The sequence below is a fragment of the Zingiber officinale genome, chromosome 5B (genome assembly GCF_018446385.1).
Source record: "Zingiber officinale cultivar Zhangliang chromosome 5B, Zo_v1.1, whole genome shotgun sequence".
NCBI classification, from domain to species: Eukaryota; Viridiplantae; Streptophyta; class Magnoliopsida; order Zingiberales; family Zingiberaceae; genus Zingiber; species Zingiber officinale.
Window position 1 is genome coordinate 77,799,756 of NC_055995.1, and position 72,089 is coordinate 77,871,844.

The following is a 72,089-nucleotide window of genomic DNA, read 5'->3' on the forward strand; positions in this document are numbered from 1 at the left end:
CTATGAGATTTAGCCTTGATATGAAGTTGAAGTTAAGGCTATGGGATTTAGCCTTGATATGAAGTTGGAGTTAAGGAAGTTGGAGTTAAGGCTATGAGATTTAGCCTAACTTAGAGTATTGTCAAATATCAAAAAGGGGGAGATTGTTGGGGCAATTTCCCTTGGTCAAGGTTGACCAGTTTGACTAAGCTTGAGTCGAGTCAAGCTTGAGTCAGGATTTAAGTTTTGATGTTTGACAATATATGGAGATTGTTAGGGCAATCATCCGGTTGAGGAGATGGTCAAAGGGTTGACCATGTTGATAAGAAGACAAGTCAAGTAGGTCAGGGATGATAGGAGACTTGACTAGGGAAGTCCTAACTGGAGGTTAGGCAATGGTGAAGCCCTAACTGGAGTTTAGGCAGTGGTGGAAGTTCTAACTAGAGGTTAGGCGTATGAAAGTCCTAACTGGAGGTTAGGCGTATGGAAGTCCTAACTGGAGGTTAGGCAAATTGGAAAGTCCAAGTGTGATCTTGGCAAAGGAGAAAGTCTTGGTGAGGAGCCAGGTATTTGGGAAGTCCTGGTGAGGAGCCAGGCAACTGAAAGTCCAAGTGTGATCTTGGCAAAGGAGAAAGTCCTGGTGAGGAGCCAGGCAATTGGGAAGTCCTGGTGAGAAGCCAGGCACGGAAAATCCAGATGGTTCAAGGATGACAGGACATCTGATGAAAGTCTAAGTGGGTCATGGAGGACCATACTTGGTAATTAGAAGTCCAACGAGAAGTTGGTAAAGAGAAAGTCCAGATGGGTCAAAAGTTGATAACTCTTAGTGGTCATAAGTCCAATAGGGAGTTGACATGGAACTAGGAAGTTCGGACTTAGTAAAATTCCGAAGGTCATAACTTTTGACTCGGATATCGGAATGAGATGATCTCAAATGCAAAACGAAGCTAATTTCAAGCTCTACATAGTTTTCTTGGTTTCAATCAATTGGCCAATCGATTGGGGGGTTCAATTGATTGGTCAATCGATTGGTTGAAGCAAGTTTGTGCAGAAAAGCTCTGGATCGATTGGGTAATCGATCAAAACTTCCCCAATCGATTGGGAGAGTTTCTGAGCGAACAGTAAGCTTCTGAATCGATCAGTTGATCGATTGAAACCTCCAATCGATCGACCGATCGATTGGAGTGCTGGAAATCGCTCGAGAAGCCTTGAATCGATCGGGCAATCAATTCAGGGTGATTCCAGAGAGCACAGAGGCGCTCTGGATCGATCGGCCGATCGATCCAAAGCCTCCCTAATCGATTGAGAGCAATCCAATCGATTGGGATTCGACCGTTGGCGCAGGTTTTAGTCGTTGGCGTGCGATTCCTTCGGCACTTCTTCGTTTCTTCTCTACGAGTGCTCACAGCAAAGCTCCACAACGATTTCTTGATTCTCACCGCCAGTTCTTGAAGGTTCTTAGAGGCACATCCAAGTCAAGAGGTGAGTTACAACAAGATGAAGAAGCTAGGGTTAGGGTTTATTGTACTAATCTTGTAAGATCTCCCTTGTATTTGCTTCTCTTTGTATTCTTGTTGTATTGTGAGCTTGTAAGGCTTCTCCGCCTTCGGTAGTTACCATAAATGAGTGTTTTCATAGTGGAGGGTGCGTGAGTGTGTGGATCCTTGGACTAGTCACCTCTTCTTGAGGTGGATACCAAGTAAATCTACTTGTTAGCATTGTATAGTTTGTATTCGAGTTGTATTCTGCTGCAAATCATCAAGACGAAGCAAACGATGCAAGACATGAGTGAGAACCGCTATTCACCCCCCCCTCTAGCGGGCACAAAGGTCCCTACAACAAGATCCACATCATACTATGCCTTGAGTTAGCTTTGGCCAAATCGCCCAAGACTTAGTATGATTGGTAGATAACTAGTTATCAATTACATCTCTATGCAACTCTTGTTTATAGGATCAAAATCCTCATTTATAAAAACATTGAGTTAGCTTTGGCTAAATCACCCAAGATTTAGTATAAATGTGATCTTTATCCTATCTTCCCAACCGTTGGAATATGCCTATAGTTATACCCGATCAAATTGAGTTAACTAGTTATACTCAATCTAATTGAGTTTGTTCTCACCCAAACTTTGATAGACGGGACCAAGATTGTCCATCTGCACCCTACCAAGATAATATGCGTTGCTCTACTTTGGCAGATTCAACAACAACAAATGATCGAGGTAGTGATGGGTATCAAAACATGGTAGGCATTTCGAGTTGACTTGATTAAGATCTAATCTAATCGTTAATGTGTATCATATACGCATCAAGACACTAATTACCCTACAATAGCATGCATCACATACACACAATGAAAAATAATGTGACATGGTTATGCCCCTACTATGATCCTCTCTAGCTAAAGAGAAGATCGAATGGTCAACCTAGGGATAACACCTTCTCTAAGGTCTTCATTTGACCACCTTGTGTTGTCGGCTTCCTTCTTGTAACTCCATCTTCGATTGTACATTACAAAAGTGAAGCTCGAGTTACATTCGAGTCTAAAACTATTTTACAATAGGAATATTAAAAGAAGGAGGGGACGACACACAGGTCGTGTAACACAATACAACACTCACAACCAAATGACGGCTCGCAGGTCGTATTATGAATTACAACACATAATTTCCAATTATATTGGGTCTTTTTGGCCATAACCATGAACACATCACACACATATTCAAAATATGCATTTTTCATAAATTTTCATAAATTTACTACTATTCTAACAACCCTCTATGAGCCGCAACTTCGCGGCGGTCTAGTTTGTTGATTTTTCGGTCGAGGTCAAGTAACAGCTCCCCTTGCGGGGTTAGGGGCAACACCCCTACTCACAAAATTAATTTTTTGAATGTTACATAGACCTTACAGTACCTAAAATCATTTAGATCGGCCATTTGGTCGAGACTAACTCGTTTGCGAAAATTTTCTCTTAGTGGTAGAAACCTCCAAGTGACTATACACTTGTTGTTTTGCCCCCAAGAGAAATATACTCATAAAAATGTTAAAATTTAGTAAATTTACAAAAATTTACAGATTTGCAAATTTTATATAAAAAATGCAAATAAAACTAGTATATGCTTCGCACGTGGCTCTGATACCACTGTTAGAACTTTTGAGCCGCAAAAACCGCTTTTTGCGTTGCGGAAATCCCGAAGTTCTTGCCACGGATCCGTGTGAAGATAAAAATTTACATATACATAGTTTTCTCCTAGATCTACACTAGATCTACATGGAAGAGATTATACCTTTGTAGCGAAGCCCTTCGTTTATCCCGCTTGTCCAAGAGTTGCCGGATCTCGTAGGGTGTCAAGTGTACAACCCTCTCTATGTATCCACACGGACAAAAGGTGGAGAAAAAAAACACTTAGAGTGTGCTAGTACTCTTGGTGGTCACGGCAATGGAGGATGAGAGGGAGAAGAGAATGTAGAGAGAAAGAAGAAGACTTGAATTAGCACACAAAATGCTTAATGCCTCACTAATGTGGCCGACCACTTAATGGAGGGGTTTTTAAACCTCCATGTAATATCAAGAGTCTGTTAGAGTGTATACTAAAAGCCTAGCTTTTGGTATGAACATTTATCTAGAAATAAGAATCACATTGGTCAAATGTCTACATTTATGATAAATGTAGTTGCTCAATTAATTTATATTGTAGATAACATGGTGTGTGGTGTCACACACAGAAGATCATGTTATCGGTTCCTTATAAATTATAAACAGTGGCTCACGACCATGATGGAAAGGAACAAACCATTGGAAGGTCGTAGTGTAATTAGGTGTTAGTTTATCTTAACTATATAATTACACTAGTACACTTAGAGTGTATTGAGTAGGACCATTTGAGGTCGTTTCTTTTATACTGACTTTATAAAGAAACAAAGACCTCGGTTATTATGGAAGTGTGTGCTCTTAATCCTAATATAATAACAAGCACATATATTTGATATTTATTTCTTTAATTTATCAATGGGTGAGATTTAGTTCGATGAATCAATAAGCTCGATAAGTTGGGAAATGATATCACTTATAGTGTGTGTTGTTGATTATAGAAGGAAACTGTGTCCTAGTAATCTAGGTTGAGAATGTCCCCAAGAGGAGCTCATAAGGATTGTCATGTTAAACCCTGCAGGTGGACTTAGTCCGACATGACGATGAAGTTGAGTGGTACTACTCTTGGAGCTAGATATTAATTAAGTGAGTTGTCAGTAACTTACTTAATTAGTGGACATTTGTTATCTTAAATACAGGGAGACTAACACACTCATAATAAGAAGGAGCCCAAAATGTAATTTGAGATTGGTGCGGTAGTTCAATAATAGTTCTCTAGTGGAATGAATTATTATTGATAAAATTAAGTTGTGTGTTCGGGGCGAGCACGGGATGCTTAATTTTATCGGGAGACCAAAACCAATTCCTCCTCTCGGTCCCTATCGTAGCCTCTTAATTATAGAGTACTATACCCACCTATACCCACCTTCTTACCCATCCTATAGGGGTCGGCCAAGCTAGCTTGGAGACCAAGCTAGGGCCGGCCATGGGTATGTTCATGGGTGAATTCATGTGGCCGTCCCTATTAAAATAAAAAGGAATTTTAATTTTAAAATTTTCTTATGTGGATAATATAATTTAAAAGAGAGTTTAAAAATTTAAATCTTTCCTTTTATAAGATTCTACAAAAGATTAAGAGAAGAGTTAAAATCTCTTTTCTTATTTGTAGATTAAAAGGTTGATTTTAATTTTGGTAAAAACTTTCCTTTTAATTATATTCATGATTTAAAAGAAAGTTTAAAATTAAAATTCTCTTTTATTAGTTTCTACAAAAGATTAAGAAAAGATTTAATATCTTTCCTTATTTGTAGATTGAAAGGAGATTTTAATTTTTAGAGATAACTTTCATTTTTGGAAATTATCCACATGTTTAAAAGAAAGATTTTAATTTATAAAATTTCTTTTTATTAACCAACCATGAAGGGATTAAAATTATTGGAGAAATTTTTATAAATTTCTAGAAATAAATTAGGAAGTTTTAATTTTTGTTTTAATTAAAACTCTCCTTGTTTTGGGAGAAGAGTGGCCGACCATTATAATTTGAAAAGAGAAAATTATTTTAATTAAATAAATTTTCCTTTTCAATGGCAAAAGAATTAAGGAAGTTTTTATTAAATTTTCCTTATTTGCCAAGACCAAGGATTATAAAAGAGGGGGTAGAGGAGGCTTCAAGGCTAACGACTCTATTCTATTTTTCCTCTCTTTTCTCCTTGGGTGTGGCCGGCCCTTTCTTTCCTCTCCTCTCCTTTGTGTGGCCGAAACCTTCTCATGGTGGAGATAGCTTTGGTGGCCGGATCTAAGAAGGAGAAGAAGGAGAAGCCTCTTTTCTAGCATCCCTTGGAGCATGGTGGTGGTGGCCGAACCTCTTCATCCTAGGAGAAGTTTTTGATGGCCGAAACTTGTAAGGAAGAAGAAGGTGCTTGGTAGTTCTCATCTCGGAAGATCGTTGCCCACACAACGTCCGAGGTTAGAAGAGGAATACGGTAGAAGATCAAGAGGTCTTTCTAAAAGGTATAACTAGTAATTTTTGTTTCCGCATCAAACTAGTTATTTTTGGAAATAATACTAAATACAAGAGGCATACGATTTTAGAGTTTCAAATTTGTTTTCGATATAGTGTTCTTTTGTTTTTCTTTCCCTTGTGATTTGATTGTTCTTTTCGGTTAACCTAAAGTTATTTTAGGAAATTAAATATTAGCTTTCCATAAAAGGTTTTGTCTAGTCGGTGGTGGTTGCTCCCATATCCAAGAAGGCCATGTGCCTCGCCACGTCAGTACTGGGAACCAATTATGGAAATTGATATTTAATGGAATTAATAACTTAAGGTGATTTGGGTCGAACGTGTTAAGTTCCGCAGGAGACCGAAGTCAAAACCTAAAAGAACGAATAGATTAAGTTTTGGATCAAACGTGTTAAGTTCCGCAGGCGATCCAAAATTTAATTTAAAAGAACACATGGTAGCTAGGAAAAGTTTCAGACCTTTGTACAAAATTTTTGTACAGTGGAACCTCTAGGTTTTCCGAGTAGCAACCAACAGAGTCATGGCTCTTGGTCTTCCTCATGAGGTGGCACACAATGATGTGGCCTTGATGATATGGAACACCATCATTGGTCGGCCCATGCCAAGTCACAAATGAGGTGGCATTTGGTCAAGTCAAACTTGACCCTTCATCTTCCCTCTCAAGTCAAGTAAAACTTGACCCATTTATCTCCCATGGTTGATCAAATCTAACCTTTGATTCAAGTCAATTTAAATTTAATGAATCTCTATTCATTGAAGTAAATTGATTCAATGAGTCATAATCTAAATTAGACTCATTCAACACATGAATCAAATTGAGTCCAACTCAATTAGTCTAATTTGGATTACTCTTAATCCAATTTGGATCATCACATGAATCTAATCCTCTTAGTCCATCATATGAACATATTCTCCATCTAATTTCCCTTTGTGTGTGACTCTATAGGTTCTTGTAGCATTGGCAATACTCCTAAACTCATTAGAAGCATAAGTAATGAGCGGTATTTAGCAACACATCATTACTACCCAAGTTACAAGAATATTGAGATCCAACATCACCTTTGTGACTACTAATTGTGACTCTCACAATATGTGACAATGTCCTTCTATCCTTGACATCTAGATTGATCAATTGAGGTATAGACCATGTCATCCTCTAATCAATCTATATCTTGAACTTCAAGTAGACTCACTCTAAACAAATGAGCTCAATATCTCATATTGACTCATTTGGGCATGGCCATGCACTTAGTGGTCTCACTCTATCAAGAATCATGATATCACTCCCGTCATATAGGAGAGATAGATTCCATCTACATCACTCACATCCCTTCACATAATTTGTTACATACCCAGTAATCGCCTTTATAGTCCACCCAGTTACGGGTGACGTTTGACGAAGTCAAAGTATTTAACTCCTTATGTAGGGAACCATGGTGACTTCAGGTCCAAGGACTGATAGTCATACTAATAGTCACATGAGAAAGTATATGACATTCATATAATGATCCATGATACTTTCTCATGGCGGGTCATTCAGTATACATTCTCCAATGCATACCCATGTGTCAACTTGATATCTCTATATCCATGACTTGTGAGATCAAGTCATCGAGTTGACCTACATGCTAGTCTCATCGCATTAACATTGTCCCTACTAGGAATGATTAAGAGTAGTGTTCTCTATACCATCTCACTATCAATTCAACCAATCGATTGATATAGATAAGAACCTTCTACTCAAGGACGCTATTATACTTAGTTATTTGGCACCAATACAAGTAAATATAATAATCATAAAGCAATGCCTTTATAAGTATATAGGAATATGATACATCGAGTCCATACAACAATCATCATATGATTGGATCTAGGGCTCTAACTAACAAAATGAAAACACAAGTTCGTTGGATTAAACTTCGAGAACCAGAGTTTTATTTATAGCCCACTGTTCGAAATTAGTCATTGGCTGACGTGGCACCTCAAGAGCGCTTGGACCTGGTTCGGGCACCTGAAAGTGGCCGACTCAATCCACTCTGTAATAGCTTCTTTTCCAAAGATTATCAGCTTCCCGGATGCCTAAACCCGGTTCGGGAGCTTGGAGTCGGCTGATGTAGACTTCGTGTTGATCCTCGTCGACAATGGTTCACTATGATCCTCTTCGACAATTCTTCACTCCGATCCTCTTTGATAATGGTTCGCTGATGTGACACAAGGAATCCGAGTGCCTAGACTAGATCCAGGCGCCTAGAGTTGGGGCGCCTAGACCTGGTCCAAGCACCTGGATACAATCAACTCAGTGGTTGACTTTGTTTGGTCACTTGGGTGATGTTTCGACCGTCCAGAGTTATGTTCACCAAACCCAATTCCAGTTTTCTCCTCGAGCAATCTTCCTCCACAACTTCTTGTCCCTTGGAAGTGTCACGCACATCTTTCTCGTCTGCCAATGTATTCTTCTGTAGCTCCTTGTGCCTCGGATGCATCGAGTCCGTCGACTTGCTTCCCATGTCATCCTTTTCACTTGCCGTGTCTTCCGCTCGACTTCTTGTGCTCCTAAGTCCCTGTACACTTAGACACAAGACATCAAAAAATATAAAATCTAACTTAACTCAGTTGATCACATCAAAATCATCCCGGGGTACTTGCAATCTCTCCCTTTGTTATGTGTATCAACCAAAGTTATGTTAGAGTAGAACAAACAATAAAATAATGTAAACAAACAAATTTATAATTATTACAAGTAATAAATGTGCAATAAATAGCTTAATAAATACAAGGAAAAAAATTCTATACCTCCTCCTTAACTTAATCCCTAATTTCTCCCCCTTTGATCACATCAAAAATATGTTAGGGAAGATAAGAAAAAAGTTAGAAAATATTGGAACTATTTCTAAGGGTTTTTAACAGAATATTTTGTTATATTTCTTTTTAACAAATTCAAAACGAATAATTTTTATCAATTAATCCATAGTTTTACAAAAAAAAAATTAAAAATTATTTTAAATTTTCAAGAAATCTTGAAAATTTTTGGTAATAGCAATTTAGCATATTTCTCCATCTTGGATTCAGATGATGATGTTTTGTCCCAAGTTACCTTAAGTTTCTTATGTCTTGACTTTCTATATTTCTCCTTTCCTTTGCTTTTCAACTTCAGAAAGTTATCCTTAATATATCCTTCTTCTTGACAGTTGTAGCATCGAACTTTTATTTTACTTTGGATTAGCTTCATTGTTTGTTTCTTATCAAATTTGTTAGTTTTTAAAGATTTACTAAACTTCCTTATCATGTAGAATTCTTCGTTTTTGTTGAATGATGATTATGAGTCTAGATCAATAACCTTAGCTTCGAATGCTAGGTTCTAACTTGGCTCCTTTTTCTTTCTTAGACCTGCACATCGAGTTTCATGTAATTATTGTTGGTCCCTTTGGAGGCCAGCAAGAGGGGAGGGGTGAATTGCCCTACAAAAATTAAGCAACCCTTTCTCGGATTTTCAACTAAATAAAAGCACTTGTAATTTAAAATAACGAGACTAACAAAAAGAAAACAGACATAAGAAAGTTACTTGGTTTGCAATCAGGGGATTGCTAATCCAAGGAAAATAAGGCGCACTATCTGATGTCTCCTTCGGGCGGAGTAGCCTCTTACAGCGTTAACAGCACAGACAGAAATGTAAAGCACAGAGAAATGGATTACAAGTGAATTGAATAAACTATGCATAACAGTGCTATATTTATAGTACTGTTCAGGGTGCTTCAAAGGGTCCGGACACCCTGGGGGGGATAAATTTTATCCCCCAACATTCAGATCGAGTCAAAACTCGATCTGGTCAAAAAGTCGGGTCGAGGCGCCCGGACCAGGAAAGTCAACAGAATTGACTTTTCTCGGTCCAAGACCTCTACTCCGGTTCAGCTCGTCTCGGTCTGGGTCTTTCGCTCTGACTCCACTAGCTTGGGTGATCTCGGTCATCCAGAATAGGGCTCACCCGAACGTAAGTTTCGGCCTTCTCCTCGAGCAGCCTTCCTCCCCGGTTTCTTGTCCCTCGAATGTCGCGTGCATTCTTCTCGTCCACCGGTGTACTCTTCCGCGGTCACCTCGTCCCTCAGACACACCGAGCTCGTCGGCTCTCTCCCGTGTCGTCCTTCTCGTTAGTCGCATCTTCCACTCGACTTTCTGTGCTCCTAAGCTCCTGCACACTTAGACACAAGGGTTAAATCGAACAGGACCTAACTTAACTTGTTTGATCACATCAAAACACCTTGGGGTTCCAACAATCTCCCCCTTTTTTATGTGAGCAATCCAAGTTAAGCTAGGGTAAAACAAACATAAAGTAAAAATAAAATTTTGCAAATTAGTGCAAAGATTCTTCAATAGAAAAAATGTATACCTCCCCCTAGACTTAACATTCTTCTCCCCTTTGATCATATAAAAAATAGGGTTCTTTTGACAAGTCTAAGGTTAACTAATAAAAATTTAAGTATTAAAAAAAATCTAAGTTAGAAATTTTTGAGAATTTTCCAAAGAATTTAAATGTGCAAAAATTTCTAAGTAAATAAATTTCTAACTTAAAAAAAATTTTAAGTTTTTTTTTTGAAAATTTTAACTTAGACAAAAATATCTTCTCAGAATTAATTTTTTTTATTATTTTTTTAAAAACAAATTGAGTAACCTTTTAAAGCATTTTTAAAAAAAAATAATGCTTTTTCAGTTAGTCAATTAAACTCTTATTTCGATACTTGGCTTCCAGATAGTGGCGAGACACTAGACCTTCTTGGTTATTAGAGTAACAACCACTTTCTTAGATAAAGGCGCATAAAAAAATTAAATGTTTAATTTTCTTGCTGAAAATGCTAAGTCTAATTTTAATTTTTAAATTAAACAAGTTTTTGGAACCCAATATAGGTTCCTTCCTACAGGGTTAATCAAGTATTTTCTAGGCACAAAGGCTTTTGATATTTTTCTAATTTGATTTTGGTGAAACCTATAGTACCAGTTTAATCCTCTATAATTTTTAAAAGCAGAAATATTCGAACAGGTAGACTTTTTCAAATTTTCTATTTTTTCTTTTAATTTATCATTTTCAAATTGTAATTTATCAAAGTCTTCTATTAAACAAGATTTTGCCAAAACTCTTTTTATTTCTAAAATTTCATTTTTTAATTTAGTATTTTTATTTTCTAATTTGTACATGGATTTTGCCATAGCCTTAATACCAAAATAAAGCTGATCAAGAGGTAAGAGGCATACCTCACTTACCATATCAGATTTGAAGCCTGACTCTCCCCTGCTTCGCTGCATTCATCTGAAGTCACTCCCCCTTCATCGATGCTAGGTTCTTATGTACTTTGTCCTTCATAGCTTGCCATCAGTGCTAGCCCAGCATATTCTTATATCTCGAACTCAGATGATGAACTATCGTCCCAAGTAGCTTTTAGATTCTTGTGTTTCTTGGGCACCTTGACTTTGCCCTTCTTGAGTTCTGGGCAATCCTCTTTTAAGTATCTTTCCTTTTGACACTGGTAGTAACAAACTCTTTTTCTATTTCTCGGATTCTTCCTATTCTACATTTCTTTAAATTTATTAGATCGAAAGAATTTTCTAAAGTTTCTTACCATATACGCTTCTTGATCTTCTTCTGAGTCTGACTCGGGTTCATCCTTTTTGGTTGTGTTTAGCGCCATAATCTGGCTTGATTTCTTTGTTGTCCCTGTACATCTGGTTTCATGTAATTCAAGAGTAGAAAATAACTCTTCTAAGGTACTTACCCTCCAGGTCCTTTGAAATATAGTAGGCATCGATGATTGATGTCAATTCTTGAGTTCTGGGAAACGCGTTGAGTGCGTAGCGTATGGTATCCCGGTTGGTTATTGTTTCACTGAGGTTCTCAAGACCGGTAATTAATTCCTTTACCTTCGCGTGTAGATTGACTATCTTATCACCTTTTTCCAGACGGATGTTCATCAGTTTATTCCGAAGGATGTCTCTTTTTGCTAGTTTGGCTTCGGACTTGCCTTCGTGAAGCTCCAGGAATTTTTCTCAGAGTTCTTTGGCTGACGAGTAGCTTCTGACGCGGTTGACTTCTTGAGGCGGCAGCACGCTCAACAGGTGATACTCCGCTTGGTTGTTCGCTACAGAATCATTCTGCTCCTTCTTCATCCAGAGACTCTCTTCTTTTTCTTCTCCATGTTGATTAGTAGGAGCTACAAAGCCATATTTAATAATTAGATGAATTTCAAAATTAGTTTTCAGAAATACTCCATATGACGCTTCCAGTATGTGAAGTCCCCCTCAAATTTTGGTGGAACGATGCTTGGTCCGGTCATCTCGTTGCTTCGATCGGCGGTTAGTCCTCCTGAAGCGTCCTTGCTCTGATACCACTTGTTGGTCCCTTTGGAGGCCGGCAAGAGGGGAGGGGTGAATTGCCCTACAAAACTTAAACAACCCTTTTTCGAATTTTCAACTAAATAAAAGCACTTGTAATTTAAAATAATGAGACTAACAAAAAGAAAACAGACACAAGAAAGTTACTTGGTTTGCAATCAGGGGATTGCTAATCCAAGGAAAATAAGGTGTGAGATCTTGGAAAATTTAATTAATAGGGTTATTTGAGAAATAGCCTTATAGAATTTTTCCGGAATTTTTAGAAATTTTCTGGGAATTTTTCGGAGCTCGTACGACGGATTTTGAGGGGATCAATTACGGGTACGGATAAAGACTGTTTGGAATACTCATTTAAGTGAGGAAATGTTTATTATTTATATTCCTTTTCTTTTTAATTTCCCCTAACCTAAATCGCCGAGCCTTACCCGATCTCCCTTCCGTCTCTGTGCTCTCCCTCTCTCGCGGATCACTCGGCGCCGAGGCCGAAGGAGACTCATCATCGGAGCTCGACGGTGCCGAGGAGCTGGATCCGATCGGGGGTCCTGATCCGGTGAGTTCTGCGGCTGAGCGTCAACGGCGAGGTGGCTAGGGCACGGTGAGGAGCAAGATTCGCCGACACCCAACCGATCGACCTCCGTTCTTCTCTCCTCGCGCTGCTCATAGTGCGATCCACCTCTTCAATGGCCGGATCTGGATCGAGCCGTGCCACCCGACCGCCGGCGTGAAAGGGGCGATTAGGGCTTCAAAGGTAAGCAATCGAACCTTCTGTTGCGTTCTTGTTTCAATCCATGCCTTAGATCCATCGCCAGAGTTTTGCCCTTTGGATCTTTGGTGCTAGATGATTTTGATCCTCTTCTTTGTGGCTGATTTAGATCACGGGATTGATTTCCAGGTGAGGTTTGGTGATCAGTGAAGTGAGGGTCTGTTGCTGTGAGGCTGGAATTGTGATCATTGCGGTGAAATTGAGGGCTGTGGATCAATAGGTGTGGCTAGGTTTCTTGTTCTTGATTCCAGAAATTGCTTGGTCTCGGCAGCAACAATCCTCTTATCCCAATAGCCACAGTAATTGTGGAATTGAGGTATGGTTTTTGATCTTGCTGTAGGTTAGTTAATTTAGGTTTATGATATGAATTAGAGTAATTGATCCATGTGGTAGATCATATTTAGATTTACGGTTATGATAGGTGTTTATGTGTATGTTTGATTGGAGGTTGTAATTAGATTTAGATGGTGATTAGTATGATGGTTAGTGTATCGTTAGTTGATACATGATGGGTAGATTTGAATTAGGAGTATTTGGATTACTAGTTGTTGATTATGATTAGATTTATTTACGTAGATTTAATCTAATGGAATAATTAGGGTTAAGCAATTAACCCTAATTAACTATTGGATCTAATCTAAGTTTGGATTTCTAATCAAATTGGTGGTTAGGGAATAGGTAACTAACCCTAATCGACCATTAGGTTTAGTTAGGTAAGTTGTGGTTATGTGATTAGGGTTTTGCCCTAATTTGATTTTAGGGATTTTATTTGGCTATTCTTTGGATCTAGCTAAATAAAATATATATATGTTGTTTGACGCAGGACTCTGATTCAAGACGGGCGTCTCGACTTCGGATTTGGATTGACTGTACCTTCTATTTGAGGCGGGTACCCTTTGACTTATCTTTTGATAATGTCTTATGATATGTATAGCTTATATATATTTACTAGTGGTAGATAGTAGATCATTTCTTCCCTGGTTTTAGCTAGTTGATACCTATCACATGCTTCATCTGCTAGTTGCTTTACTTCAGGATTGGATATTATATCTCTTGCCATGTGTATATATGATCATAGAGATGCATACCTATAGTGCTCTACTCTACTGGATTAGTTGCTTTACATGTGTGATACATGCTCTTGGATTCATGATACTTACATCATTGTTATATGTGATGTCTTTAGATTTATGCTGTTTATTATCCTTGTCATATATGTGTTTATCTGCTTGGCATCTACACATATGGAGGAGGATTTGTTCAGGTATGTCATATTGTAGCCGCATGCACCATATCGCATGATTGCATGCTGGGCGATTGACGACTCCATTATTGTTGAGCTCGTCGGCCGGCTACATTGACCTGCACACCACGTGACCATTGCATGGGTAGTGGCACAGCACACAGGGTGTGTAGGTTGCCCGGTGGTGCTCCGCTGGAGGCTCCACTCATGGGTAGTGTGATAGGCAGCGTGGTAGCACACCGGGGTCCCTCCCCGTCATTGCGCACCGGGAGATGAGAGCATCGCGCTCCCTCCTATAGTTGAGGTTGGAGGATAGGTGTACTCCGGTGCATCCCGTCCACTCAGTCACTCTTCAGGGGTAGTGACGGCAGAGTGCACGGTGTCACAGCCCTACCCACGCGGTCTCACCATTGTGTGTGAGATTCTGACTGGCGTCAGGGGTGACCATGTCATTTGCATCATATGCACAGATTGCATTAATTATGATTGATGCATTTTGGTGATTGCATATGATTGACATGCATACAGGTTATATGTTTTTGCTCTGACTATCTTTATCTGTGTATGTTTACAGTTAGTTGCACAAGCCTCGCAGGTGAGTACAGTTTATTTCAGTTATGCATTTTCTTATTATTCTTGCTATAGACTATACTTTATGCCTATTGCTGGTTACTACAGTTTATTTCGGCTATGCATATCTGTTATTCTGTTAGGAGACTATACCGTAGGTTGTATGGTTAGAGAACTGTACTCTTGATCCCATGGTTTAGGAGACTGTACCTTAGGCTATTACTGGTGGATATATATTGCTGTACATGTCTATTGGTTTACCTGCGGAGTTCTTTGAACTCACCCCGTTGTTACTATTTTTCAGGTTGAGGCCGTCGGGAGATATTCCAGTCGCTAGCCCCATTAGCGCGAGGATTTTCCTTGTCGGATTTATTCTGCTTTTGCGTCCTATATACTTGTATTGTGGGTTTGTATTGTGGACTTTATGTCGAACCTTTGGGTTTGCTGCTTTTGTTTTCCGCTGCAGATTTTCACACTACTTCGTGGATTTGTTTTCTTCGTTGTAGTGGAGTATGATGTGTACGTATATCTTTGTTGGTTTTATATCGTTCTTCCTTATTAAACTGCGTGGATTGAGTATATGTTGAGCTGTGTGGAATATTGATATAAACTGCGTGGTTTGTTTCTTATTTGTACTGTATTGTTCCGGCCGAGTGTGGCCGAGGTATAGATATATGTATACTGAGATTCATATTGTCCGCCGTACAGGGGAGATGCTGCCGAAATTTCTTCGGACAGGGACTACCTGGGGCGTGACATAAGGCGCACTATCTGATGTCTCCTTCGGGCGAAGAAGCCTCTTACAGCGTTAACAGCACAGACAGAAATGTAAAGCACGGAGAAATAGAATACAAGTGAATTGAATAAACTGTGCAGAACAATGCTATATTTATAATACTGTTCGGGCGCCTTGAGGGGATAAATTTTATCCCCCAACGTTCAGATCGAGTCAAAACTTGATTTGGTCAAAAAGTCGGGTCCGTGTGCCCGGAAGCTGTTGGAGTGTATACTAAAAGTCTAGCTTTTGTAAACATTTATTTTTGAAATAAAAGAATCACATTGTTCAATATCTACATTTATTTGTTAAATGTAATTGTTCAATTAATTTATATAGTAGACAACATGGTGTGTGGTGTCACACACAGAAGATCATGTTGACGGTTCTTTATAAATTATAAACGGTTGCTCACGACTAAGATGGAAAGGAACAAATCATCGGAATAGTCGTAGTGTAATTAAGTATTAGTTTATATTGATTAATAAATTACACTGGTACACTCTAAGTGTATTGAGTATGACCATTTAGGTAAGTTCTTTTTTACTGACTTAATAAAAGAACTAAACCTTAGTTATTATGGAAGTGTGTGCTCTTAATCCTAATATAATAACAAGTACATATATTTAATATTTATTTCTTTGACTTATCAAAGGGTGAGGTTTAGCTCAATAAATCAATATGCCCGATAAGTTGAGAAATGATATTACTTATAGTGTGTATTGTTGATTATAGAAGGAATTTGTGTCCTAGTTATCTAGGTTGAAATTGTCCCCAAGAGGAGCTCATAAGGATTGTCATGTTAAACCCTACAGGTGGACTTAGTCCGACATGACAATGAAGTTGAGTGGTACTACTCTTGGAGGTAGATATTAATTAAGTGAGTTGTCAGTAACTTATTTAATTAGTGGACATTTGTTATCTTAAACACAGGGAGACTACCACACTCATGATAAGAAGGAGCCCATAATGTAATTTAAGATTGGTGTGGTAGTGCGATAATAACTCTCTAGTGGAATGAGTTATTATCGATGAACTTGAGTTGTGTATTCGGGGCGAACACGGGATACTCAAGCTCATGGAAGACCAAAACCAATTTCTCCTCTAGGTCCCTGTCGTAGCCTCATTAAAGCCTCAAGTCCATCCAAAGAAAAGCCCATCTTGGTATCCAAGATGGGGGTCGGCCCAATGCTTGGTGACCAAGCAAGGGTCGGCCACATCCTCTTTATAGGGGCCGACCCTATTACTTGGTGATCAAGCATGTAGGGGTCGGCCAAGATTAATTCAAATATGAGGGGTGTTTTGAATTTTTAAAATCTTCTCTTTGAAGAAAACTACAAGTTTTAAAAGAGAGATTTTAAATTTAAAAACTTTTCTTATTTGAATTAGGCCACATGTTTAAAAAGGGAATTTAAAAGTTTTTAAAACTTTCCTTTTTTAACCATCTTCATGGTTGGAAAAAAGGAAGAGAAGTTTTAAAATTTAAATTTTCTATCACCATGTTTAAAAAGGAAATTTTATAAGAGAAGTTTTAAATTTTAAAACATGGTTTTAATTTTTAGAACTTTCCTTTTTTAACTCCTACTTTAGGAAAGAGAGTTTGTAAAATTTTATAAGAATTTTTCTTCTTGTAAAATTTTATAAAAATAAATATTCTTTTCCTCTTATAGGGGGCGGCCACCCTTGCTTGGTGTCGAAGCAAGGTGGCCGGCCATGTTTAAAATTATAAAATCATCAAATTTATTTTTGGTGATTGATTCAATCAAGAGGAAAGAAAAGGAAAATTAAAAGGGAAAAGGAAAAGCTAGAGGAAGATTTTAATTTTTGTAAAAATTCTTCCCTTATTTACCTTGGGCAACTAATATAAAAGAAGGGGTGAGGAGGCTTCATGAGACAAAATTCTTATTCTCTTGCTTGGAGAACCTCAAGTGGTCGGCCCTCCCTCTCCCTTCTCTTTTCCCTTTTGCTCTCTTCTCCTTGGTGGTGGTGGTGGCCAGATTTTAGAAGAAGAGGAAGAAGCTTTTTGGTGGTGTTCATCTTGGAGGATCGTCGCCCACACGATGTCCAAGGCGAGGCGAGGAATACGGAAGAAGATCTTGAGGTCGTTAGCTTACAAAGAGAATGTATAACTAGTAGTTTTCTTCCGCATCATACTAGTTATTTTCTTTGTAAGAATTCTAAATACAAGAGGCAATTAGATCTAGTTTATCAAATTTATTTTTCGAGTTTGTGATTTCTTCTTTTTCGAATTTGTGATTCGATTGTTCTTTTTGGTTAACCTAGAGTTATTTAAGGAAATTAAATATTAGCTTTCCTTAAAAGGCTTTGTCTAGGCGGTGATGGTTGCTCCCATGTCCAAGAAGGCCATGTGCCTCGCCATGCAGTCCTGGAAGCCAATTTTGGAAATTAATATTTAATGGAATTAATAATATAGGTGGATTTGAATCAATAGTGTTAAGTTCCGCTTGCGATTCAAATCTAAACCATTAAGAACAGATAAGTTAAATTTGGAATCAATGATGTTAAGTTCCGTCTGCGATTCCTAATTTAACTTCTAAAGAACACAATAGGTTATTTAAGGAAAGGTTCGACACTTGTACAAAAAAATTTTTGTACAGTGGAACCGGTACGTTTTCCTAGGACTAACCAACAGAAGCATCCCGGGTGCCCTGGACTGGTCCGGGCGCTCAGAAGCATCCCGGGCGCCCTGGACTGGTCCGGGCGCCTGGAATGGTTCCAAGCGTCCAGACCAAGAAAGTCAACAGAATTGACTTTTCTCGGTCCAGGACCTCTGCTCCGGTTCAGCTCGTCTCCGTCTGGGTCTTTCGCTCCGGTTCTACTAGCTTGGGTGATCTCGGCCATCCGGAATAGGGCTCACCCGAACCCAAGTTCCGGCCTTCTCCTCGAGCAACCTTCCTCCCCGAGTTCTCGTCCCTCAAACGCCGCGTACGTTCTTCTTGTCCACCGGTGTACTCTTCCGCGGTCACCTCGTCCCTCGGACGCACCGAGCCCGTCGGCTCTCTCTCGTGCCGTCCTTCTCGTTAGCCACGTCTTCCACTCGACTTCCTGTGCTCCTAAGCTCTTGCACACTTAGACACAAGGGTTAAACGAAGCAAGACCTAACTTAACTTGTTTGATCACATCAAAATACCTTGGGGTTCCAACAATTGTAAGGTTAAAAACAAACTTTCTAAGGTACTTACCTTAAGATCCTTAGAAATGTAGTAAAAATCCAGTGTGTCTTCTTTTTCTGTGCATTTTGTTTCTAGCTCAGTGTTGTTAGCTGATTCTTATCCTTTATGGATTATAAATTCAGGAGCAACCAATCGTGTAGGTCGGGAACGAGTTACTTTTGTTGAGTATCGTCGGGTACCAGCTGACAACAAGTGGATCTATGTGGGAAACAATGCAAAAGTTGAAGTTAAAGGAGTCGACACTTATAAACTCAACCTCCGTGGTGGTAGAGTTTTGTTTCTACATGATATCCTGTATGCTCCTGAAATTCGACGAAATCTTGTTTCCGTTATGTGTCTTCTTGATTTAAGGTATTGTATTAATTTTTACAGTCAATGTGTTGAACTTAAGATTAACTCAGTGTCAATCGAATATGATTTTTTTTAACAAATGGTTTTATGGTTCTTGATGTAGAACCATATGTCAATTATGCTATTGATGGTTGTTTTCAAAACATTGCTCTAACTAGTTATGCAGATATAACTGATGAGGTTTGGCATACTAGATTAGGATACATAGGACAAGAACGTATGAATCGATTGACTAGAGAAGGTCTATTGGGCACTCGGGCTAAGATTCAATTGTCTATATGTGAACATTGTCTTGCTGGAAAAGCAACTAGGAAACCATTTGGTAAGACTATTAGATCTGAATCAACATTGCAGTTAATTCATTCGGATATTTATGGTCCAATAAATGTGAAGGCTAGACATGAAGCTTCCTATTTCATTACATTTATTGATTATTTCTCTCGGTTCAGTCATGTGTATTTGATTTCTCATAAATCTGAAGCATTGGATTACTTCATTCGTTATATGAACGAAGTTGAGAATCAAACAGAACGTAAAGTTAAGACTTTACGCACTGACCGTGGAGGGAAATATTTGTTTGATATATTCAAGACAATATGTAATGATAAAGGGATTATAAGACAATTGACAATCCTTAGAACTCTACAGTAAAATGGGGTAGCTGGAAGAAGAAATAAGACTCTTCTTAAAATGGTTAGATCTATAATGGCGCAGGCTAATTTTCCAATCTCCTATTGGGGAGATTTATTATTAACTGCAGTATATATATACTTAACAAAGTGTCTTCAAAGTCAATTCCATCTACCCCATATGAACGTTAGACAGACAGAAAAACTAGATTTAAGTAATCTGAGATCCTAGGAGTCAGCTGCTTATGTTTATGATAGTTCTCACAAGTATGGAAAACTGGGATCTAGGGGTAAGAAATGTATCTTTATAAGATATCATGAGACCTCCAAAGGTTATGTTTCCATAGGTGAACAACTAGATGGAACCATCTCCGAAATAGATTCGAGAGATGCAACTTTTCTCGAAACAGAGTTCTCAATCAGAGGTGATATTGATAAAAATGTTCCTCTATTTGAGGATGATGAGATATTATCAACAAGAGAGGTGCCAAAAGGGATACTTGAGTCTAGTCAACTGAGTGAGAGTGATATGGCGAGTCATGAGTTGACTTCTCAATAGCCCAACTTACAGAGAAGTGTTCGTAAGATCAAACCTAAGAAGATGTTTGATATTGAGAATGAGGCATTGGTTACACTTCCAATTGACAACGACAAACCTCAATCAATTGAGGAAGCATTGAGATGTAGAGTTAGAGAAAAATGGAAAGTTACAATGGTTGAAGAGATGGAGTTCATGATTCAGAATCATATTTGGGACTTAGTCGATCTTCCTCCGGGCCGAAGGGCTATTGGGAATAAGTGGATTCCCAAAATAAAGAGGAAAGCTGATAGATCGATTGACAGATACAAAGTTCGTTTAGTTGCAAAGGAATATACCCAAATGGAGGGTATTGACTTTGAAGAGACATTTTCTCCTGTAGTGAAATTTGTGTCAATATGAATTATTTTTGCCTTTGTGGCACATTATGACTTGGAATTACATCAAATGGATGTAAAAAATCATTTTCCTTAACGGTGATCTTGATGAAGAAATTTATATGGTTCAACTAGAAGGTTTCATTGCTGAAAGCCAAGAGCAGAAAGTATGTAGACTTAGAAAGTCTATATATGGGCTAAAGCAAGCGTCAAAATAATGGAACATAAAGTTTAACAAAGTCGTTTTATCTTATGGTTTCGAGATGATCAATGAGGATCATTGTGTTTTCCTGAAAAAGGAAAAAGGAAAGTATGTCATTTTATCATTATATGTTGATGATATGCTGATACCTGAAAATGACATAGGATATATGAATGAAGTCAAAAAGTGGCTGTCATCACAATTTAATACAACGGATATGGGAGAAGCTGAATATACCTTAGGAGTGAAGATCATAAGAGATCGTCCTAAAAGACTTTTAAGTCTGTCGCAATAGTCTTATATAAATAAGATGTTACATCATTTCAGCATGTCAAATTACAACGTAGAACATATACCTATTATGAAAGGTACTGTTTTGAGCAAGAGTATGTGTCCTAAAACTCCAGAGGAAATAGCTGAGATAAATAAAAAATCATATGTCAGTGCTATTGGTAGTTTGATGTACACTATGTTGTGTACATGTCCCGATATTAGCTATGTTGTGGGCTTGGTCAATCGCTTCCAGTCAAATCCAGGACCGAGACACTGGAAGGCGGTAAAAAGGATATATATTCAGATATCTGAAGGTGACAACAGATTATTGTCTCTGTTTTCAAGGATCATATATAAGTCCGAAAGGTTATTCAGATGCAGATTGGGCTGGAGACCTGGATGATAGAAAATCCACATCAGGCTATGCATTCTTGCTGAATGGTGGCGCCATCTCTTGAAACAGCAAGAAACAAGCTTGTGTAGCTTTGACGACTATGGAAGCTGAATATGTAGCATATTCAGTGGTTGTGCAAGAAGTAGTCTGGTTGAGAAGGTTCCTAAGGCATCTGAAAATTGTTGAAGATAGTGGGAGTCCAGTAACTGTCTACTATGACAGTCAAGCTACAATAACTTTTTTCAAGGATCTCAAATATCACAGTAAAGGCAAGCATATAGAAATTAAATATAATTTTGTGAGGGATATTGTGGCTAAAAGAAAAGTAATTCTTGAGTATATCCCTACACGTGTTATGCTTACAGATCATTTTACTAAGCCAAAGACTAAAGAGTCATTTAAAGAACATGTAATGTCTTTGGAACTTTGTAGAATGTAACAATATTGAAATAACGATTAGACTTTGTGATTTGATTGTATCATTTGCCATAATTTATTTAGTGTATATGTTGTATTTGTTACATTCATATAAGATCTCGGTGAACATGTTAGCAGGTGAAGATTGGTCCACTCATATGGACAATCATCTCTATTTGTTAAGTACAAATAGGGGTAAGATTGTTACTTATGGAATAGTTTATGTAGCTAAAATTAGAGACAGATCCATAAGTTGAGATCGCATTGATAATTGTGTCAAGATGAGATCATTTATGTGTTAATAATGATCGAAGTAAATGAACTCACCATTTACTGAACCTGTTGAAGGCCAGATTAGAATTCATTTGTTGAATTCAGGATTAGACATTAGGTATGTTTAGATCAAAATCTGTACGATGTTAAATTTGAACACAACATGCGCTCTTTTTAGTAAAAAAAATAACATCGTAACATGCGATTCATACCACATATGTTATTGCGACAATAAAGGTAGTAAGAGAATGAATCCTTGTTTCTCAACTATGTGAGACCTTTGAGATTATAAGTTATCTCAGTTTTTGTCTTAGTGACTATTTAGCTGTTTACTTGAAGTTTTAATCAGTATCTGCTACTTTAGCGTGTATCCTATGGCTATAGATGATTTGGTCTATGGAGCATAACTAGGAAAGCGACTGATTAAAATGAATAGATTCTAGCTAAAAAGGAAGATTAAATATATTTATATTTTTTAATATTATTCACTGGTCGACCCATTTCTGTTATGTATAGAAATGAATGTGAATATTGGATATGGAACATGCTCTTGACATAATGATCATTATAAGGGATTAGAGATGTTCATATTGATGTAAATGAAAATTATTTAATCTGGGTAAATAGTAGGACATGGATATCTCCAAGATAATGGCTATGTGCCACTTGAAGATTGGGTGATTCCTGGATAAAGGCTATGTGCCACAAGGAAAATGGTTGTGTGCCATGAAGAGTAAGTCTCTAATTTATTTGAGCGGCTAAGTAAAGTGTAACAATTTTGTTAGCATTGATCGTTCAAAGAGCGACTAAGTAAAGGTGTAACAATCTTCTTCGTAACTATCGCTCAGTGTGCTTGCTGTCGCACGAACTATTTTCTCTAAGTATGAATTGGATGTTCTAATATGGTCTTTGTGACCAAACTCTCAAATAGTCTATGTGACTTATTATGTCTTTGTGACCAAATTCTCAAATAGTCTGTGTGACTTATTAGGTCTTTATGACTAACTAGTCTTTGTAACTTACTTGAATGAACTAGTCTTAGTGACTTATCTTGGAAGAGTGAGAGATGTAGGAAATGGGGAAAGTGGGAACGTGGGAACATGTCCACATTCCCCACTACTCTTAATGGAAAAGTCCATTATACCCCTGAGGTATTTCCCTTTATAAGGAGTGCGTCCAAGGATCATTCAGTAGCGTAAGGAGAGATAAGAAAGAGAGAAGGAGAACATTTGAGGTGGTGGGATTTGGTTCGTGGAATTGTGGAGAGATTTCCGATCTTGTGATTGTTCTTCCGATAGCGAGTCTTACCGTCGTCGATTGCAGATCTGCGAGAGATCGCTGTAAGTTTTTACCGTATTAATTCATTTTAATTCATGCATTTAGAATTATCAACAAGAAAAACCGAAGGAGATGCGAAGACGCAAGTGCTCAACGACAAGAGGAGAGAGGGTCGAGCAAGGTGGACTGACAATGTCACATATGATCAACAACAACGAGCGATTGTATCGGGAGAGGGAGAGGGAGACGGGAGAGTCGCAACCGGCGATAGAAAGAGGAGATTAGGAATTTAAAATCCCGTCGGGAGATGAGACGGGAGAGTCACGAGCGGTGAGAGAAAGAAGAGATTAGGGAATTAGGATGTATGACTTTACGTAGTCATGTTATCCCAGATTTATATTCGGTTCAGGATTAAAATTTGGGTAATTTTGCATGTAGTCCCCATCCATGAAAATCTTTGTTTTCACTCCCCAATCAAACATCTTTACCTAATTGTCCATGATATTTTTAGGTAAAAAAAGTCTAAAAATCAGTATAAATTCTCTTAAATTGAGTATATTAACTTAGAATCTAGTATATTTTCTATCAAAATGAGTATGATTCTTTTTTCACCTCAAAATATACTCGATTTTAGTTTAATGTGTTGAATTTAATAGAATTATACTCATTTTTAGACTATTTGTACCGAAAAATATGAGGGTTAATTTCGATAGAAAACATATTCGATCCTAATATAGAGTACTAGATTATAGTGTAAAGTGCTGAATTTAACATAAATTATACTTATTTTTAGACTTTTTATACCTAAAAAATAAGAGGGACAATTTTGATAGAAAATATACTCGATTTTTAATATAAAGTACTGACTTTAAGAAGAATTATACTTATTTTTGGACTTTTTGTACTCAATTTTGAAATTTTTGTACCTACAAAATTTGAGGGACAATTTAGGTATCAATATTTGCATGAGGGAGTTGAAACAAGTAATACTTTTGCATGCAGGGAGTGGAAACAAAGTTTTTTGAACATGGGGATTGTATGCAAAGTTAACATTATGATTAGGGATTTTTCTCTAATTTACCGTTAATTTTTTTTTTTAATTTAACCGAATAGGCACTTTCAAATTGAATCTGTACTAAAATAATAAATTTTTAAAACTAAATTAACTTAAATTCTAAAATAACTCAAATGAATTTAAAAATTCAATTAGTTTAAACCGATTTAATTGATTTTTACTTGCCCTAGTCTAGTCTTATGATGTTCAGTAAATTGTCCTCTCGAATGAGTCTAGTGATTAGCACATGAGGTGTTATCATAATGAGGTCTGGAGTTCGAATTTCGATAAAGTCAAGATAAATATTTTCCTTATGTGCTAGTCATTATTCCAAAAATTAATAATCATCCATAATTTATCTCCTCCGTATTGGTCCTAATTGAGATAAATATTTTCATCATATGTCAATCAATATTTTACAGATTCATAATTATTTATGATTTATGTTTTTTTTACTGATCCTGAGATAAATTAATAAATGTAATCATTTTTTACGACCATGGGGTTGAGAAAATATGAACAAAGGAGAATATAAAATAGTCAAAAGATGAAACAGCTGAATCGTCGTCAGTCAAAAAGGCATCCAGCCTTTGACTTTAAGTAAACGCTACGTCCTCCCTCCACGTGGAACATGATCGAACTACAGGACCTGTGTCAGACTTTAAATGACAAATGAAAAAAGAACAGCATTCATGCAAAAAAAAACAAGAAATGTAAATTAAATTTTAAAAAATTATTATGTTCTTAACGTTTATGCAACTGTAAAAATTCTCATAATTTTTATATTTTTTCTTTATTTTTTAACGAACAAATTCATAAGTATAAAACTGGCTCTGACACAGTCACAGAACCCAACTAATTAAGCTCATTTAATCACCCACGATACGAAAGCACGGAGGCAATTAAGAATATCTACTCGTTTCTGGTTCCTGTATGCTGTCTGTTGAGACACTGGGAATCCGTAAGACAAAATCACGTGGAGCTTCGTTAACGGACGCGGCATCGAGGCAGCTAAGCTAAGTAGCTAACTGAGATAATAAAAAACTCAAGGTGGAATTTGGGAAAAGAATTAAATATATGATTAATTAACATATTAGAAGTTTTCCCAAAAAAGCTAAAATTTTTCATACGAACCCTTAATGTCTAAAAACTTTCATTCTAACCCTTAATGTTCACTACCGGTTTTAAAATGTGCTCTACCATTCTTATTTATATGCCGCTTGTGACTTTCAAATTTATCATTCCATCACTAAACTCACTACCATGATAACTTTTTTATTAACGAAATAAGGGTACAAATATGAAGTAATTTTTCTCATAAAATAATGATATATCAATTTTACAATTATTTAAAAAAATATCAAAAAATCCCAAATCATTAGAGATTATATGCAAAGGCGGAGCCACGTGTTAATCTATCTGGACTTTAGATTGGAGCCAATGATGTTCAAAAGGAGTTACAATTCAAATTTACAATGAGAAAAAGGAAGGATGTGAGAGAGAAGAAAATAGTCCAAGATCTTTTTTATCAACTCAGGGTTATAAAATTTCTGGATTCCTCTCTCGTTAAATGAAAAAAAAATTTCTTCTCTTTGTTTTTTATTTAATTTCTAATTATTTTTCATTCATTTATAGAATGAAAATTGAAAAGAGAAAATTTATTTTTTTAATGGGAAAAAAATAAAATGGGTGTTTGTTATTTTACATAATCAGAGTATCATATTTCCAATTAAAGTCGAATGAGCGTCCCTTCAAGCATTTTATCTTGAAAATACCCTTTAATCTAATATTTTATAGTAGTTATCGGTAGTTATTAGAACGTGTTTAGGATTTAAAATTTAAAATTGATGACGTATAAAACCTATCGAGTAGCTGTTATAACATGTAGAAACTACTAAGTAGCTGCTACATTATATTTAAGTTTAGGATTTAAGATTTACACCATATAAAAACTAGTAGATATTACAATATATTTAAAAAGAGTTTAGTGTTTAGGATTTAACGTCTTCAAATACTATTATATCAAAGTCTTATTTACCAACTTGATTAAAAAGTATTTAAACTTCATTAAAATCATTTTAAAATATTTGAAAAAACTAGTATAGCTGTTACAATTCTGAGCCCTAAACTCACTTTAAACACATTGTAAGAATTACTGGGTAGCTTTTACATGTTGTAACAACTATTCTATAGATTCTACAAGATGTAAATCCTAAAATTTGACTAAACTCATCCTAAACACATTGTAGTAGCTACTGGTAGTTTTTACATATTATTACAATTATTCGATAATTCCTACACATTGTAAACCTTAAATCTGAAATTTTAAATTTACCCTAAATATATTATAACATCTACTTGATAGCTTCTATACGTTATAGTAGCTATTGGATAACTTCTATATGTTATAGCAGCTACTAGTAGCTACTATAAAAACGCCTAATCAAGAGGTATTTTTTAAATAAAATTATTAATGGGACGTCCAATTCATTTTTATTTTTTAAGAGTGTCCATTTGACATTTATCTTAGATTTTTTTTTACCTTTTTTTATTACAAAGGAAACACGGGAATATTTTGATGATTTCAAAACTATGAGGGGGTATTTCAAAAAGATGAGAAGCTAAAATAAAATAATCTCTAAATACATAAATAAATAACAATAAATTTGAGAGAGTAAATTGAAAGAGCGTGAAATTTCTAACTTTTTAATTTAATTTAATTTCGGTTGCTCACTTCACTCTACAACCTCAAAGTTTGGTGGCAGTCGTCGTAATTGCGCGCCCCTCTTTATTTCTCTTCTTCTTCTTCTTCTCTCTCTCGAGATCTCCATCCGCTTCCCCTCCCTCTCTCTCTCTCTCTCTCTCTCTTGCTTCGCTCGACGCGGTGCTCCTGGATCTATTGCAGCAGAGATCCAGCCGCGAACTAGGATTTTATGAGCCAGCCCCGCCCGCGCTTCCTCTTCCTCCTCCTCCAGCGGCGCCGCTGGAGCGCGGCCATTTCGGACACCTGGAATGGCGAAACAGGAGCGCTTCTGATGAGTTGAGATGTCGGGGTTTCTGATGCTGCTGATTTCGCTGCTCCGTTTGGCTTCGAATCATACTGGTACGCGCCTCCGCACTCTTTACTTTCCGGCAGTTTGTGCGAGATCTCCCCTTTTTTGCCAGATGACGCGGTTTATTTAGTTCTCGTAAGGTGTTTTTTTCTTCCGGCGGCTGGGGTTTGTCGCTTTTTGGGCTTCCGGTTGGATGGGTGGCCTTTCGCTTCGCTAAATTTGTTATTTTGGGCATAAGTTGCATTATCTCAATGTGAAGTTATGGAACCTTGAGAGTGGAATGTTGCATCACAGCATCACTGATTTCTTCAAACTGGTTGATGCTTTCATGGGATAGCTGATGCATCGAAATTTGTCGCGTCTTTTTAAGTCCATCATCATAAATTTTTGTACTAAATCACACAAAACGCAAGACGCTGCTTATTTCTGGTTAAAGGTATTACAACCTTTGTAGGAAAAGAAAGGGCAATATTTGATCGTTTGAAAAATTATAAAATACTCTCTCTCAAATTCTTGTTAGTTTCTGCATGCATTATTGCAGGCTAGTAGAGCATAGGGATTAGAATCTCCACTTACCATTCTCCTGAATTTTGTACTTTTGAGAAAGGGGTAGTGCGCCCCACCAAAATTGCCTGAATTCTTATTAATGTTCCCCTCGCCATTTGTCTCAATTGCAAAGGTCATCCAAGGCCGGAGTCCAAATCCTCATCAGCGGGTCGCATGCAAGGTTTACAGCCTAAAAGACAAGAATTGTAGATTGCAACATTAATCCCAAAATGTGGTTTTCCCTATTTCCACCCGCTTTCATTGACAAAGTGTGCGATGTTTGACATAATAACAATTGAGCTCATTGTGCAGCAAATGTTTTTGGTTTATTGTGTTTGTTTATCCCCATCACGTCCATTTAATTGATTCTTCTTTCATTTGTATTACCATTGGCATACATTTTGTATTACCATTGGATACATAGGTATACATTATTTTATCCTGCCCATGTATATGTAATTGACTTTTTTTTTTTCTATTTGTATGGCCACATTCACTACAAAAGCCATCGCTACAATTTTCAAGTTACTTGTGCAGGAATGCATATGGCAATAAATCAAGTAATATCTCCAAGAAACTCACTCAAACCATGGAATTTAACACCTTTAGGGCCTGCGCCTTCCCCAGTTCTCTCTCCTAAACACCATGGTAATCTACATTTTTGGTTTTGAAAATACCTATCATCTTCTTGGATCTTGAAAAATCAAACTATATTTGATCATTCCAGGTTCCCATGTGAGACATCATTGGTCAAAACACCATAGAAGTTTGCCTCCTGCACCCTCACCAGCCTCAGTGACACCAGAACAATCTCAGGGTGTGGTTTGTTTTGCTTCAAGAGAACTTGTGATATTTTAGTTAACTATGTCATTGATGGTGCATACAATCAAGAAGCTAGCTAGCATGATTAACCTTTTTCATTTTATTAATACTTTTCAAACAGGCTGTGGTGAAATATCTTGCTCAGAACCCCTCACTTCGACCCCAATCGGCTCACCCTGTGGATGTGTCTACCCTATGCAAGTTGGAATTGATCTGGGTGTAGCACCATTTGAGCTATTCTCTAGAATTGCAGAGCTTGAAGTTGAAGTTGCAGCTGGCACATATTTAAAGCAAAGTCAAGTAAGAATAATGGGTGCCACTGCTAGCATTAAGGACCCAGAAAAAACAACAGTCAGCATTGATCTAGTGCCTCTAGGTGAGAAGTTTGATAAGACGTCTGCATTGCTGACTTACCAAAGATTTTGGCAAAAGAAAGTGCCAGTAAACATGTCTCTTTTTGGTGAGTATGATGTGCTATATGTTCGTTATCCAGGTAATGCATGCTCCTATTTTGCATATGTTATCAGCATGTCAACTTTGTAGTGCACTAAGAATCCAGGAACACCATGCAGGACTTCCTTCTCCACCACCCTCATTTAGTAAGTCGTTGGGTCCAAGCGGTATTGGAGGTCATCAAGATCCAATCACAGCAAATATATCAACGCACAAGAAGCAGAAATTTAAAGGAAGAATAGTCATCATAATTTTGTTATCTTCATTCATACTTATGCTGATATGCTCTGGTGTTGTGTGCATGATTTTGAGATTAAAGAAGCTTGGCAGATCTTCTAGTTCGGTCGAGCCTACATGTACTTCCTCAGTAATCCGGAAAACAGGTAGCAACAAATTATTGAATCATTATTTAGTTAGTCCATCCATTATATCCCATTATGCATGTTTGTTGTTACATTTATCCATGTGAGGCAATGCCACTGAGAAGAGATTTAAACTGGTAAAGAATCAGCTTTCCTACTATCAAATGCTACAAAAATGAAGATTGAGCATTCAATTAACAAAACTTCCTGTTTCCTTCATTGGTACAATCTAACAGAAAAAATCCAGCTAATCCTTGCTTGAGCAGTTCATCACTGATAGCCTCCAAAGTTAGCTTCTTCACTTCTTGTTTATTACACTTCTTGTTTCTTGTAATAACACAATGTTAGTAACATCTTAACTGGAGCACTTCTGAAGCTGTATATTGCCCATAAACAACTCCCAATTCCCCAAAGTTCACTTCCTCTTCACCACCCAACCTTCAAAATCTCAGAACTTGGTGTAGAAGGAGACCTTAAAAAGAATATATGTATGGGTTATTTGATTTATTTGAATAGTCCTGTTCTTTTTATTCTCAACTACTTTGCCTGTTTACACATTCAACTATTGTAACATGTGACTGAATCTTATGCTGTACCAGTCGTCTTAAACAATGGACAATAAAGAGACAGCTCCAATTATCTTGGTTTGATGATCCTGATAGTCTTAGCGCACATGCCAGTCAAGAATTTCATATTTATGTCATAACTTTGCCACAGCTCCAATTTTCTTGGCCTGATTATACCAGTCTTGTCTGCTATTCCTAACATTGCACATGCCATAGTCTTCAGTTTCATATTTATGTCACAACTTTGTCAAGCACCATACCTGTAGTTAATTTAAACCCTTCTGTTTTAAGTAGTCAGAACTTAGAAGTGTACTGCCTATGAGATCAGAAAGTATGGTAATTATATTGATGTTTTGTTCTAGTGATTCATAAACAGTTATTTTATATCACTAGCAAGATAAACTTTACATAGATTTCATGACAGCATAAAATCTATACTGCAGACACCAAATATTTAGGATGCATGACTTTTTTCCGTTGTGGATATCCAATCAGTTATCCAGGCTGAATGTCCTACAGTTAGATGATTCATAATCAGCACATCAATTGTTCTGTTTTCTGTATAGCACATTTAGTGACATCTTGACTTCCTTTTCTTTTCCATTGTTTTTTAGGCTCTTATGAATTCTTCCCTCTGCATTATTTTTATTAAGCATTTTCTCTCTGCATTCCTTCTGTTCCCAACTTGAATGTCTTTCTTGTGTGAAAAATACTTATAACAAGTTGATTCAATTGCACAGATGAATCTTAATGTTTACTAATTGCTTATCTGTTGATGTTTGTACGTGGTCTCTCGACCACTGTATTATCATTTATTTACATGATTCCTTATCCATACACCCATTTTGTTGTCCATTTTAATGCAATTCTATCTTTTTGCTCTTTGAACTTAAAGAGCTGTTTGCAGTTTGCACTTCAATCACATTGTAAGTTCAGAATTACATATTGTGTCTGTCTACTTGTGAGCTTTGCTTGATGACTTCCGTTAAATTGGCCTTTCTCTGAATTCTATGTGCCTTCATGCAGGCAATAGATCCATATTGTCAAGTAGTCTAGCCAGCTCCATGTCGATGTCCTTTGTTTCCACCATGCCTACTTGCCCACCTTCAGTGAGAGCGTTTACAGTATCTGAGCTCGAGAAGGCTACAGACAAGTTCAGTTCTAGGAAGGTTTTGGGAAAAGGTGGATTTGGGCGGGTTTACCATGGCGTCATGGATGATGATACTGAGGTTGCAGTTAAGTTGCTTACCAAGGAGGACCAAAGTGGCGATCGGGAATTTATTGCTGAAGTAGAAACACTTAGCCGACTGCACCATCGTAATCTTGTCAAGTTGATTGGTATATGCATTGAAGACAGAATCCGGTGTTTGGTATATGAATTTGTTCGAAATGGAAGTGTTGAGTCCCATCTTCACCGTATGTAGCTTCCAGGTTATCTGTGGAATTATAACTACTCAAGATTGCTGCTTTTTTTTTATATATACTGCTTCCTGGAATTTCAGGTCCTGATAAAATGAAGCAGCCTCTTGACTGGGACTCCCGGATGAAAATTGCCCTTGGTGCGGCACGAGGACTGGCTTATCTGCATGAGGATTCCACCCCTTGTATCATACACCGCGATTTCAAGGCCAGTAATATCCTACTCGAGGATGATTTTACCCCCAGGGTTTCAGATTTTGGGTTGGCTAGAGAAGCATCAGAAGGAGTCCATCACATTTCTACCCAGGTCATGGGTACTTTCGGGTAATGTTCTATTTCTCGTGCATGAACATTTTCGACACCATTCATGATACGTGAACATGCTTGGGAACAATTTCCCTTAGTTTCTTCCTACTACAATTTCCCTTAGTTTGTTCCTACTAGCATCTTGTTCATTTTTTCATCGCAAACATTTTATTTGTTGTAGCCATTACGCCATTTACACATCCTGATATTTTCTTCTGTGAAACACACATCTACTGGCTAGTTAAGAAAGACAAACAAAAAAACATTTCATCTAATATGACAAATCACCTAGATTTCCATCGCATATACTAGAGGGCTAACGATAACCTTGCAGGTATGTTGCGCCGGAATACGCTATGACTGGACACCTACTTGTTAAAAGTGATGTTTACAGCTATGGGGTCGTCTTGTTGGAGCTTTTATCGGGTAGGAAGCCAGTATACATATCTCAGTCCCAAGGTCCAGAGAATCTTGTCACATGGGCGCGCCCTTTGCTTACTACCACAGAAGGGTTGGAGCAATTGGTCGATCCTTTGTTAGGCGGAAAATACAACTTCGACAATATGGCAAAAGTAGCAGCGATCGCATCAATGTGCGTCCACACAGAGGCGTCGCAAAGGCCATTCATGGGTGAAGTGGTACAAGCATTGAAGCTCATATGCAACGATATGGATGAAGCCTGCGATAATTCTGTCAGCCACAGAGAAGAGTCACTGGGCACAGACTGTGATTTCAAGGGTGACTTTGACAGCGAAAGCAGTTGGTGGAACGGCACTACTATGCCGTGCTTGACATACGGCGGAGCTACTTCTTTCGTGACCATGGAGTATAGCTCAGGACCCGTGGAAGAAATCCAGAGACCCCATTCAGCATTGAATATGATCAGTGGGTTAGAAGTCTTGGTCAGGCCGAACAGATCTGGACCTTTGAGAACGAAGAGGATGAAGCAACCATTTCACAGATTAAGAGGGAGCATGAGTGACCATTGTCATCCTTACTGCGCCCCTAGGCCCTGATTACAGCTCTTGAGTTCGAGCTGTGTTGAAGGAAATGCTCATTCCTCCGTCATTTTTCCTTAATGTACAGTTTGGAAAGGCGTCATATGTTCATGACATATCGATTTGTTTGTCATTGTCGCTCCAAAAGCTTATCTAACGTTATACCCGATCTACTGAGATTCGCTTTATTAATGACCTTGTTATATTTTACAAATTTAACTTATGAGAAATTTACATCTGACAGACTTGTGGTTAGGTTATGTAGTGTTCTATCAACTGGTCCTGGAGTAGGAAGCTTGATGAGCCAGGGTTCTTCGAAGTTTAGCAATTGTATTGTAAAAAATCTTTTAACTCTTTTAAAAGACAGCATGAAATTTGCAATTCAAACTTGTGATCTCTAAATCACACAACAACTTGATACACAACTTCCACCCATACGAAATCTCAAAGATGAGTATATATGTAGTCGGATTATTCTTTATAAGAGATTATTTTCGCAACCCAAACCAGTAATATCTAAATCAAACGTGATACACAAAACTTCTATCAATTCGAAATCTCAAAAATGAGTATTATACATATAATCTTATTATAAGAGATTATTTTCACAACCTCAACAAATAATCTCTAAATCACAACAAATTTAATGATGCATCAAGGCTTCCTTTCAAATCTTGTTAACACTCCTTTAAAAATATTTTGAAAGAAAAAATTAAAGTAAGAATAATTAATTTTTAAAGCTTTTATAAATTATTTAATAATTTTAAGTTTTTTTTCATATGAATAATTTAAAAAGTAATAATAAATATAAAATCAGAGTTAATAATTATAAATAATGTCATAAATATATGATTTTTAAAAAAATATTTAAATAAAAAATAAAATAATGTGATCACGATGAATGTTTGAAATTTTTTAAAACCATTCACAAACTTTATATCGAATTTAGCACACAGTCGTTTAAGCTCATTTTATTTTATTTCATATCAAGCTAAATATCAAATTTGTTATGCGTAAGAACTCTTCCTATTCTGAATCATACACTAAAGGGAGCAAAGAAAGAGAAGAAATCAAAGAGAATGAAATGTGATTCAAATCTTAAATGGGACCAAATATTGAAGTTGCATATGATTAAATCCTAAAAATTGGCAATTAAACAATCAAATCAATTCAAGAGCATTGCGTTTCTGTAGCAGGAAGTTGAAAAAACTAAAGTAGCAAAGGGGAATTTCCAAATACTATCAGAAAGTTGAGACATCGAACAAACTGAAACAGTAAACGGAACTGCATTTCGAAAAAGGTCTAGATGAAAATTAGAAGTTGCGATCGATCGACTTCGGTAAACAAAATCATAAATTTTAAGTTGCTAAAGTAGTAATCGTTCTCCAACCATGCGGATTTAGGGAAAGCGAGCTCATAGCTAGAAGGATGTAACGCAACCTCATGGCCTGCGGCCATAACCACCACCACCACCAGGGCGAGACGGGAAGGCGGGTGGCGCAGGGGCATCCGCCTGCTTCTCGACGCCGGGAAGGTCCGGCATGCCGAGCGACGCGAGCATGTCGAGGGTCTCCTTGTCGACCTCGATGTGATCGACCTTGATGGCGGATTCGTCCGGCACGAAATCCATGCGGCGCTCGCGCTCCTCCTCCTGGAGCTTGAGGGAGATGCCGCGGACAGGGCCGCGCTGGATCCGGCGCATCAGGTGGGTGCTGAACCCGGCGATCTTGTTGCGAAGCCGCTTGGAGGGGATGATGGCCACCTCCTCCAGGATCTTCTTGTTGGTGTGGAAGTCGAGGGTCATCCTCGAGTAGTAGCGCTCGATGACTTGTCGGGAGGACTTCTTCACCGTCTTAGTCCGGACGCGGCCCATCTCGCCGGCAGCGCTTCTGCTCCTCTGGTGGAATCAGGCTTCTCGGTCGCGCCGCTTCTATCCGTATCGAGTTTATATCTATCGTTCAGGACGGGCGTGTTTAGGGTTTCTAACGGCGTTAGCTAGTTGCTCCGTCAACGTGCTTTCCGGTTCGCGCTTCGGTTTACGAACCAAACCGAGTTGGTTGTGATTAACCCGGACACGACCTCTTCTTCCTCCTTTTTCATCGTTTGGTACTTAAACCGGAGCAGGAAGAGGAGGCTGTGGGGGACGATGTCCTAGTCCTAATTTGGGAATTGCCGGCGGCGGCCGCTACGGTGTCTGCTTCCTCGGAGGCGGCGACAACCTCAGTGGCGCCGGAAGGCATGGATCCTATCCTGGTCTACGCGGCAGGTGCTGAAATCAACCAACTGCAGTGGTCTTCTGCTCATCCTGATTGGATAAGTATCGCCTTCGCCAACCAGGTCAAACTGCTGAGGCTTGAAATCCTGAAGTGGTTTAGGTTCCAGAGTCCAGACACATGCAAGAAAATCTAACCCTTTTCTATGGTTAATTGACCAATTCAATGAATGCTATCGATAGTGTATTTTTCTTTTGAACGTACAACTTTATACTGTCATGGCTTGTTAAAACACGTTTAGCTCTTTATCTCATTGTTCTTCAGAGATGAGATCATTTTGTTTTCTACTTGTGCTTCATCATGAGATGATCGATCTCACTTTCAATGATCGTATTGCATGTAAAATGAAACCCCACTGACCCATTTCTATGCCTTCCCTTTCATATCTGTAGAGACAACTTACAAAATCTCAGGCGGCAACTATTCGCTTGGGATGTGAATGTCATGACAGGGGCTATGCTTAACTCTCTTTAATCTCGTATGAACAAGTTGGATGATCTCATGCACTCTTTACCGGAATGTTGCTTGTTTGTGTATTAATAATTTGATCCTCCTTTGTACGAGAGATGCAAACTCTGGTTGACACGTTGGTCATACGACTAAAGCAAACTTTATTGTGTTGAAGTTTTCCATGTTGGTTGTGGTCAGGATACCAAACTACCTTGTTGAACATCCTTCCAAATCTGGAATATTAGGGTCAGATATCATTAATCTTTTTCAAGGATTTTTTTAAATAATAAACAGAAATGTGATTTCTAATTTGATAAATAGCGTGTAATAAATGGTTTTTATGTTTTTTTTATATTATAGAAATAATATCAGTAATAGATAAGAAATAATTTGTATAAGACATCTTCATCAATAATATTTCATCTAATCAGCTTGATCCCCAGAGTCACTCATCTGCCTACTGGAATTATCCTACAGCTCGACCAAGTTGTTACGCCCATCCTATTTTGTGGTTCACTTGACTCGTTCTATTGGATGGTTGTGTGCTGTGCCCTATCTTGTCGGCTTACTTTCGTCCGCCAAACCTCTAGGGCAGTTAGCCAACTTAGCTGCCAAGACCCCTCAAACCAAATCCATTAAGTCCTCTCAACTCATCAACTCGTGCCTTGTGCCCTTAGCCAACTTACCCCACTCAACACATCCATTTCACTTAACTGCCAATTGCCAATCAAGCTCATCTAGTTTAACTTGTCCAATCTCTTCTTCTTAATTGCTTCATTTAGTCAGTCCAAAGTTAAAATTGCACCTATTAAAAAAAATCCGGCATATTTAAGACAATCAATAAATACTCAGTAAATTTAATTCTTCTTGTTGTAGTATATTCAATTTACTTTACCTACTTGACTCAACCCGTGTATCTCCGAATCCATCAGGCCGAGAAAATATATGTTTCTTGGAGAGTGATATTCTTGGATGATGGAAAGAAAATGTGCAACGAGATAACCAGAAAGATAAAATTGACTGGATGATGTTACCATAAAATATCTGATGAAACTGTGCTGGTGTTGAAGAGGTATTAGGGTTGAAGGAACATACTCGAGCATTAGAATTTGATTGTGACGATGATGATGTTGAACCTTCAGGGATTCATAAAAGTTCTTCATTACTTGAACCTGATGAGCAGTGATTCAACATACGTGGTGAAGATCAAAGCCTGATATAGATTTGCATGCCTGTAGCTGTTGAGAAAATATACATACATTTAGAAGCAAGATTAGCAGTGAATATTTTGATGTTGTTCTAACACAATATTTAGCTGTGAACGCATCCCTACAAACTGAGAACACATAATGGGCAAATGCATTCAAAATTGCATCCGAATACACAAACTAAACAATCCAAATAGAAGAATGAATAGATTCACGTCAAGCATACGGCAGCAGGCATATACTTCAATCGAGACATCTAGTAACACCATCTTCGTTTAGAGTTGCAAGGATCTCAATGCTTACGTCCAAGATAGCCTGCACAATCCAAAATCAGTAAGACTCCCCTACCACAAAATATATACCCTTAGAAAAGCCAAAAATGTAACAAGGGTCATTCAATTCCCGATCAATCAATCAGGGAAAAAAAGGATTATTTCATCTTAGTCTGGTAAATCAAAGCTATGTTTAGCAGGCAGGTAAGACTTAAGAGAATGGAATAAATAAGTGAAAATGATCCAATTTATTTCATTCTTTTATTGCAATAGAATGGTATCATAACGTGAATGATTTGTCTATATTCAACTCATTCAATTTTTTCCGCAGATATACTTAGTATGTCTGGTTCTTCCAATTCACACAGCCCCATCAACTCAGTCCACTGAGTTGGCTTAACTCACTTGAGTAGTCAATTTGTTGGGCTCACCAATCAATTCGGTTTGTTCAGCCCATTTTGCAGTTCGAATGACTCAACACATTTCGCCCATCTAGTCTGTATGACTCCCTCCCGCTCATCAATTTGACTAGCCCAGATTGATAAGCCCACTAGCCCAACTATCTCGCTTGATTGGTTCAGCCCATCCAACCCACCCATTCAGTTCGAGCCGTTTCAATCTTCTATCCGCTTGATCCAATAAGTTCATCAGCCCGTCCACTCTATTTGCCCTGATAAATCTGCCACTCCATCCAACCCATAGAGCCCACCTAGTCCATTCAACTCAACCCGTCTAAGCTTGCTTTTTTCAATCTATATCTTATCTATAGGGCAGCTCGGTGCACGAAACTTCCACCAATGCGTGGTTCAGGGAAGGGTCTATTATACGCAGTCTTATCTTACTTTGCAAGAGGCTGTTTCCAAAACTTGAACCCGTGACCTCTGTCACATGACAAAAACTTCAATATTACACCAAAGCTCCCCTTCAATCTATATCTTAGCTATCTTTATTTTAAATCTAAAAATAACAAATAAAATTATATTTAGGAGAAGAACAAAACATTCCATATCTTGAACTACAGAATAAGTGGAATTGAATGATCATGTCATCAAAAAATTGTCCATCTGAAAATTGGAGTTGATTGTTCCACCCTAGCGAGCATGACATAAGGTACTTTCCTTTTAGAGATCAAGGAGAAAGGAAAAAAAGGACGAAATAAAATGTACTTAACTATTAGCAGTAAATTGATATGTTTAAATTTGGAAAGGGATGTGAAAACAATGATAAACTTTGGGGAAAGTGAAGTGAAATATCCATTGTTATGCACATGTTTCACGTAACTACAAAAGCAATAGCTACAAATAGATCAATCACAAGTGTATTTTGATCTCGTTCACAAAGATAAGAGAAAATCACATACCAATGGGTTTGTATTATTGACAAGCTTGCACTGGTCAAGAACTGAACCTTCCAGTGTCCAACTCTCCCTCTCTTCAAAACTATGGCTCGCAAATATAAATTCCATTTTTCTGTTGATCTGACAGCAGAAACATGATAAATAGAAAGTAAAGCTAGTGGAAGTATTATGTAGCAGAAATAATAAGGATTACCATTGTTACATATCCACTGACAAGCTAACTTGAGCATAGTGCACCGGACATGGTGCCAATAAAGAGAAGTAATTTTCTTTTTAAAAAAAAATAGTTCACAGAGTTAGTAATATTAAGTTCTAATAAATTTAGAACTACTGTAATTAGATTTAGGTTTAATCAGTATACATAGGATGAGGATCCAATTAAGTTTTTTGTTCCAAGTTAACAATTTGTTGCTATAATGGCAAACCATACCAGATCTAAACTTCAATGTGGATGCATTGGGTCACAACCAAAAGCCACATTGTCATGCTTCTCTTTGGTTGGCTTTTATGGATCCATGCAAAAACCACTTATCAAAACGTGAAGAACAACTGAATGTGAGCAATAGCCCTTGTTCAAATCAATCATTAGATTTAATTTTAAAGAAATCTATTCAGATTCTGACATTAGTGACGACAGCAGCATGATCACACCATGAATCCCAAGGTTGGTAATATGGATCTTATTCAGCCACTGAAATTATTTTTATTCAAGAAGAAATTCTCTCAATTATAGACGTCATTGTTCATTCCGTTTTTCCTTGCAAGCCTAAGTAATCCATCTAAAAAATAACATACAAAGATGAGGCTGCTAATATTGATATAAACTAGGGAAAAATAATAGGAATCAAGAAAATTTGTAATATCATATAATCAAAATCAGCCTACATAAAACAAATAAACATTTAAGAAAGTACAGAAAGAACACTGCAGATATATGGATTATTGTAGCTGACTACTGAAGCATAGTGACCACTAAAGCAATTACTAGTAGATGAAGACTGATTGGTTCTGACATAATAGATACATTGTAAGCACTGAATTAGAATTGAAATAGACCTTGGTGTACCAAAGGCAGAATATTCCGTAACTATAATATCTTGGCTAAAATGCTAGAAGCAAAAGATAATTACGCTCACCCTAGGCATCCCTTACAATCCGTTCTCAAGTTATGTGAAGGGAGAAAAATCATGGGGTTGGCTAATAGCCGACTGCCAAGTGACTAGGGAATGGGAGGAATTTTTCTTTCAGGGCATGCGCCCATCAAAAAAGCTAGGACTCCTGAATTAAGAGATCAAGTACAATGAAAATTAGAATAAAAAAGAACCTACAGGGATTGACAGAGGTGTGTGTATGATAGGTACTACAATGTCAAACAATATCATAGTGTAACAATAACACTAGTTCAGTAGTTGGATACAATCAATATTCCTAAAAGTTAGGCACAATCACCTGCAAGAGTTTACCACCAGCAGCAAAAGATCGCAATCCAAGTACTTCCTGGATAAATAACAGCTGGTAAGCTGGATATGTTTTTCTTATCAAGGAAGGTGAAAGGTTGCACATAAATACATTAAAAAAATATTTTACATTCCGATGAATACCTTGCCTTCAAACGTAACAATAAATTGTGCTGCAGGGTCCCTTTTTGTGACACTAGTAGTTGTATCAAGGAACCAGCCACCACCAGGAATTCTTTGTCTAGCCACAAAAAATCCTGAATCACCTCTTGCATGCAAGGCCACAATAAACCCCTCTTTCAGCTGATTAGCTGATTTATCACAAAGATCGGTTATTAATGCAACTTTTTTCCCTGGCTTGGCTTCCATTACCGGTTCAAAAAGACACATTTGCTTGATTTTAGGATCCTCAGGAGAAGCAAACCTAGAACTGGAACTTAATACTTGATCTCTTCCGCTTATAGCTGTGTCATCATCTCGACGCGAGATGTATTTACTATCACTTTCCGCTGCTGAAAATTCATCTGACTTCTGCTGTGATCTGCGGTGAGCAGGCCTCTTCTTACCTTTCCTGCCAGATTTACTACGCTTTCCTTCTGGCCTATGACCAGAATTATGAGATGTACCTGAACCTTGGGCTTCATTCAATTTATGGAGACTTCTTGTCTTAGCATACTCTGAACTCAAATGGCTCTCATCTGTCTGTGGCTCTTGATTCTGAACCTGCAAAGGACTTTCTTCTACATGTTTCTTGGACTGCTCTTCTTCATATCCTATTTCACTTATTTCATCTTCATCAGATACAGCAATTTCTGGTACAACTCCATCAAAGAGAAAAGATTGTAATATGGTGATTGCTTTCTCTCTTATCTCCATCCAAACTTCTTCACTGTAATCAGCGCTGCGAGGAAGAATCAATACATTTGGCATTTCTCTTACCTGCAATTGTATTTGAACTTATTCATCAGTTGTTGTCATGCTAATGAGGAGGAGTTACTGTCAAACCCAAAAACTGTTTTATAAGATAGATGCTCTTATTTGAGTACAAATTTGATTATAATAATAGAGAGGTAGAAGGTAGAATAATTCAACTTAGGTTGTTTCCATTCACCTACCAAGAAAGATCAAATTTTTTCTTAATAGAGAAAACCTTCTAAATCCCTTCAATTTTATATCCATCCTTTTAACCCCCTTTTTCCTATTATGTATCCTCTTGTGCAAACAAGGTCAAGTTTATTTGTTGTGCTAAACTTTATCCCAATCCTTTATTCCATTAAGTAGGATTGGTTATATGGATCCTCCTTGGTCATTGGGCTAGATATTCTGATATATTTTCATTTATATTTAAATGAATTTTATCATGTTTTATTGTTGCCAAAGTTTTCTTTAATCTCCTCCTCACTCGATTTGTGTGTATTTGCCATGATCACTCATTTTTTATCTTATCCATCCTCGTATATCCATCATCCACTTTAACATTCTCATCTCTATGACTCATATTCTGCTCATGTGTTCATTTTATAGCTTAACATTTAACTCCATATAACATAGTACATATATACATTGTTTTGCGAAACTTCCCTTTAAGCTTTAGAGATACATTGAGATCATTGTTGAACTTTTCTTTCTAAAATGATAATTTTTTATTGTGTTTAGTAGACATGACTATGTTCCAACAAAGCTAAAAGGATAATATAAGATTGGGAAAGTAGCTTCCCAATTCATAGGTAAGTCATTAGCCAATATGATGACACAAGGTATCTAGCCCGATAATGATCTCATATGAAATAAATATTTTATACTTAGAAGAAAACAATCAACTATAAAACTATAATGAAAATGTAAATTTAGAAGTATAGATTGTAATAATAAAATAAGAGATATCCCATGTTAACCCATAGGCCATTCAAAACACAAAATTAGCAACTCATAACAAGAAGTCACCAATTTGATCTCATATGGTATGCGGCCCAATAACATCATATGAAGCCATAAATATGATGTACTTAGAATAAATAGTATAAATCCATATTGAATATGAATAATAAAAAGTTAATATCTAATGTTCCCCCATGCATATAACACAATGTAAATTTTGTTGGATCTGACAGAATGACGATATAATACCGTTTTGGCAAAGTCGAGACTAAAGTTGGACTTTATCTCTTTAAGACAAATTTGCCCCGCACATAATGCTCACGGAACACGGCAATCGTCTCCCAAAATATAACGACTTTATCTTACGATAGCAACACTACAAATCACAAGACCTTGGAATCAAAGAAGCTTCTCCAACTCTCCAAATGCAAGTATGGAATGCAATACTTGCTTTGCTTCGAAATAGAATGAATGAAAATATGAGGGATCTTATTTATACCAAATGAAGGGGTACAAGAACCTCTTTGATCAATTAGATCTCATCCATCCAACTTGAATTGGATGATCTAGATTACATCCCTTCCAAGAGACACAATGCCTCTTCATTTGGATGCCTTCCTTTTGAAATCAATGATTGAGATTGGGCCATCTGAAGGGACACTTATGCATTCTCATTTGGATGGATTTGATTTGTCCACCTTAATTCGACGATCCAGATTAAGCCATGTCACCAATCCATGTGATTTCTCATTCATACAGTAATTGGTTCAAAACCAATTTTCCAACAATCCCCCATATAATGAAAATTAATGCATGCATGTATATTAACACCTAAGGAGAGTTCAATCAAAATATTAGTACATCATCAAGAGAGGTAGCTTGTGGCTTTGAACCTTTCGTAATAGAGTACCATCGAATTTACTAGTATGCTTAGTGAACGCGATGTCTTTAACTACTTAGTCGTTCATGTAAACCAAGACAATGATACCTACACAATAACATTTCTCACTTCATTATAGTTCTCACTGTTTTGTTCGTTTTGGCTATGGACAATATCTTGAATTCATAAGTGTTTCCTGTCTTCATAATTATATAGGTGACCTCCTGTAAAGAGTATCCTACCATACTCTACTATTACAAGTATAGGAGTCATGAAAAGTTTATAACTTAACCTCACTACATATCGTAGGTAACACTTTTCCATCCTAGGAATGAGAGGAGAACTAATCCATAACTTCGTTGTCTAATTGAACCAAGATCTTAGGATCTCCAATTAACAAGGCTAGGTTATCACTATGAATATTCTTGTTTGTAAATTTTTAATCTCATTTCTCTTGATGTACAGTATATTTAATCTCTATTCAAACCTTTTGTAAATGGATCCATCGATTTATTTTTCGATTTGACATAATTGACAGAGATAACTCCATTAGAGATCAACTACCTAATGGTATTATGTCGTCGATGAATATATCGTGACTTACCATTATACATCTTATTTTGTGCCCTTACAATTGTCGACTGATTATCACAATATATCATCACAGCAGGCATTGGCTTTGCCCAACATGGGATGTCCTCTTAGAAGTTACGAAGCCTTTCAGCTTCTTCTGCGGCTTTATCTAAGACTATAAACTTATATTCCATAGTTCATCGAGCTATGCACGTTTGTTTCGTGGATTTTCATTCCAATGGTATATACATATCTACTGATTGATTTAGAGTCTTTCTATCAGATATCCAATTTGGATCACAATAGCCTTCTAATACTGCTGGATATCTTGTATAATATAATCCATACTTTAAGGTGTATCTTAAATATTTAACAACCCTTATTAAGTCTTTCAATGGTCATCAGTTGGATTACTTGTACTATCTCAATATAGTGAGACTGTGAAAGGATAATTAGATCTAATGTCTTATCAATCTTAATCTGGAGTATAACATCCGTTATACTCATATCTTTCATATCAAAATTCTTGGTCAACATCTTCTTAGTAGTTATGATTATATCATAATTACTACTCATGATGAGCATATCATCCATATATAGGTGTGCCTTTGATATATATGTATTCGTCGCACTCATTTATTTTAAATTCATTTAACATCATAGTTTTGTCAAATTTCTCATTCCACTATTTTGGTACTTGTTTTAACTCATATGGTGACTTCACGAGTTTGCACACACAATTATGTATTGCAACAATAGCAATGAGTACTCGAATGGATGCAATCCTCGTTAATGGTGATAGGTATCAAAGAAGTCAAGACCTTCCTTTTGTTTGAATCCCTTTGCCACTAGTCTTGCCTTGTGCTTATCAATAGTTCCATCAGCCTTATATTTCTTCTTTAGAATCCATTTACATGCTAGAGGCTTGATTCCGGATAGAATATCCACCAATTCCTAAGTATTTCAGTATTGATGGCTTCTTTCCAAAAGGGAGCGTCAGGACTTGATAAGGCTTCGCTTATTGTCTTTGGTTCATTTTTCAACACATAAGTCATGAAACCGAGACCAAATGAATTAACTATTTTAGCCCTCTTACCGCGTCTTGGTTCTTCATTATTTCCAACATTATCTATATTCGCAATTTCATAAGTTCTTTTATTTAAGCTTCCTTCTTTCGTCTCTTGGCAAGGAAAGATATCTTCAAAAAATGCAGCATTTCTTGATTCAATTGTTGTTCCAACACGTACCTCAAGAATTTGTGCACCGAAAATCAATATGCAATCCTATTATTGGCAGATCCAATAAAAATGCAATCAATTGTCTTTGGTCCTATTGACTTGCTTTGGCTTAGGCACTTCCATCTTAGCCAAACACTCTCACACTTTTAGATATTTATAAAAAAGTTTATGACCTTTCATAACTCAGAAGAAGTTTTATCTTTCTTTTTGTAAGGGATTTTATTAAGAATATGGGTTGCCGATAAAATAGCTTCCCCCACAAATTCTAGGGTAAGCCTGAACTTATCAGCATTCAATATTTCTTTAAAAGTTCGTTCTTACGCTTAACAATCTAATTTGATTAAGGAGAGTAATAAGCTGTGGTTTGATAAATAATGTCAGATTCTACACAAAATTCATCAAATGGATCATCATATTCTCCTCCTTGATCACTTCAAATTCTTTTAATTCGTTGACCAATTTGATTCTCAACTTCATTCTTCTAATTTTTGAATGCTTCTGAGGCTTTATCTTTGTCTTTCAATAGATACACATAACAATATCATAGATGAAAATAACAAAGTACTTTTTGCCTCCTCTAGTTTGCACAAATTTTAAATCACATAGAAAGATAACTTTGTCATTTTAGCTTAAACGCATATTTCACATTTATATGTTGGATAAACATTAAATATTTAAATGTTAGCAATAAATTTAAATTCACAAGTCATCGAAAAGTGTTAAAATTTAAATGTCCAAGTCTAGCATGCCATAAATTAGAACACTCAACCAAATAAGTAAAATTTATAATTTTATTGTCATTGAAGTCACGGTGTACAACTATTACATTCATTTTGAATAGACCATCTTCCATGTAGCCTCTACTTATGAACTGACTATTTTTTTGGCAATACATATTTATTTGCAAATATATGCTTTTTTATTGATTCTAATTGCTTACGATTATCTTCTTCAATCCACAATCTTACAATCAGATCTTAAGTCTCATCTCCTTTCGCTTGTTCTTTAGATAATTTTTGAATTCCCTCCATAGAGGTGGGAGTTTTTCGATTATTGCAACAACTTGAAAGGCCTCATTCATTACCATGCCCTCGGAATGCAGATTATGTAGGATCCGCTGCAACTCTTGGACTTGAGTCGTCATTGTTTTGGAATCAATCATTTTGAAGTCAAAGAATTTGCCAATGATAAATTTCTTCAATCTGACATCTTCTATTTTGTACTTCCTTCGAGAGATTCCCATAACTCCTTTGCAGTTGACATTGGACTATACGCGTTGTATAACATGTTGTCCAAGCCATTGAGGACATAATTTCGACATAAGAAGTCACTATGTCCCAAAGCATCATATGTCGCCCTCTTTTCTTTATCAATCTCACCTTGAGATAGGGGCATCTTCACGTAAGAACCTCGCAAGAATCAACGTGGTTAGGTAAAACATCTTTTACTGTCACCTCTTGAAATTGATACCTATAAACTTCTCCAATTTCTCGTCATGCCCCGGTGGAACAGAAGTTGTCGATGATGAATCCATCAAGATTACACGAAAAAAATCGTATTAAAATTGTTAGATCTGATGCTGGTGCAATCTGAGCCGGGCGAAGTCGAGGTTAGAGTTGGACTCTATCTCTTTAAGACAAATTTGTCCCACACAAGGTGATCGTCTCCCAATATACGACTTTATCTTGCGATAGCAGCTCTGTAAATCGCAAGACCTTTGAACCGAAGAAACTTCTCAAACTCTCCAAATGCAAGTATGGAATGTAATGCTTGCTTTGGTTTGAATGGAATGAATGAATAAGAATGTGAGGGATCTTATTTATACCAAATGAAGGGGTACAAGAACCTCTTAGATCAATTAGATTTTATCTATCCAACTTGAATCGGATGATCTAGATTGCATCCCTTCCCAAGAGACACAAGCCTCTTCATTTGGATGCCTTCTTTTTGAAATCAATGGTTGAGATTAAGTCATCTGAAGGGGCACTTATGCCTTCTCATTTGGATGAATCTGATTTGTCCATCTTAATATGACGATCCAGATTGACTCATGTCACCAATCCATGTGATTTCCCATTCACACTAATTGGTTTAAAACCAATTTTCCAACAAATTTAAAATAAAATATAAATTTGTAGTGAATATATATAAATCAACATCAATATCTGAAGCCAAGTGTGTCCAGAAAATCTAGATTAGTTACATGAATCATATGCCCTCATTGAGTTTTATACAAGGCCATATTGATGCAATCAGAAATCAATTTAAATTTTGAATTATAATTGATTTTGATATTGGTCCTATTGTATGTGCAAAAAAATTGATGACTTTTAATTTGATAGTAGTTTAATTAGAGTTAGTCTCTTTCCCAATTACTGGTATTTCTTTTTTAGTTTGGTTAATGTACAAGGCCATATTGATGCAATTATAAATCAATTTAATTTTTGAATTATAATTGATTTTGATATTTGTCCTATTGTATGTGCAAAAAATTGATGACTTTTAATTTGATAGTAGTTTAATTGGAGTTATTCTCTTTCCCAATTAGTGGTATTTCTTTTTTAGTTTGGTTAAAGTTAAGCTTATAAAACAGTTATAGTGACAATGTATTCTTTAACTTTAGATTAATAAAATATTCCAGTTTCAATCTGTTTGAGATAGATATTCCCTTTACTTCATCAATCTTGTCCCAACTTTGTACATGATTGGAGGGTTTGATTTTGGCGTTGCATTAATGTATACGACTTAGTTCCTAGCATGAGATGTGTATACGATTTAGTACAACCTATTTAGTCATGCTTGATTCAAGTTTCATTATAGCATTTATGTCAACAAGCAGGCTTCAACTCAAAGACAATTTATAGAGCCTACTTTCATTCAAAATGTTTTCCTCTCTTGCTTAAAAAATATTTTGCATGAAACATATGGAAGTAAATCATATGTTGTAATAAGAAAGCATCCTATGAACAAATTTTTTCTAGGTACATTTGTTTGTGAACTTCTGAAATTTCAGTTATATTATGATATAAAAGAGATGTGTAGTATTTTAGTTCTTAGTTTAGGCTCTTTCAAGTCCTATCTTTATGTCCTAAACAGTGAACAATTAGGTGTCAAAATAATATCATAAAATGCTTAATTAAGAGAAAAACAATATAAAAAGTGTGATGAAGGACACTAGGCGATTGTAACTAGATGTGATGACAATGAGAATTCTAGCAACAATTATGCAGTAACAGCAGGTAAAGAATACTTGTGGAAAATCAAACTATCCTAATTTGGATGATTCTAATATTCCTACATATGTTAATATCTTGTATTTATAACTATTCCTTGTAATTAGGATTTCTGTATTGAGCTTCTTATTTTAGGTGATATGTGTATTTATACTATATCTATCCATGAATAAAAAGTACTCTGTTTTTCCTCTCAAAACCACATGGTATCAGAGCCTAGGTAAACCTAAGACCCGCTGTTTCTGCCCAACGTCTGCAGCCCTAAACTGCAGCGTCTCCTCTGCAACGGCATCATCGTCTCCTCTGCAGTGCCAGCGTTTTCTCCTCTACAACGACATTGTCTTCGCCTCAGCAACCAGTGTCTTCTCCTCTGCAGCGACAACGCCCCTTTCTCCTTCTCTACAGCCCTAAACTGCAGCGTCTCCTCTGCAACAACGTCGTCGTATTCTCCTCTACAGCGATGTTGTCTTCTCCTAAGCAGTGTCAGCGTCTTCTCCTCAGCGACAACGCCCCTTTCTCCTTCTCTGCAACATCCTCTTCTCTGCAGGCCTAAACTGCAATGTCTCCTCTGCAACGACATTGTTGTCTTCTCCTCTACAACAACGTTGTCTTCTCCTCAGTAGTGCCAGCGTCTTCTCCTCTGCAGCGACATTATCTTCTCCTTTGTAGCGATGCTGTCTTCTCCTCTGTAGCGATGTTGTCTTCTCCTCTGCAACGGCAGTGCCCCTTTCTCCTTCTAATCGTTCACCTCAGTCTCCATGGCCTATTCCAACCAAACCTCTAGTGATTCATCTGTCACAAACCCTCATGTTTCTTCCCATATACCAAGCAGTTCACAAACACCAGTTGATTCCTCCGTTGCCCTTAACATCGGTCACAAACTCGATGGCTACAATTATCTTCAATAGTCCCAGTCCATGATGATCTTTGTGACCGGCCAACATCACGATGACCATCTCATGGGGGCAGCCATCGAACTTGTTACTGATGATCCAAATATCAGAAATTAGAAAACATAAAACAATCTTGTCATGTCATGGCTCGTCAATTCCATGATCACCGAAATAAGAGAACTTTCTCCTCTATTCATCAACGAAAGAAATTTGGGATGTTGCCCGTGAAACATTCTCAACCAGCGACAACACCATAGAGTTATTCCACGCCGAAAGCGCTCTTCAAGACCTACACCAAGCTGATCAATCAGTCACTGCCTTCTTCTCCACATCGACATTGACAAGGCTTTGGCAAAAATTGGATCATTTTGAATCTCATGAGTGGAAGTGTACTGAAGATGCTGCATACTTCAAGAAGATTATTGAAACTAAACGAGTATTCAAATTTCTTAGGGGACTAAAGAAGTCTCTCGATGACGTGTGTGACCGAATCCTCAGCATGAAACCTCACCCTAATCTTCGAGAGGTATTTTCTGAATTTCGTCGTGAAGAAAGCAGGACAAGGATCGTGATGGGAACTCCAACCAAGACACTTTTGTCTGAGTCTTCTGCCTTAGCCACTACCACAGAAGAATTCACATCTCTTGCTGCCCGAAAATAGCCTCAAAATCCTACTCCATGAAGAGGACGCCCACGGTGTGAACATTGTGAGAAACCAGACCACTATAAGGAGACTTGCTGGGATTTGCATTGGAAGCCTACGCGAAAGTATGACCATCAAGGTAATACTACTACTGTTTATGCACCAAAACCATCTCCCTTCACCAAGGAATAAATGGATGCTCTCATACAAATCTTCAAGTCTCAAGTCACTACCAATACAGTCCAAGTCACTACAGCAACCACTGAAGGTTCTCAAGGTACTGACCATTTTGCCTTTCATGTAACAAATCAACACCCATCCTCCTCTTGGATAGTTGACTCGGCGCCGCCGACCATATGACAGGTGATAGAAGATTATTCACTACATTTGTTCTATATTATGATTCTCAGACTGTACATATAGCTAATGGGTCACAATCCAAAGTCTTTGAAAGAGGAATTGTACAACTAACACCCACTCTTACCCTTCAAGATGTGTTATATGTCCCAGAATTTGATTGTAACTTACTCTCTGTAAGTAAACTTAATTCTTACCTTAATTGTGAGACTAAATTTTTTGCTCAATCTTATGTTTTTCAGGCATTGGATTCCGGAAAAATGATTGGCAGTGCTAATCTATTCCAGATTATATCTCTTCAAAGCAAACAATCCTCTCATTGGTACACAACTCAACTCTTAGTGTCAGGCAGTTAAGTATCTTAAGACTTGTTTTCATTCAAATAAAGATAGTGACATTATGTTATGGCACTATCGATTAGGCCATCCAAATTTTATGTAACTAAAGCATCTGTTCCCATCACTATTCGTTAGTAAAAAACCAAATTCATTTCAGTGTGATGTTTGCCAACTCTCTAAACATACTCGTAGCACATATTCCCCTATTCCATATAATCCATCTCATCCATTTTCCCTTATTCACGGGGATATTTGGGATCCCAATAAAATACCAAATCTCACTGGGGCTGATTGGTTCTTACTATTAGTCGATGATCATACCCGAATAAGTTGGACATTCCTTATGAAAGATAAATCTGAAACCAGCAACATTTTTAAAAATTTTCATGTAATGATTAAAAACCAATTCCACACAGATATCCAAGTTTTCAAGTCTGACAATGCCCGTGACTTCTTTAATTCCAATCTTGGTCCTTATTTGAATGACCATGGCATTGCACATCAAAGTTCCTGTGTAGAAACTCCATAACAAAACGGAATTGTTGAACGCAAAAATCGCCACATATTAGAAATAGCTCGATCCATGTTGTTTCAAGTTAATGCCCCAAAAAGATTTTGGGTGAAGTTGTTCTTATGGCAACCTATCTGATAAATAGGATGCCTTCTCATGTCATCAACGTCCAAACACCACTCCAAGCCCTTGTCCACCTATACCCAAACTCTCATCTTGTTTCGAAAATTCTGATAAAAATCTTTGGTTGTACTGTCTTTGTCCATGTCTACCCTCATAACAGAAGTAAACTTGATGAACGTGCAATTAAATGCATGTTCATTAGGTCCTCGAATAAAAAGGGTTACAAATGCTTCTCGCCTACAACCCAAAAATTCTACACTAAAGACGTCCATTCTTCTCCATTTCCGAAGTTCACTCAGAATTAGAACTGGTCCTCTCTACACTCTGCCGCTTTTGTCTCAGGCACCTAAGGATAATCAACCACCTCCTTTGGTCGACCAATCTCCTTTAGCTGATCAACTTCAGCCTTCCGACAGTCCACCCGGTCATCTAAATCTTTCAAATAAGTCTATTAAAATTTACAAACGCCTGGAACAGACCAAGCACAACCAAGAATCAACTCTGAATCCAGTGACAAACGAAATAGCACAGGTTGAACCAGCAATTAGTCCTCAGTCAGAGCTCGTGGATTCTGAATCACTAGATAATTCTATCTTCAATTTGAATCGACCAATTGCTCTTTGGAAAGGTACCAAATCCTGTACAATGCATCTAATTCAAAATTATCTGTCATATGTCAGTCTCTCAGAGAAGTTTAGAGCTTTTGTGTCAACACTAGACGAAATCCAGATTCCTAGAGACGTATTTGAAGCCCAACAAAGTCCTGCATGGCATACTGCTGTCCTTAAAGAATATTGGGCTCTAATGGTGAATGAAACTTGGATATTCACACCACTACCACCTGGGAAGAGAGTTGTTAGATGTAAGTGACTTATTTCTGTGAAACAGAAGGCATATGGAAGTGTTGATCAATTTAAGGCACGTCTAGTGGCAAAGAATTCACACAATCCTATGAGATTGACTATCATGAGACTTTTGCTTCAGTTACCAAGTTCAATGTCGTAAGAGTTCTCCTATCTTGCGTCGTACATCAAGAGTGGTCAATATTCTAACTAGATGTGAAAAATGCATTCCTGAATGGCGATTTAGTTGAAGAAGTATATATGGAAATTCCACCAAGATTTGAGAATGGTCAGACATGAGGGAAAGTATGTAAACTCAAGAAATCTTTGTATGGACTCAAGCAGTCACCACGGGCATGGTTCGAGAGGTTTTCCAAGGTCCTGAAGCTAGAAGGCTACTATCAATCCCAAGTCGATCACACATTGTTTGTTAAGAACACCCCAAATGATAAGGTGACCATTCTAATCGTATACGTCAATGATATAGTACTCACAGGAGACGATGAAGAGGAAATAAAACGACTTAAAAATATCCTATCCAAGGAATTTGCGATGAAGGACCTAGGACTTCTCAGATATTGTTTTGGTATGGAAGTTGGTAGATCTTATCAAGGAATACCGGTCTCTCAGCGCAGATACGTGTTAGACTTGCTTCGTGAAACTGGTATGAGTGGTTGTCATCCATCGAAAACACCTATAGATCCTAATGTCAAATTGAAGGCTAGAACAGAGGACGAAACTGTTGATAGGGAGCAATATCAGCACCTAATAGGTAAATTGATTTACCTCACTCACACACGGCCATATATCAGCTATGTAGTGAGTCGTGTTAGCCAGCTCCTCACCAATCCTTCAGTTGATCACTTGAAGGTTGTTCATAGAAGCTTAAGATACTTGAAGGGAGAACCTGGAAAAGGACTTTTCTTTAAGAAAACGACAAATCAATCTGTGGAAAATTTTACAGATGTTGACTAGGCAGGATCTCAAAGTGATCGAAAGCCAACATCTGGTTATTGTTCATTTGTATGGGGAAATTTGGTCACTTGGCGCAACAAGAAACAGTCAGTAGTTGCTTGTAGTAGTGTTGAGGCAGAACTCCGAGCCTTAATTCAAGGCGTTTGTGGAGGAATATGGTTAAAATGATTGTTAAAGAGCTCATAATTAGTTTTCAAGGTCTTGTACAGGTGATGTGTGACAATCAGTTAACTATGGCAATGGCTAAGAATCCTGTCCAACATGATCAATCAAAACATGTTGAAATTGATTGGCATTTTCTCAATGAGAAGATACAAGATAAGAGTGTGTTGATGAACTATGTCCCTTCTCATCAACAAGTTGCGGATATTTTCACCAAGGCTCTATTCAAATCCACCTTCATTGAACTTAATCTAAGACTTGGCTTAATGAGTATCTATCGCATAGTTTGAGGGGGAGTGTGGAAAATCAAACTATCCTAATTTGGATGATTCTAATATTCTGCTACAGATGTTAATATCTTGTATCTATAGCTATTCCATGTAATTAGTTATCAATCACGCAATTAGTTTAGCTTTATTTTAGGTAATACCTTGTGTATTTATACTACATCTATCCATTAATAAAAGGTACTCTATTTTTCCTCTCAAAACCACAATACCAATAGCTGGTCCACAGATTGCATCACAAGCCAAAATACCAATAATCTTAGTAACCATTCTTGCCAAAAGTATTGTCAAGAAATGATTGTTTCCCAGCCATGGCAACATGCACAACCTAGTGAGTAAGCTACCCCAGTGAGCTCCATATCAAGTAATAAAGAAACCATCAGTTATGCTAGAAATGAACTCTTGTTTTCACTCTTTTTTTAGTGTGGACCAGATAATGAACATTCTATGCTCCTCTTCCAACCTATTGGACTCCTAGTGTACTAAAGAGAAGACATATAAATTACTCATATTACATGATTTTTAATTTTTATAACAGTATTTTGCTCACACTGAGCCAAGGTCCTAGAACCATCAAAAGGACATATTAAGTGAATGTAACCACTGATAAATCTCATTCATAAAAAAATATGCTTGCCTGATAGGTCCTAGATTCACATGCTTGTCACTCGGAAGAAGAAAAAAAAAAACCATTGGACTTTATCACATGAAAGGAGAACAAAAACTCATACCCTAAGTCTAATGTTCATACCCATGCTTCCATCCATTGGGGCCCCTCAGCTCCATCCAATGCACAGCCAGCTATGGTACCATCAAGCAAGAGCTGCTTTAGTGCACAATCATCTATTAGTTGGCTGCTACTGGTGTTCACTATGAATGCTCCTGAGGGAAAAAAAAATCCATTTCTATCAATGGAAAAGCTAGAAATGCATCAAAATTATTTCACTAATTATGAAGCATGGAACAAATACAAGAACAAGTCACATGATGGAAAAGACAGGAACACTATTGAATATGACCAGTCATATTTACCTGGCTTTATATTCTGCAAGCATTCAGCATTTAGCATATGAATTGTATCATCTGATAGCGAGCAATGAAGTGAAACAAGGTCACTAGCTGCCAACAAATCATTGAGTGTGTCCATTCTTCGAGCAGCAGGAGGAAATGCAATTACAGATTTCCCTTTCACCTGCATGTTTACAAGATTAGAATGAGATTGAGACTAAGACTTCTGATAGTTAATTGAAAAAGCAATGACGTTGAGTTTAATTAGTTGGATTCGAATGTATTCAGATACACAAAAATGCCTATCAGCTCAACATTTTTCTGTTTTTGTTAAAACACAGGAAGTGCTTCCTCTAACTACAGAGGGCGAAGTTGCTCCTGCATATTGGTAATAAATAAAATGTACAGGTTCCAGCACACCGATTTAGCCAGGAACAGCATACATCGAAGCACGATACTGCAAGTTTGGTGTGGGAGAGATGACAAAGTGATATCATCTCTCACAAGAATGCATGATAAGCAAAGATAGTTAATACCTCATGATGGAGATCGAAGAAGAGGACGCTCATCTTGAACGCGAGGCTCCGAGTGGCCAAACACCTGGCAGAGGCTGACCGCCCGACGATGCCTAGAACGAGGCCGCGGCAGCGGCGCATCCCCCGGCACAGCGGCTGGATGGATCCGAGCCACCCGGAAACGGACAAAGACGAGGAGTGGCGGGAGAGCAGGTGAGTCCGGCGTACGAGGCCAAGGAAGAGTGCCATGACGGTGTCGGCGATCTCCTCCGCACGGTTGGCATCGACGTGCACGAGGCGGAGACCGAGTTCGGCGGCGAGGGCGGAGTCGACGGCGCGGTCTTGGGAGCCGAGACACAGGACGAGCTGATAGGGGCGGAGGCGGCGCTGGGCGGATCGAGGGAGAAGGGCGAGGGAGTGGATGAGGACGGCTGAGGCGGACTCGATCCGACCGCCGGAGAGGTCAGGGAGGCCGACATGCTCGACGGCTGCTGCGCCGGCGAGGGCCTCCCGCTCCAAGGACGGGTTCTCGATGCAGTTGAGGGAGACTATCAGAGGAAGCTCCACCGCCATCCGATTCCCACCGGCCGGCGATCGCCCCATCCCGCTGCACTGATCCCCCTGTCTCTGATCTCGATATTTTCTTATGGTATTTTCTGGATCTAATAGTAAAAAAATGGAGTAAATATTTGGATTTTACCTTTTATATTATCGATATTTTTAAACGTAAGATGTGAAATATAAATATTGATAAATTCTGGGAGGCAAACCTAACCTGGGCGGAAAAGAATCTAGAAACAAACTCAAAAGATTTGAAATTGAAATGGAAAGAAAGGAATTCGAATCTGATTGATAATGAAGCATAATAAAACTCGGGCAAAGAATAAAAAAGGACATCCTTTTTCATAGAATAATTAAAAAAGACATTATTTATTTATTATTATAATAATCATCATTTCAATCTTTTTTTAAAAAAAATATTTTTACTTTAAACGTATTTTTATTTTCAACCGTTATAACAATTATGAGATTATGTCACTATGATTATGTAGCTACAGTTAGAACCGCGGTTATAATTCTATAACAATAATAATTATAATTATGTTAAAATATAATATTGATTATTGATACGGCGACAAAGAGGGGTCCACTGAGGATGGGTCAAAGATGAAAAGAACGGCCGACGTGAGCGTCAAAGTTAACATAGCCGACCGAACGGGTGGCAACAGGCCGATTGGACCTCAAAATACCGAGCGGCTATGGCTGTCCACTCTGCGAAAGAAGGTCTCATAATTAAATAGTCGTCTAGTGGCTTGTCCGGCCAGACCACTCGTCCGATCGGACGAAGGTAGTGCCTTGATACTTCGGCGATCAGAGAAAGGAAACAAGATGTTCACAGCTACGACGACCAAATAAATGCTAGTTCAACCGGACCACTTGTCTGGACGGACGAAGGGCGGCAATCTACTGAACAAGGCGACTATAAAGGTTAGTTCGATCGAATTGCTAGTCTGGTCGGACGATGATGATCTACTGAGTCATATGCCCAAGAGGAGAACTATTTCGAGCGAGCGAGCGAGGAGTCCCGACCCAGCGTCTCTCGCTCGGCTAACAGTGAGACCCCCCTTACAGCTCATTGTATCTTTTTAGGAGTTTGTGCCGCTGACAACAGAACATGATCAGTAGGCAAAGCGTACAATGGAAGCTTCCCACTGTCACATCAGGAATTTACACACCCTGTTCATAGAAAAAATGGGAAAATGTGCACGCTTTGAAAAGGTGTATATACGCTATAAGACCACTATATAAAGGAGGTCTCTCTTTATTCTTTATTGTTATCGATGACTGACTTGAGCATCGGAGGGCCAACACTGGAGACCCTTCCCTGACCCGACACTAACGTTCTTGGTTTTGCAGAGCAGAGTAAAGTCTTCACACGTTCAACCGCAGAGCTATATCCCCAGCCAGCTATCTTCATCATTTTTGGACAGGATCATACTTGACACCATCTGTGGGAATTTAACTTGTATCTGAGATGTGAAAATGGAGGACGATGGACGACTTACGACTGTGACACTGAGCCAAGAAGATTTAGAGTTGCTGATCAGCGCCCAAGCTGCTAAACTGGTGTAGCGGCAATAAGAAGCAGCAGCCAACTGTCGAGCGTTGAACAACACGGCAGCGTCATTGGCGGGGCAACGAGCCGACCAAAGAAGTGGAGCAGAAGACCACTCTGGCAAGAGGCTGAACTACAGGCCAACGGGCAACTCCCAAGAACCGCCAAACGCGCAGATCCCGTTTCATCAGGCGCTATTCCGCACACCATCCGAAGAATAAGGCCGAGTGGAGAGGACGCAAGGATCCTCCTAAGAGAGTGTGTTGGCTCGGGAAGGATGAAAAGGCAAGGCACCCTGACTCGACGACTCTCCCGAGCGGATCAATCGATAATTCTCCTCCTCACTATAGGCCTCAGACGATCGGGGAATACACGGGGACGATGGACCCTGAGGAGCACCTGATCAAATTCGACAACATAGTCACACTCCACCAATACACCAATGGAGTGAAGTGTCGAGTCTTCCTCACCACTCTTTCTGGATCAGCGCAGAGGTGGTTTAGACGCCTGCCGATCGAATCAATCCACAGCTTCAAGGATTTCCAAGCGACATTTATGTAATATTTTGCCAACAGCCGCCGTTACCAGAAGACAAACGTTAACTTGTTCGTTATGAAGCAAGGGCCCAAAGAAGCATTAATGGTCTTCACCAAGAGGTTCAACTAGGTGGTCATGGACGTCCCATCGGCCACCCCGAAGATCTTGGAAAGTGCCTTTTCTCAAGGACTTACAAAGGGAAAATTCTTTCGCTCACTCATCCAAAAACCACCAAAGGACTTCGACCAGCTGCTTCGGAGGGCTAGTGAATACATCAACATGGAGGAGGTCCAAGTAGCTCGAAAGAAGGAAGCCATTCCCGAGTCGGCATGCTCCCTTGAACGCCGATTGGCTCAGATCCATCAACCACCAAAGGGCCCCCAAGCGGGAGTGACTCAGCAGGAGCCCCAAGCCCACGCCGTGTAATATGGGGAAGCAAAGCAGGCAAAGGCTGTGAAAGGTAGGCCTTGGACACCATTGTTCTGCTCATACCATCGCTCGACGATGCATAATACCTGGGACTGTTACAACTTGAGGCCAGTTTCAAGCCGACCGGCTCCTTAAGGATATCACCGTCGGTCACCCTCTCCTGATCGACATCACTAACGCCGATCAGGTGGATAATAGGAAGACGAGAGGTTAGTGGCCGAGTAGTGTCAACACCAGCCTCAACGTAGAGGTAATGCAAGTCCCACTCGGGTTTCCATCGAGCGGGCTTAACCTTCAGCTTGGGAGGAGGAGAATAGGAGCAATGGCGCATGGGGTGACATTGGGATGATCGTCGGTGGCTCGACAGACGACAATTCCAACAGGGCAAGGAATCACACGCTCGACGATTAGAAATACATGTCATCGGGTGCAGCAGCGAGAAAGCCGAGGGACTGGAGATCAGTTTTGGTCCTCGGGACTTAAAGGGGATGGAGGTCCCTCATGATGATGCCTTGATCATCCGAGTGGTAATAGCTAATTACACTATTCAACAGACTTTTGTAAATACAGGCAGTTTAGTGAACATTATATTCAAGAAAGCATTCAACCAGCTGCAAATCGACCTGAGTGAGTTGCAACTGTTGGTCCCCTGGCGGCCGGCTAGAGGGGGGTGAGTAGCCCTGAAAATAAACGAATACCCTTTCTCGATCTTCAGATTAATTTAGGTAAATACTTGTATAATAACAGAAAATAAATTCATAAAATAAAGACATAGGCAAGAAAATTTTACTTAGTTTGCAATCAGAGGATTGCTAATCCAAGACAAGTGAAGCTCACTATGAAGATCTCCTTCAGGCGATGTAGCCTCTTACAACGTTGACAGCTCACATAATAGTAGAACAGAAAGATAATCCGTTTACAATTGTTGTGTGTTTAACTACTGAAATCAGGGTTGTATTTATAAACTTGATCCGGGGGGCTGGAAGGGTTCCGGGCGCTTGAAAGAGTTTCGGGTGCTTGAGTGTGGATAAAACTTTATCCATGACGCAACAGATCATGACAATGTGGCATAGATAGAGTTTTCTGGTTCGAGCGCCTGGACCAGGTCCGGGCATCCATACCAGGCTGAACCAGCCCTTGACCAGGGCACGAGCCCGGGGCGCCCTAGCTACCCCCAAGGGTCCGGGTGCCCAGACTAGTCTAGACAGTCAACCGCCTATTGACTGCGCGATTTCTCCCCGTTTGGGCTCCACTCGCTTGGGTGATTTCAGCCATCCTGAATAGGGCTCACCTGAACCCATTTTTCGGCCTTCTCGAGCAACCTTCCGCTCCGGCTTCTCATCCCTCGAAAATGTCGCACGCTTCCTTTTCGTCTGCTAGTGTACTATTTCGTAGCGCCTCGTCCCTCGGACGCACCGAATTTGTCGTCTCTCTCTCATGTCGTCTTTCTCGCTAGCTACGTCTTTTGCTCGATTTCCTGTGCTCCTAAGTTCCTGCACACTTAGACATAAGACATCAAACCACAACAGGACCTAACTTTACTTGGTTGATCACATCAAAATCATCACAGGGTACTTACAATCTTCTCCTTTTTGATGTGGATCAACCCAAGTTAAGTTATAGTAAAACAATACATTAAATTAAATGAATATGCAAGTTTAAAACATTAGATATGCAATATTTGAAAAAAAAAAATGTATCTCCCCTTAAACTTATTTTCTAACTCTTCCCCCTTTGATCACATTAAAAATAAGGCTTTTACTAAATTAAATTGAAATTAAATTTCAAGAAATACACGAATAATGACTAACACTTAAGGAAAAAAATTAGAATTTATTCTCAAAATTCTAATTTTTATGATTAAAAAGTAATTTTCAATAAAAAAAAATTAAAAATTATTTTGTTTACTGAAAAATTTTATAAAGGTTAAGCAAATATATCGAAAACAATAATAAAATTTTCATAAAAAAATAAAATCAATTTAAGTAGTAATAACTTATTTACTAAAAAAGATAAATTTTCTTAAAAATAGTTTTGAAGTTTGAAAAATCTTGAGAAATTTTCTGAGAATGTAATAGAGTAATTATTTTTACATAAAAAATAAATTTTCAAAAATTGAGTATTTGAGAATTTTTAATATTAAAAATTAGTATTTAGATAAATAATTCATAAAAATTAAATATTAGTTAAACAAATTTTGAAAATATTTTGTTGGACAAAGAATATGATAAATCTTTACTAAAAAATAAAGTTTGTAAAAATAACTCTACAAAATATTTTTAAATTAAAAATATAATATTTGTTAAAAAAATTATAAAAATAATACAGCGATGAAATTTTTTTTAAATTTTTTCTACATATAGGAAATGAAATCCTCTTTTTCAGAAAAATTAATACCTAATTAATTTTGAACCGAAATTATACAAAAAAAATTGATTTTAGCACATTAGGCAATTAAAAGATAAATATTAAATCAAATTAAAATTAGAAATATGTATAATTTAAACTAAGTATGATTTTGGAATCTAATATAGGTTCTTTTATACTAGATTGATTAAGTATTTTTTTAGCAATCTATGCTTTTATTACTTTTCTGATTTGACCCTTATGAAATCTATAATACCAAGTTAGTCTTTTATAATATCTAAAATTTGAGTATACAAAATCTTTTAAATTTTATATTTGTTCCTTTAAATTAATATTTTTAATTTTCAATTTATCAAGATCTTCTATTAAACAGGATTTTGTCAAGATTCCTTTTATTTCTAGATTCTCCTTTTTAAAATTTTTATTTTTAGTTTTTAATTTACACATTAATTATATATTGATTTCATACCATAATACAGTTGATCTTGAGGTAAGAGGCATACCTCACTTACCATGTCAGATCTGAAACTTGATTCTCCCTCTGCTTTGCTACATTCATCTGATGTTGCTCCCCTTTCATCGATATTGGCTTTTGAGGTGCTTTGTTCTTCGTGACTAGCCATTAGTGCTAGCCTGGCGTATGCTTCTATTTCTGACTCGGATGATGAGTTTTCGTCTCAAGTGGCCTTGAGATTCTTGTGCTTATTTTGCTTGGATCCTTTGTCTTTTTTCCTTTTTGAGCTCTTGGTAATCCTCCTTTATGTGTCATTCTTTTTGACACTGGTAACATTGAACCTTTCTTTTATTTCTTGATTTTTTTCTGTTCTACATTTTTTTAAATTTTATTAGATTTAAAAAACTTTTTAAACTTCCTTACCATAAGCTTCTTGGTTTGCTTCAAGATTTGAGTCTGACTCAAGTTCATCCTTCTTGGTGGATCTTAGTGTCAGGTTTTGACTTGACTCTTTTGTTGTACCTGCACTCTAGTTTCATATAATTCTAAAGTCGAACAAAGTTCCTCTAGGGTACTTACCTCAAGATCCTTCAAGATATAGTAGGCGTCTATTATTGAAGTCCATTCTGGAATCCTGGGAAAAGTGTTGAGTGCGTAGCGTACCAAGTCTCGGATGGTTACCGTTTTGCCGAGGTTGACCAATTCAGTGATCAACTCCTTGATCTTCGCATGTAGTTGGGCTACCTTCTAACATTTTTCTAGATGAATGTTCATTAGCTTGTTCTGAAGAATGCCCATCGTGCGAGCTTCGCTTTGGATGTTCCTTCGTGGAGTTTCAGGATTTCTCCTAGAGATCTTTGGTCGATGTGTAGCTTCCAATGCGATTGACTTCTTGAGTCAATAATACACTTAGTAAGTGATATTCCGCTCTGTTGTTAGCTACGAAGTCACTTTGCTCCTTCTTCGTCCAAAGGTAGTCTTCTTTCTCCATTCCTTGTTAATCCTTAGGAACTACAAAATCATACTTGATTATTAAAAGTATTTCGAAATAAGTTTTTAGGAATACCTCCATTCAATGTTTCCATTGTGCGAACTCCCCCTCGAACTTTGACAGGTTGAGGCTTGGTCCGACCGTTGATTTCCTTGCTTCAGTAGGTGGTTAGTTCTTCTGAAGCGTCCTTGCTCTAATACCAATTGTTGATCCCCTGGCGGCTGACTAGAGAGGGGTAAATAGCCCTAAAAATAAATGATTACCCTTTCTCGATGTTTGGACTAAGTTAGGCAAGCACTAGTATAATAGTAAAAAATAAATTCATAAAATAAAGATAGAGGCAAGAAAGATTTACTTGGCTTGCAATAAGAGGATTGCTAATCCAAGGCAAGTGAAGCTCACTATGAAGATCTCCTTTGGGTGGAGTAGCCTCTTACAACGTTGACAGCTCACACAATAGTAGAACAGAAAGAGAACTCGTTTATAAGTGTTGTGTTTTAACTACTAAAATTAAGACTGTATTTATAGACTTGATCTGGTCGCTTGAAAGGGTTCTAGGCACCTAGGTGTACATAAAACTTTATCTACAATGCAATGAATCGTGATAGTGTGGTGTAGATAGAGTTTTCTGGTTCAGGCGCCCAAACTAGGCTGAACCAGCCCTCGACCAGGGTGCAAGCCCATGGTGCCTTAGCTGCCCCCGAGGATCCGGGTGCCAGGATCGGGTTGGACAGTGAACCGCCTGTTGACTATCCGATTTCTCCCCATTCTTGCTCTGCTCGCTTGAGTGATTTTGGCCATCCAGAATAAGGCTCACCCGAACCTATTTTCTAACCTTTTCGAGAAACCTTTGCGAGTAACCTTCCGTTCTGGCTTCTGATCCCTCGAAAATGTCACACTCTCCCTTCTCATATGCTGGCATACTATTCTACAGTGCCTCGTCCCTCGGACGCACCGAGCCCATCAACTTTCTCCCATGTCGTCCTTCTCACTATCTGCGTCTTTTGCTCGACTTCCTGTGCTCCTAAGTTTCTGCACTTAGACACAAGACATCAAACCACAACAGGGCTTAACTTGACTTAGTTGATCACATCAAAACCACCACGAAGTACTTACAGCAGCCCATGACTACTCCTTTGTACGGGTTCACGGGCAACGTAGTGTTGCCGATTGGCCAGGCTAGGCTGGTCATATCGCTCAGGGAGGAGCTGCTCAAGCGAACAAGAACCACAAAGTTCATCATGGTGGATGCGTCGTCCACCTATAACATTATATTGGGCTGACTGGCATTGAATGAGTTTCGAGCGGTAGTGTCCACCTTCTGCCAGAAGATTAAGTTCTCGGTGGATAATTCAGTGGGCGAAGTCAAAGGAGACGAACTAGCTGCTCGGCGGTGCTACATCGAGATGGTTAGATTCGAGTTAAGGGCCGCTCGGAAGGCACAGTGATTGGAGGTAAACGTGAGTCTGGAAGAGCCTATTGTGCTGGTCTACGATGAAAAAGAGGAGATTCAGATCCACCCTAGCCGACCGGAAGCCACAACTTTCGTCACGACCGATTTGTCCAATGCAAGGAAGGCTGAGTTGGTGGCCTACCTTAGCAAAATCACGATGTATTTGCTTGGTCAACTCAGGAACTCCCAAGCATCTTGCATAGTATAGTGCAACACAAACTGCACGTTAGGCCAGATGCTCGATCGGTGAAGCAGAGGAAGAGGGACTTCATCTCGGAGTAGAACCAAATCATCCAAGCGGAAATAGAAAAATTACTGAAAACCGACCACATTTGAGAAGTCCAATTTCTGAGTTAGCTGGCCAACGTGGTGCTAGTCTTTAAGTCGAGCAACAAGTGGCAGGTTTGCATTAACTTCTATGACTTGAATAAAGCCTGCCCGAAGGATTTCTATCCCCTACCGCACATCGATCAAATGGTGGACTCCATGGTAGGCTGTGAGCTGATCTTCATGTTTGATAAGTACTAGGGTTATAATCAAGTTTCGCTCGCCAAGGAGGATCAAGAGAAGGTCATCTTCATCACGACTGATGGGACCTACTATTACGCGGTTATGTCATTCGGATTGAAGAACATCAGCGCCACCTACTAAAGGCTGATGAACAAGGTGTTTCAGTTACAGATCGACCGTAATATGAAGGTATATATAGATAATATATTAATAAAATCCCTTCGAGCAACTGACCTTTGTGTAAACGTCAAAGAGACCTGCCGAACCTTGAGGACATACGTGATCAAGCTTAACTCGAGTAAGTGTCCCAGACTCTTGCACCGATCGTCCAAGTTAAAAGTCGAGTGACGACTATAAACCCTTGTTAAGGATTCTAAAGTCGAGCGGAGGTTATAAACCCTTACGTGAGAGAATAACAATTGAGCAGCGGCTTTAAACCCGAGCATAATGGAAATCGACGGTCAAGTAGCGACTATAAACCCTAGATTCAAGGAGAAAATTTCATAAGCCGAGCGACGACTCTAAACCTTTGCATGTGAGAATAACAACCAATCAGCGACTTTAAACCCGAATACAATGGAAATCAATAGTCGAGTGGTGACTATAAACCCTAGATTCAAGGAGAAAGTTTCATAAGCCGAGCAGCTGTTGTAAACCCTTGAACATTGATAATCAAACAGCCGAGCGATGACTATAAACCCAAGCGCAAGCTAAGAGTAAAAGTCGAGCGGTGGCTATAAACTCGAGCGTGATAGCCGAGCGATAGCTATAAACCCTAGAGTCACTGTTTGATAAAAGGAGTTAACAGCTGAACGACGACTATAAACCTCGGGCCAATAAGAGAATCAACAGTCGAGCGGTGACTATAAATGTTTGAATGGTAAATTGTAAACAATTGAGCAACGACTATAAACCCTTGAATGGTAAACTGTAAATAGTCGAGCGGTGAATATAAACTCTTTGTTGGTGCAATATCTTTGGGTCAGGTTGACTAGGTTGACTGAGCTTGAGTTGGCTCAAGCTTGAGTCTTGATGTTTAAGTTTTGATATTTGACAATATATGGAGATTGCAGGAGCAATCATCCGATTGGGGAGATTGTTGGAGCAATTTCTCTCTGGTCAAGATTTGACCAGTCTAATGTGAAGAAGAGTCAAGTAGGTCAAAGAGTTGACCAGATACTTGACTGGGAAAGTCCTAACTAGAGGTTAGGCAAGGGGAAGTCCTGGTGAGTGAAGTCAAGAAGTTGGAAATCTTGGTGAGTGAAGTTAGGTGAAAGACCTAGTGAGTGAAGCTAGGCAGTTGGAAAATCATGGTGAGTGAAGTTAGGTGAAAGACCTAGTGAGTGAAGCCAGGTAGTTGGAAATCCTGGTGAGTGAAGCTAGGTGAAAAACCTAGTGAGTGAAGCTAGACAGTTGGAGAGTCCTGGTGAGTGGAGCTAGGAAGATGGAAAGTTCTACTGAATGAAGCCAGACAGATGAAAAGTCTTAGTGAGTGAAGTTAGACAAATGGAAAGATATGGTTAGTGAAGCTTGGAATGTGGGGATCCAGGTGGGTCAAGGTTGACCGGACACCTGGTGTTGGGAAGCCCAAGTAGGTCAAAGGATTGACCAGATATTTAACACAAGGAAATCTAGATGAGTCAAGGGTGACCGGACATCTGGTGGAAGGAAATCCAAGTGGGTCATGGAGGATCGGACACTTGGCACGAGATGGTAAGTCCAAGTAGGTCAAGGTTGACCAGACACTTAGCATGAGGAGAAAAGTCCAAGTGGGTTAAAGGGTTGATCAGACACTTGGTGGAGAAGTCCCATCAGGTCAAGGTTGGCCAGATGCTAGGCATAAAGAAGTCCCAATAGGTCATGGTTGACCGGATGCTGGGTTTCGGAACCTTGGACTTGAGTTAAGCAAGTCAAAGGAAGGTCAATCGATCAATCGATTGATTAAAGGTGTGTCGCGAGTGAAGGCTGGCTTAATCGATCAGCCGATCAATTGAGATCCTAAATCGTGGGCATAGAAGCTTCCTTTATCGATTAGCTAATCGATTGGGCACCGCTAATCGATCGGTCGATCAATTCAGGAGTTGGAAATCACGCGCATCGTGATAAAGGCTGAATCGATCAACTGATCGATTTAGGCCTTCTCCAGTAGAGCACAGAGGTACTCTGAATCAATCATCCAATCGATTCAAGTCTCTCCAATCGATTGGGATATGACTGTTGTGAAGGAAACACTCAAAAGCCTTCTTCCTCACAGCGATTTGATAACCCTTTCTCTCCACTTCTTCTTGCAATTGTTCTCATAGGTTCACGCCAGTTCTTGAAGCTTTCTTAGAGCAAAGTGTTGCTGCACTTCCAAGATTAAGAGACGTTCCATACAAGAAGGAGAAGCAAGCTAGGGTTTTGCAAATCTTGTAAGATTTGATATTGTATTAGCTTGCATTTCGTTCCTCTTGTATATCTATGTGTGCAAGTTTGTTCGAGGCTTCTCCACCTCCGGTAGTTACCGAAAAGGAGTTATTTCATAGTGGATGAGTGAGTGAGGGTTGGATTATTGGATTAGTCACCTCTTCTTGAGGTGGATGCCAAGTAAATCCCTTGTGTTAGAGTTGTGAGAGTTGCTTTACTATTTTCCGCTACAACAACATCATCAAAGCAAACAACCAAAGCACAACGAGCTATTCACCCACCCCCTCTAGCATCAATCGACCCTAACAAGTGGTATCAGAGTGATGCCGCTCTTTACCGGAATCACTGTCGGAAAGGGAAACAAGCTAGAGGGCGAAGAAGTTAAAGCAATAAATTCAACAAGTCAAAGATTTCATCAAGGCTTAACTTCAAATAGAATTTCGAGATGGATTCGGATTCGACGCGAGGGTGCCTCCATCGTAGACATCAACAAGTTTCGATCTTTGGAAATCAAGGATCGAAAATTTCTTTATGGACGACATAGAACAATGATTTACTCTAATGGAAGGTTTCCAAGCTCCAACAAATTCAAAAGGTAAAATTCTCAAGAAGAGCAAGTGGAGCCAAGAGAAAATTCAAAGAAACGAGGCCAATGACAAAGTGACCAAAGTATTGGTCAACATATTGCCGAGCAACATTTTGAAGCAAATAGGAGAATTTGAAGATGCCAAGGAACTATGGAGAAAATTGGCTAAACTCCATGAGGTCCCCTCCACTGTACCAAACCAAGAAAAATCCAAAGAGGGCAACTCATTGGATTAAGATCAAAATGAAGAGGACTCCGAAGTTAAGAGATGCTTAACTTTGGAAGGAAAAGAACAAGAAGCTTCATCCTCAATAGAATGCAACAAAAAGGGTAAAGAGGAAGCATACTCTTTGTTCAATGAGCAAGAGAATGAAGATGAAGAAGTCTCCACCTCTAGGATTGAAGGGGGGGGCGTGTATTGACACCGGAGCAAGAAGAGGCTTCCACTTCCGGGTCAAATGAAGAAGAAGAAGATGGTGCCATCTCCACAAATCAAGAAAAATTAAATGGAGGATCATGTGCCACCCCTATATGCAAAGGTATAACAATTTCAAGTTTAAATAATAAAAATTATATTATTTACTTTGAGTGTAGGGAAAGAGGACACTATAAGAGCAAGTGCCCAAAATTGACCAAGAAGAAGGGTCAAGTGGCACCCAAGGGCAAGGAGAAGCCCAAGAGAGTCGGTCCCGTGGAACGCAAGGGCAGGGAGAACATTATGTATTTCTCTTACAATCAAAGAGGACATTATATGAGTCAATGTCCTAAAGGGAAGAAACTGACCAAAGTTAAAGAAGGAAGCACAAGTCAAGGGGGAGCTTCCAAGGTAAAATCCAAGGTATCATTTATTGAACATATTCCTTTGACTCATGATAAAAAGCATGCTAGAAATAATTTATATCATTTTAATGCTATTTATCATGAAAATAGTAAGCATGATAGAATTAAGGAAAATCATGTAGCATATCATGCTAAGACCACCAGACTTAGGGTTAGGAAGGTAGATAACAAATTAGGTAATAACTTTAAGAATTTTAGATATTTGCCTAAGAAAAAGAATGCTCAAGGATTTAAAGAAAAATCAAAATCTAAGGATTTAAGGTTGGAAAACCAAGCCTTGAGATCAAGGCTTAATAAATTAGAAAAGACCCTAAAGAAAATAGAAAATATTTTTAAAGGTCAAAATGAGCATAACCTAGGTTTAGAAATACAAAAGTCATCCTATGTCCATAGAGGTTTAGGATACAAACCTAAGTCTAAGAAGGATGTGGCTTTATACCATAGGGTTCCATGTAGTTATGGAACCAACCCTAGGTCTAGGGGTCAAATAAAAAATACAAGGGAAGTTATCTCTAGAAGTATTTTTTGTTAAGACCAACGTGACTAAGACTTCTAAGAAGTCTAAGAATGTTACTAAGAAGGTCACAAAGGAAGTTAATGTTGGTGCAATATCCCCTAGATTAGGTTGACCTGGTTGAATAAGCTTGAGTTGACTCAAGCTTGAGTCTTGATATTTGGGTTTCGATGTTTAACAATACATAGAGATTATAGATGCAATTGTCCGATTGGGGAGATTGTTGATACAATTTCCCTCTGGTCAAGGACTAACCAGTTAGATGTGAAGAAGAGTCAAGTAGGTCAAAGGGTTGACTGGATACTTGATTGGGAAAGTCCTAACTGGAGGTTAAGTAGTTGAAAATCCTGGTGAGTGAAGGTAGGTGAAAGACCTAGTGAGTGAAGCTAGGCAGTTGGGAAATCTTGATGAGTGAAGCCATGTGAAAACCCTAGTGAGTGAAGCTAGGTGAAAGTCCTGGTGAGTGAAGCCAGACAGATGGAAAGTCCTAGTGAGTGAAGCTAGACAGATGGAGAGACTTGGTGAGTGAAGCCAGGCACATGGAGATCCAGGTGAGTCAACGTTGACCGGACACATGGTGTTGGGAAGCCTAAGTAGGTCAAAGGACTGACCGGATACTTGGCACGAGGAAATCTAGATGGGTCAAGGGTGACCGAACATCTGGTGGAAGTCCAAGTTTGTCATGGAAGACCGGACACTTGGCACGAGATGGTAAGTCCAAGTGGGTCAAGGTTGACCGGACACTTAGCACGAGGAAAAAAGTCCAAGTGGGTCAAAGGATTGACCGGACACTTGATGAAGAAGTTCTAGTAGGTCAAGGTTAACCGGATGCTAGGCATGAGGAGTTCCAACAGGTCACGGTTGATTGAATCTTAGAATTGGGAAACCTAGACTTGAGTTAAGCAAGTCAAAGGGAAGTCAATCGATCAACCAATTGATTGAATTGTGGTTCAATCGATCAGTCGATCGATTAAAGGTGTGATGCAAAGAAGGCTGGCTCAATCAATCAAATGATTGATTGGGAATGAAATTGCGAGCACAGAATGCTCCCCAATCGATCAGCTGATCGATTAGGCTCCCCAATAGATCAGCTGATCGATTGGGCTCCCCAATCGATTGGTCAATCGATTGGAGCAAGTTTTCTCATGTAGAGGCGAGAGCACAGAAGAAGGCTGAATCGATCAGCCGATCGATTCAGCCTCCCCAATCGATCAGTCGATAGATTGGGAGATGACCGTTCCGCAGGATAAAATCGTTGGTGAGCGTCTTCCTCCGCTCTCTTCCTCTCCACTTTTTATGACGATTTCTCACAGATTCACACCAGATCTTAAAGCTTCTTGGAGCAAAGCATTGCTGCACTTCCAAGGCCAAGAGGCATTCCACACAAGGAGAAGCAAGCTAGGGTGTTGTAAATCTTATAAGATTTGCATTGTATAAGCTTGTTTTTCTTTCTTCTTGTATTGAGAGGTTGTACAAGGCTTCTCCGCCTTCGGTAGCTACTGAGGAGTGTTTTATTAGTGGATGAGTGAGTAAGGGCCAGATCTTTGGATTAGTCACCTCTTCTTAAGGTGGATATCAAGTAAATCCTAGCGTTAGCGTTGTGAGTGTGCTTTGTGTGTATTTTTGCTACATATCATCATCATCAAAGCAAGACAATGAAGCGCAACGAGCTATCCCCCCCAGGCCCCCTCTAGTTACAAATCGACCCTAACAGCTATTCTTAGAGTTGACCTAGAGGAAGTGACCAAGGCTTCTAAGAAGCCTAGAAAAGTTATTAGGAAAGTATCTAGGGAAGTCATCCCTAGTGAGTACTTAGAACTTCCAAGGAGCACCGATAGGTTTTGGGTTTCTAGGAGCATTTTCTCTATAGCCTAGATGGGTTTAGAGAGTGTCAACTCTAATTGGAAGGATAGTTAACACAACCTTGATGAAGTTGACACTTGGTGGCATTTTCAGGGTTTTGTTAACCTTTGAAAATGAAAAGGATTAATTGGTTACTCTTTAGAAGAGTAAAATATGTCAAACTTTGATGAATTGAACTTAATTTTAATTGGCACAATTGGGAAAGAATAAAAGAAATATCAAGTTGGGTTTTAGCATTTTCTTGAAGAAGATAATATGAGCAATCTAGGATTAGATTTAAATTGAGCAAGGATTAAGGATACTTAGATAGGTTATTTAGGTATATTTTATTTATGCTAATTGCCATGATTATTTGCACATCATATGTCATGACATCATATATTGCATTCATGTTTATTATAAATAAAAAATAAAAATACCATGTCATGTAGCATTAGTATATTTTCTTTTGAAAATCATTCCTTTTTTATTTATGTCATAAGTCATCATGCATTATTTTAGTTTCTTTGTAAATAAGGATAATGACATTTAATAACAAGTGACATCCTAGGTGGATGTTCATAATTCCTAAAATACCTAAATAGATATGTATGATCCCAAGTTTAGGGCAAAACCAAAATCTATATCTCACAAAGACTATAAGGTGACTTGTATGTGGTTTAGTGCACATTAGATATAAGTGAGATATTAGGATAATGAACAAGACTCAAGATGTTGATTTAGTACATCTATTTGAGTTTTGATTTCATCAAAACCCATAGTTATGTGTACTTTAATCATTGGAAAAGCTAATGTACAAGTAATGTACATTTAGCCCAAAGAACATGGTTGAAAATTGGTTTTGAAAAACATTTTAAATATAATTTGGAAAATATTATGAAGGCTATCTTTTGATAGTAATCATCATTAAAAAGTTAGACACAAACTTGGAAGAAACGTTGAAATTTTTACAAAATTTTAAGTTTGTGTCAATCTTTGAAAATAGAAAGTATTTTCTTAGAAAATTATTTTTTCATGATAGTATATACTCTAAATAATGTCTACAAGAAGTTTTATGATTTTTAGAATTTTGTAGAATTTTTAGGACATGTCTGAATTTTGCTGAAATTGAATTTCAAGAAATCAGACCTCCAATCGATCAGCCGATCGATTGGAGTGTCTCAATCGATCAGGTGATCGATTGAGAAAGGTATTATCATGAGCAGAAGCTCATTGAATTGATCAGCCAATCGATTCAACTCTACTGGATCGATCAGTCGATCGATTCAAGCAGGTTTTCTACGAGCTGAAGCCTGCGGAATCGATTAGTGGACCGATTGAAACAAGTAGCAATCGATTCAGTCCCAACCTAATCGATTGAAAATGCTGATTTTGGCTGGGAAAGCCTGATTTCAGTACTTTAAGCTACTTTTAGTCCCTTTAACCACTCCTAACCCCTTGGAACATATTTATATAAATTTAAGGGTGGTTTCCATGATGAAAACAAGGAGAATTGGTTAAGGAACACTAGATTGAAGTTTAGGATGAGGTTGGTTTCAATATTGAATCTTTTAAACCTCAAAACTTCAAGTTTTGGGATTTCCTAAAGGTTTAGGGATTCCAAGTCATTATTGATGCAATGATAGAAGTTTAGAGCATGTCTTTACGGGGAGTTACTCTTTAAGGATATGAAAATTAATTTTTTTCAAACACTATGGAAGGTGGTTTAACCTTCGTTAAAGTAAATGCTCAAGGTTGAGCATTGTAAAATAATGGAGAGTGGATATCTTCATTATTGAGTTGTGGATGCTATAGGATGAGTATTATGAAGTGGATTAATGCTCAAGGGTGAGCATTAGATACAATGAAAGGTATGAGACCTTTATTGTAGTGTTGTGACCAATATGGTAGGTTGTAAACAACGTTGAGTAACTCTTCAGGGGGAGAGTTTTTTATGTGTGCCAATAGGGGGAGAATGTAGAGTTTAAGTTAGGCCTTTGTCCCTCTAATAAAGTTTGGGAGAGAATGTAGGGTCTAAATTATGTCTTCATTATCCAAAGGGGGAGTTTGCCCTCTAGGAAAGGGAGAGAATGAAAGAAACCCTCATTCATGCATTGACATGAAGAAAAAGTTGAGACTATGGGATTAGCTTAACTTAAAGATATTGTCAAACATCAAAAAGGGAGAGATTATTGGTGTAATATCTTTAGGTCAGGTTGACCTGGTTGACTGAACTTGAGTTGGCTCAAGCTTGAGTCTTGATGTTTAGGTTTTGATGTCTGACAATATATGGAGATTGTAGGAGCAATCATCCAATTAGGGAGATTGTTGGAGCAATTTCTCTCTAGTCAAGGTTTGACTAGTCTGATGTGAAAAAGAGTCAAGTAGGTAAAAGGGTTGATTGGATGCTTGACTGGGAAAGTCCTAACTAGAGGTTAGGCAAGGGAAAGTCCTGGTGAGTGAAACCATGCAGTTGGAAATCCTGGTGAGTGAAACCCGATAAAAGACCTAGTGAGTGAAGCTAGGTAGTTTAAAAATCCTGGTGAGTGAAGTCAGGTGAAAGACCTGGTGAGTGAAGTCGGGCAGTAAGAAATCCTGGTGAGTAAAGCCAGGTGAAAGACCTAGTGAGTGAAACTAGGTAGTTGGAAAGTCATGGTGAGTGAAGCCAGGCAGTTGGAAATCCTGGTGAGTGAAGCCAGGCAGTTGGAAATCCAGGTGAGTGAAGCCAGGCAGTTGGAAAT

The 72,089-nt window shown here is 38.3% G+C and overlaps 3 protein-coding genes across 5 annotated transcripts; 1 reads left to right on the forward strand and 2 right to left on the reverse strand.

Annotated features, from left to right (window-relative positions):
- Window positions 1–27,058: 27,058 nt before the first annotated feature.
- LOC121984602 (receptor-like serine/threonine-protein kinase ALE2) lies at window positions 27,059–33,068 on the forward strand. 3 transcript variants are annotated; one of them, XM_042537609.1, is made up of 8 exons: window positions 27,059–27,408; window positions 28,430–28,552; window positions 28,632–28,721; window positions 28,848–29,219; window positions 29,299–29,562; window positions 31,134–31,523; window positions 31,610–31,850; window positions 32,167–33,068. In XM_042537609.1, the coding sequence occupies exons 1-8, from the start codon at window positions 27,351–27,353 to the stop codon at window positions 32,846–32,848; spliced, it is 2,220 nt and encodes a 739-aa protein (XP_042393543.1). In that variant the 5' UTR covers window positions 27,059–27,350; the 3' UTR covers window positions 32,849–33,068. The 3 variants fall into 3 exon arrangements, with proteins under 3 accessions (XP_042393543.1, XP_042393545.1, XP_042393544.1); XM_042537611.1 differs by having other exon boundaries at window positions 28,848–29,186; XM_042537610.1 differs by having other exon boundaries at window positions 28,442–28,552.
- Window positions 33,069–34,030: 962 nt separating this feature from the next.
- Window positions 34,031–34,775, reverse strand: LOC121984604 (40S ribosomal protein S17-like). The gene has a single exon (XM_042537613.1). The coding sequence runs from the start codon at window positions 34,701–34,703 to the stop codon at window positions 34,272–34,274; it is 432 nt and encodes a 143-aa protein (XP_042393547.1). The 5' UTR covers window positions 34,704–34,775; the 3' UTR covers window positions 34,031–34,271.
- A 2,019-nt stretch (window positions 34,776–36,794) lies between these two features.
- On the reverse strand, window positions 36,795–54,962 carry LOC121984603 (C-terminal binding protein AN-like). The gene is made up of 7 exons (XM_042537612.1): window positions 54,325–54,962; window positions 53,813–53,972; window positions 53,532–53,662; window positions 39,992–40,786; window positions 39,840–39,887; window positions 38,394–38,510; window positions 36,795–37,076 (listed from the first exon to the last, which is right to left on the reverse strand). Exons 1-7 carry the CDS (start codon window positions 54,904–54,906, stop codon window positions 37,005–37,007), a joined length of 1,905 nt encoding a protein of 634 aa, XP_042393546.1. The 5' UTR covers window positions 54,907–54,962; the 3' UTR covers window positions 36,795–37,004.
- Between the last annotated feature and the right edge of the window lie 17,127 nt (window positions 54,963–72,089).

Bases quoted from the DNA above. Each gene is read 5' to 3' on its own strand.
- LOC121984602 (XM_042537609.1), top strand. From the start codon at position 27,351: ATGTCGGGGTTTCTGATGCTGCTGATTTCGCTGCTCCGTTTGGCTTCG. The intron at 29,563-31,133 runs GTAGCAACAAAT...GCCTTCATGCAG, and splicing joins CTCAGTAATCCGGAAAACAG to GCAATAGATCCATATTGTCA. The intron at 31,524-31,609 runs GTATGTAGCTTC...CTGGAATTTCAG, and splicing joins TGTTGAGTCCCATCTTCACC to GTCCTGATAAAATGAAGCAG.
- LOC121984604 (XM_042537613.1), bottom strand. From the start codon at position 34,703: ATGGGCCGCGTCCGGACTAAGACGGTGAAGAAGTCCTCCCGACAAGTC.
- LOC121984603 (XM_042537612.1), bottom strand. From the start codon at position 54,906: ATGGGGCGATCGCCGGCCGGTGGGAATCGGATGGCGGTGGAGCTTCCT. The intron at 53,663-53,812 runs GTAAATATGACT...TTTTTCCCTCAG, and splicing joins CTTGCAGAATATAAAGCCAG to GAGCATTCATAGTGAACACC. The intron at 40,787-53,531 runs GTATGAACATTA...ATACAATTGCAG, and splicing joins CCCAATGGATGGAAGCATGG to GTAAGAGAAATGCCAAATGT.